The 66,897-nt window shown below is 39.3% G+C and overlaps 3 protein-coding genes across 3 annotated transcripts; 1 reads left to right on the top strand and 2 right to left on the bottom strand.

The window, feature by feature from the left end:
* Positions 1-6,354: 6,354 nt before the first annotated feature.
* Positions 6,355-15,330, bottom strand: hoga1 (4-hydroxy-2-oxoglutarate aldolase 1). The gene is made up of 8 exons (XM_082137640.1): positions 14,998-15,330; positions 14,518-14,738; positions 14,075-14,203; positions 11,718-11,845; positions 11,331-11,465; positions 9,487-9,583; positions 7,401-7,534; positions 6,355-7,090 (listed from the first exon to the last, which is right to left on the bottom strand). Exons 2-8 carry the CDS (start codon positions 14,717-14,719, stop codon positions 6,935-6,937), a joined length of 981 nt encoding a protein of 326 aa, XP_081993766.1. The 5' UTR covers positions 14,720-14,738; positions 14,998-15,330; the 3' UTR covers positions 6,355-6,934.
* Positions 15,331-16,429: 1,099 nt separating this feature from the next.
* atpv0e2 (ATPase H+ transporting V0 subunit e2) lies at positions 16,430-18,115 on the bottom strand. Its single transcript, XM_082138619.1, has 4 exons — positions 17,911-18,115; positions 17,720-17,767; positions 17,374-17,473; positions 16,430-17,274 (listed from the first exon to the last, which is right to left on the bottom strand). Exons 1-3 carry the CDS (start codon positions 18,012-18,014, stop codon positions 17,380-17,382), a joined length of 246 nt encoding a protein of 81 aa, XP_081994745.1. The 5' UTR covers positions 18,015-18,115; the 3' UTR covers positions 16,430-17,274; positions 17,374-17,379.
* Positions 18,116-31,069: 12,954 nt separating this feature from the next.
* Positions 31,070-40,641, top strand: LOC309475183 (tripartite motif-containing protein 16-like). Its single transcript, XM_082137866.1, has 6 exons — positions 31,070-31,711; positions 32,354-32,449; positions 32,551-32,784; positions 38,289-38,448; positions 39,710-39,757; positions 39,985-40,641. Exons 1-6 carry the CDS (start codon positions 31,139-31,141, stop codon positions 40,503-40,505), a joined length of 1,632 nt encoding a protein of 543 aa, XP_081993992.1. The 5' UTR covers positions 31,070-31,138; the 3' UTR covers positions 40,506-40,641.
* The last annotated feature ends 26,256 nt before the right edge of the window (positions 40,642-66,897 follow it).

Raw genomic sequence — 66,897 nt, 5'->3', positions numbered from 1 at the left:
TTTGATGAAAAGAAATAGGAAAAACACTCTTTTTTGGTTTTAGTTTAATTCTCAGCCTGGTCTTGTTGTTAAACGTAGGTATAAAGACGTAACATTTACAGGTACAAAATGTAAACTTTTGTACGTTTAGATAGATGCTTAAACGTACAATATGGATGAATTGACAACACTTAAATGTAAACATTATTACATATCTACAGCTAAAAGCGTTAAAAAAAATTATGAATCTTTTAAAGATATTTGTATAGTATCTAAGTATGTTTATATTGGTTGTTATGGTTACTCATTGGTTCATTGTCTTGTGTTGTTTGCATTGCCCTGCGTTTGCTCCTGCATGTTTTCTCATGTTTGGATTATCTTCTTTGCTGCATTTAGATCCTTCCTTCTCATATTTGCCTGACCCGCCATAACAACAGGTTGTTATGACTTACTGATCATATCAGGTTTTTTTTTTATCAGCTTATCCTTCCATTGCTTCACTTCTCTCTCATTCCTATCTAATGAGTATAAATAAATAGACTCGGTTTCACTTTATTTTGATGGTCCCTTTAACACATTCTGTTAACTATAAGTAACGTTCCACCTTCATGTCTACTAACTCTCATTAGAGTATTAATAGACTTGGTAGGGTTGGACATGTTGACTGATATGAAGCAAACAGTCTACTAAAACTCTAATGAGAGTTGACATGTAGTTGCAAAGTTACTTCAAAAGTTGAATTGAAACATTTTCAAAAGAGACCATCAAAATAAAGTGTTACCAATACATTTTATAATATGTCCACTATTTCCAGTATTCAATCCAAGAAAACTCATTGTGTTAGATAATGTCATCTAAACTGTGTCTTTTGTCACACATCTTTTTTTTTTTACCACATATCTACAGGGAAACATCATAATCATGACCCATCATCTCACTCAGCAGCATGATAACAAATAAATGCATCTTAAGTGAACTGACATAAAGACTTAATGTATTAGCCTACATTTGAACCCTTTCACAATTGAGTTTGCCGCCTTTTGGAGAACAACCCCTGAAAATAACATTCCTTGTTTTTTTTTCTTTAACTGCAGGCATTTTGTCGGCAATGCATAAATATTGTTATGCTATACATATTACAGATGCAGAAGGACAAAATGGTTTTGATCTTGTAAATATTGCAATTGAGTAGAAGCAAAAGGGCAGAAGAGCGTTTTTTCCTCATGAATTCCAAAGTTGTTAACTAGAATTTTTAGGAAAGAATAGAAACACAAGTACAAAAGTACATATATACACAGACCACTTAAAGAGCAGACTTTTGCAGAAAGGTTAGTTTGCAGACTAATTGCATTTATTTTTACTTATGTCCTTTTGATAATCTGTGTTTCTTTCATGCTTGTACTGTGATAATTTAAGCACTAAGACTCAAAGTCAGCCTTACTTATTTTCTGTGTCTGTTGAAGGAGGGCATTTTGTGCGAGGTGTGGAATCCGTGGACAGAAATACTGTGATAGATGCGGCACTTGAGTTCTCAGTAATGCACCATGGCAAGAATACATTATGCAAATTACTATTTGTTTTAATGTTTACTGCTTTTATTCCTACTGCTGCTTTCCTTGTCACTTTCAGTTATTTATATTGATTATTTAGATTCTTTTACTTTGTTTTCTGTTGTTGTCTGTGATGTTTTTACGAATTGTGTGTTACATTTAGAAGTCCGTCCACATCTAGGCAGTGAAAGATAAGTTCACTCTTCTTAACAGTGAGCGATGCATTGTGCTGTGCCATGAGAAAGCTCAAGTTTTGGGGTCTGTATTTGTTGAATATTACAGAACTGGTTCCATTTCAGTTCCTGATTATCATGTACAGTAAATAAGCATTTCTGTTTCAGATTGTGAGAAACTACCTCAGACATTTACTTTAGCAGATTTTCTTTTAATCGAAGGACATTGTGTGCGGGAAGGGCTTTCATGACTTACTACCTCAGAAATGTTACATTTGTAATTCAGAATCTTTTTTTTATTAACAAGCGCACAAGTAAGGATGTGTTTGTGAATGGCGTTCAAAATTTGGAGAATTTGTGGGTGTAAATGTCACGTCAGCCTCGTGATAGTAGCCAACCAGGTTGATATATCAGATCGGCATGCTGAGATCTTTTCTCAGATTGCAAAGGCAATGCATTTTGTGAACAGATTTGGAGACTAGAAGCGGACTCAGTACTGAACCCTGTGGGATTCCAGTGGTGAAAGTGTGGGTTAGCCATTAGAGATATAAGATGATTTAGGAAATAAGCCATCAAGAAACAATTATGCCAGTTTTGACAGAAATAAGCAGCTCTGGTGGTTTAACAGGTGGATATTAATGTTTACTCCAGTGTGTCCATGGGCCATTGAGTTTGATGAATGTGCGCGCTGTGGCCTAGTAGTAGTTAAATCTCTGGGTTGGTATCTGACAGGCTTGTAGGTTCAAACTCCTCAAGGATGATCCAGTAAGCATTGCACCATTGAGCAAGGCACTTAACCCCAGGTTGCTCCAGGGGGACTCTCTCTGTAGTAACTGTTTTGTTCAGTGTCACTATGGATAAAAGCATCCGCTAAATGCCTAATTAGGTAAATCATTTGTTAATGAATTAGTGTCCAGTGCAAGACGCTTTGGCTGACGAAGGTATTTCAAGTCACAGCAAGCAGAATAGTTTTTTGTTTTTTGTATTTGTTGTTAACTAAAGCTTAGTGACCATATTAGACAGTGTTATATAAAAACCATATCCTAATATACTACTGTTTAAAAGTTCTTAAGATAATTACAAGCGAACATTTTTAATAAGAAAAGAAAGAAAACAAAAGGAAAACTTCTATATACTAATATATAAAATCCTTCATATACAAAATAAAGTTTCCCAAAAACTTTTGGAAAACTAATATACACAAACCTTCTGATTAGACAACTTCAGAGCAGATAGTGATATTTTGATTTCCAAAAGTTTTTGGGAAACTTTATTTTGTATATGAAGGATGACTGATTTTAAGCCTTTAAGACCTTTGTAAAGTAAAATGATAGATTAAGACATAAGCAAATACAATATAGAAAGTACATTGCCAGTAATGATATTGAAAGTTTGTTTTGCTTCATAATTGTATGGATAATTATACGTCTGCAAGTGCGCACATAACTCGAGTGAAATTTCACTTGATGTCCACATGCCTTCCTAAGGCCAGTGGCCCATTTACATCTTCCTATCATCACAAAACTTGCTTCAGGTCGTGTTTAAAATGGACTTTAACCTCACCAACTGCTCTGTTGACATGGGGACATTGTAGTCACCTTAATTTGCATCACCTTGCAATGCTGCAGTGTGTGAAGTGCTGCAACAATTTAGCCTGTTCCAAGCGTAGGGCCTGTTGCCATGGCAAAATATTGAAATATTCAGAACTGTTCAGGCTTTACCTGGCATTCAAAATGTGTTCTGAAATATATCCTTTGTTCAGGGACTGAACATATATATTGCCAATTCTATACCCAATATGTATTTGAAATACAAATGCATTTACATATTTATGTACTTAATAAAAAAAATACCCAATTGTACTTTTGGTTTTCTAAATTGATAAACTTGAAGTCTGCTAAATTGGAACAACTACTGTTATACTTAATGCACTTTATTTGTTTCATTAGTGCTGAGGTCCAACTACAGATATTTAGTTTGTCTTTAAAGATATTTAAAGATAAGTATATTTGATTGTGCTAAAATGGAACTATTGTAATACTTACTTTAAATAACTTGCATTTAAAGACTGATATTATACAATGATCATCATGCTATCCTTACTAATAGTGATATTAAAACACATTTTAGGCTTAATATAAAGAAATGTGCAATAAAGAAGTACTCCAAATAAAGTTGAATTATAATATCTTTACCAGTTAGTCTCAAGAGACATGCCAGTAAATATGATAATGGATTAGTACTATACTTAAATGTATTTTAAATGTTATAGTTTTTTTATTTTTTTATTAGGAGTTTAGAGTTCTTTTTATTTTTTTATTTTTGATGGATCGAAACCAAGATGTGTTTTATTTGACACATTTTGCACATTATATTTCCCCTCTGTGTTCAGTTAAATCTTTGGGAGCTTTACATTTCTGACCAAAGTATACGAGTATGAAAGCGGAGTTGCATGACTTTCCCTGGAAGCATTAGTCCAAAAGAAAGGTGGAGCTCTTTTCCCACAATATTATTTGAAAGACATCGATCAGAAATACTAAATGTGTACTGAAATGAATGACAGGTGTGTGTGCAAGTGTAGGAACGGCCAAGGATTTGCTCTGGAATTGATGAGAAAAACAAGACAAAAAGTTATTTTTACATTTTGAAATAATTTCTTCAAGAAGCAGTATGACACTATAGTTTCAAATGCGTAGTCTAGTCAACATTTTAGACAATTATATCATCATAATACATCACTATCTCAACTCTACATTAAATATGGCTGATGTGCTCGTGGGGAGTTGGTGTTGTGTCTGTCTAACTGTCTAACCCTAACCCTAACAGTAACCCATTAACCCTAACCATAGCAGTAACCCTAACCCTAAGCCTAACCCTAGCAGTAACCCTAACCCTAACCCTAGCAGTAACCCTAACCCTAGCAAGTAACCTAAGGGGAAACCTAAAGACTGACTTTATCTCTCAGAATTTGTTTATATCACGCAATTCTGAAAAAATAAAAAAATAATAATACAAAAAAAATCACAATTATCTTTTTTATTTTTTATTCAGTGGCGGAAACAAGTTTCCATAGAAAGCTGCTTGGTTTGAAATTCGATTATATTTAGCTAATGTGAGCACACCTTATGGCTAGCACTTTTCACCAATAAATTTGTGGGTTTCAGGATTTTTTTAAACCAAAATTTGCATAAAAATGATTCTCAAGTATGTTATGAAAGATATAACGGAATGAATTGATGCACCATTTTTTCTTTATGCAATACGTGAGTAAAATGTCCATAAATGAATATTCCCATTCAATGCAATGTATCTATACACTGTATCTAATTTGTATATTAATGTGTTCTTGGGGCAACATGCAATGAAAGAAGTTTAATAAAGCGAGTAATAATTGGCAACATTTTAATAATATCGTTAATATTTCATAGGAATATTGATGTATCATTTCTTTCCCTATTCACTTGTTGTGTCTCCCAAAATGCCTGATAAATATGATTGTGTGTGATTGATACGGTGAAATCAATGCCCTGTTTTGTAACAGAAAGTCATATTTTGATTTGAAACCCCATTACGTTTTCCTTTAGATGTTGGTTTATGAAATACAAATTGAAAAGTAGTCCGATTTAAATTATAATTACAATATACAATACAATATAACTCGGGTTCGGACCAGGCAATCGAACCAAGTGTGAATTGTGAAAAGTCACACTTCTGGTCATGTGCCTGAAGGTGCTCTTTAAATAAATGTTTTACTCCCAAAACTTAGAATGTAAATATACAACATATTTGCAAACTTGGTTTCAAGTTTAATTAACGCTCTAAATGTTAGAGATTGTCAGAAGAAACGAGGCTTTGCCTGAGGAACTAGTTCATCATGTGCAACTCCGCTCAGTAGAGGAGCGCAAAGGGTTCGGGCTGAAAGCACAGCAGACACATACGGGTCAGGAGGATGAAGAATGATATGAATACCTTTAAAACATCTTTCTTCATTACCGCTGCATTAATGACTGAGAGGGTAACGTGGTGGTGTGGTCTCGAGGTCGACGCATCGCCTTGGGTGAGGACCCGTGCTGTAGAAGTGGTTGTGGAGATGTGAGAAGAAAAGAATAGTTCACACAAGGTTTGGCAACAAGGACAGTTAGACAAGAAATTTACAGAGGAAAAAAAATCTGAAATGTCAGAGCAACAGCTCTCTAAATAGACTGAGAATGAGGTGAAGAGAGAGGATAATGACTGCTCTCTGTCTAGAGTTTCTTGTCATTTTGCTCCCAGCAAGAGTCAGAAGCTCTCTCTCTCTCTCATTTTCTCTCATCCTCCAACAATCTACCATTTAGAGATGCATGACTTGTATACCAATGCTTTTTATCCTTTATATCTTAAAAAAAAAGACAGGTTTGCACCTCATCAGACAATTGAAACGCCCGCTTGGTGGTGTAGAGCGCCCACTTGTGGTCACACATGAAACTGAACCCTCTGGTTCCTCATTAAATCACAAATGCATAAAAAACTCCTTTCAAAATACCGTTTCGTTTCACAGATATTGTTCCGAAAGTATTGAAAATATTGTTTTAATTAAACAAATGATATACTAATATTGTCTCGTGATCCTACAGAGAATAGGTTTGGAAGAATAGGTGGATGAATACAAATACTGTACTTTCAAATTATGCAAAGCATTTTTACTTCAAAACAACATAATATTGTCCAGTCAAAATCATAAAAATGTTGTTTCGCTTCTAAAACAAGAATGTAACAAATATTGTTTCCTAAGGATTTCATACTGTATTTTTCAAAATATACAAAGTGTTGTTCTGCTTTATTTACAACTGTATAAGCTGTACATACAGTCGCATGTTACATTTTGAAGTCGATCCACCGATGGCAATGAAAGAGAAGTTCACTCTTCTTGAATGCAGTAAATATATACGTAATATCACATCGGGAATGGCTTTTAAAGATGTGTTGCATTATGCATAAAGAAACAATACTGTGATGCCGGAAAATAATAATTAAAACACTGAAACTATGCAAAAACTGAATGAACAGTTTTGTTTATAATAAGCACGCAACATAAAACATCCAGAATGGAAGAGAAAAAAATAAAATCAATGGAAATATTTTAGGTTTCTTGAAAGGGCAAATCTCATGAGAACATTAGTTTAAATTAATGATATCACCAACAGAATAATTAAACATTGGGTTTACTGTAACACTTTGATTCTGTTGCCCTCTCTACTTCTCCAGCCATCCGTTGGAGGAGAAACTCAGTTGAAGCCGAGCTAAATCTGCCTTTGATAGCGGCTGTAAAGGGGACCGGCACGCGCCACCATGATATCCAAACCACTCCATTGCTTGTTTCAAAGCTGGAACGCCATACTGTCGAGTTACCTAGAAAAACCAGAGGGAGACATTGTGCTTTAATGAATACAGTCAAAATCAATCATAGGTTCTCTTTCTAACAAGGTCAAAGACATCATTCAGAGTCTGTTCATTCTGATCAAACCTTACGGACCCAGCCAATTATGTTCTTTTTTAAAAAGCGCATTTGCACCATAGTGCAACTCTTTCTCTTGGCCTTTGAAGCAAAGCTCAACAGCTCTTGGGGGAAGGGTTGCGTCTAATGTTTATCATGCCTATATGGCAGTAAATGCATCTGTGGTATAAATGTGCGGCGTTGCCATGGCGATGTGATGCTCACTGCTGTGTTGGGTTCGATGAGGCGATACTGGAGCTCTCTGGCCTCGTCCCAGCGTCCTGAAACACACAGCTGTGCTAGATCACACACCTGTTGACCCAGGACATTCGCCAGGGCGCACACGCCTCCCACGGCCCCTGCAACAAACAAGAGAGAAATCGGCCTTTAAAGGAGACCTATTATGCCTCTTTTTACAAGAGACTTCTCGGGTGTCTGTGAAGTTTCAGCTCAAAATACCAAACAGATCATGATTACACTTTATTTTAAGGTGTCATTGTTACGGTGTAATTATATATTTAAGGACTGAGTAATATTAAGCAACTACATGTACTTACTATAGGTTTAGGGTAGGATTAGGGTTTGGTCGAGGGTTAGTTGCATTAGTATGCATAATTTACTGTTTTTACTACACTGTTACCCAGATCATTTATTATAACGTGCTGCAAATGGAAATTTTTGAGTTAAAGCAAAAACATGCTGTTTTCGTGCATGTATCTTTAAATGCAAATGAGCTGCTGCTCCCCGCCCACTTTCCGGAAGAGGGCGGAGCCTGTGCCTCAGATACTCTGCCAAAAACTAAAACATCTGTTTGGTTTTGATTATCATCTCTATCGCGGTCACTCTCACGTGACATTGCAGTTCTTCATCATCACAAAAGTTTATTATCTGTATGTATTTTAAAGCCATATCAATCTAAACTTCTGATGTATGGTTTTCTGAGCGCACACATCAGACAGCGCGTCCCGTATTACTAAGTTCTCTTTCACGTCTTTTTGCGCTTAAATTGTCATAAACACAGTCGGTTATGTCTGTGAACGTAAACAGCAGGGAAAGAAATCGCATGTGTATATTAGATCTGTGTATTAAAGTTAAAGCAGCGTAATATACAGTATTTAATGCTATATATGCTGTTAATATGAATCAAACAACAAAAGAAAAAGAGAAAATCCCTCACTGCTCTTGACTGAATAACATTAGTAGCTTTAATCAGAATACATTTCTTGCTTGAATGCCTCTGTTAATGCTCTGGCGAGGAGATAAACATGGCGGACTGTGTTCAGATCACTGAGGGGAGGAGCTAAGATAATAGGGCGGAGCCTGTCAGCAGTCGTGGGCGGGGCCTGTGCAATGTGACATCGCATAGAAACTGCAAACGGCTTGTTCTGAGACAATGATTATGATTTAAGGGATTAAAAAAAAGAGGAGTGGGTGGATTTTTACCATTATAGGGTGGTTGTGTACACACACTGCCGACTGAATTTTGCATAATTGGTCCCTTTTAACCACTAGTACCATGCATTCAACAAATACAGGCCGAAAATGTCCAAGTGAAAATTTTCGCAATTCAATACCCCCCACTTTCCCTCTACAATCTGATTGACACCGTATAAAGCACTCCAACATAAACAACAGCTTGATTGACGGGCCGACACCACCCATGCACATTATAATAGCCCAGACCTCGCCAGGCTTTCTGACAGACATTAAAGCCACTTTGATTGTGTTGATTAATTGACAGACTCCAGACGCTCTCCCACAAGCTGACATGTGATTAACCATAGTTTAGTCTCCGTGGAAGTTATCAAACCTTGCCATTATGAGAAAAATGCAGTGGATATTGTATCATGACTGATATGTTTCTATTAAGGACCCTATTTGTACTGTTACTCCATTGTCATGTTCTGTGAATGTACATGAATCAATTGCCCTTCAAGGTGGATGGTGACCGAATTTGCATAATTCGTTTTTTTTATTACGGTAGCACGACATGTTCAACACGTACTACCTGTACATTATGATGAATTTTCACCAATTTGTGTAGACAAACAGTACATATTAATCAGTGGTGCAATGTGCAATCTCAAAAACATAACATTAATAATAATAATACAAATAATTCCATTGTGACTAAACAGATCTACACAAAATTGTGTGCAATTAATTTATTCTGAATTTCTGATTATCAATTTTTTTTTAAACATACATACATTTATACATACATATTTTATGACAGGGTGCATCCACGTTTATTGTTTCTAAGAGTATTAATACTCTGACTGTGTAAAGATGATAAGGAAGTCATTCTCACCTACAGCGTATGCCGCCATGAGGAAACCCGCTGATCCTGCAAGCACCTGGAAACCCTGAGATCTGGTCTTCTGCACGATCAGAGCTATTCTGGTGATCTACCAATTATCAGAGATGAATGTGTTTTTAAGGTGATAGAAGACTGTAAAATAAGGGAGATCGTGAACAGAACTGCTACACAGTATTTAGACTAGAGTGGTTAGAGGCGAGGGCAATTAAGAATGGCACAACACATTTAACTTTGAATACAGTGATTACTCTGTCAACTCAAGTCAAAAAACAACACTGGAGCATCTGTGAGAAATTAACACTCTCACAGTGACGAAGAGAGAGAGTCCATTTTCTTTCCATGTAATTTTGTTTCCTGTCACTTATGTCCGAGACAGTGCTGGGTCGATTACGTAGTCGTTTACTGATTCCACATTACATCAAAAAAATTGCAGTTAGTAACGTAATCCTTTATATTAAACATTTAAGGTATTATAATCGGACTACTTTTGGATTACTTTTAGATTACTTTTTAACTGATTTGTTTATCACATTGATTTGATTATAAACTTGTACTTCATAAAATACAAAGAGAAAGAAAATATATTGCATTCTTTGTAGGGCCGTGAAAAGATTAATCGTGATTAAATCGCATCCAAAATAAACGTTTGTGTTTACATAATATGTGTGTGTGTACTGTGTATAATTATTTTGTATATATAAATACACACACACATGCATGTATATATTTATATATCATTTATATTACATACAAATATTTACTTAAATATATACATGCATGTGTGTGTATTTATATATACAAAATTAATTATACACAGTACACACACATCAGGGTTACTATTATTATTACAGACTGGGGTTTGTGGTGGAACTGCAGAGGGTTTGTGAGTTTAATGAAAAGCTATTAAGTAATGAAATCATAATTTTTTAAAAATTAAAATAAATAATTTTAAAATAAAAACAATCAAAATGAATTGTATTTGTTTACCTGCGTGTCATACGTCCATTAACCGAAATCAGAGAACCGTGAACTTAATTTTATTCATTTATTTATTTATTTATTATTATTGACTTAATTTTTTTATTGGCCCAATTTATTCTCTTAAAATCTATATAAGTAAATATATTAGGTCAAAGAGATTCAGCTGACAAAAAAAGTTGGGGAATCCCTGCATTGCATGTAAATATGAAATTATGTGAATCTGAAGATTTTAATGTGTTTGAAAGACAAAATCCTTCCGAACACATGCAATACATGGTTAAATTACTCACTGTGTGATAATTAAAATTATAATGAATGTGTTCGTCAGGAGCTGATTAGATATGCACTGTTGCAATGTTGAGAAAACACTTGTTTTCTGTGATCAAATGCTGTGGGTCTCAGTTTTCAGTGATAGTCACATGACCAGTGTCTGATGGTGTGTGTGTGTGTGTGTGTGTGTGTGTGTGGGATTCCACAAACCTGGAAAACATTCCCAATGGATATAAGCAGTGGACGTTTTAGAAAGGAACATTTAAAAGATAAAAAAGGAAGTAGTTGGAAGAATAAATGAATTATAAATAATTTAATAATCAATAAAAAAATTAACTGTAGTCTGATAACGAGTATTTTAAAATGTAATGTAATCTTATTACAAGTACTTATTTTTTGGAATCTGATTATGTAATTCAGATTACATGTAATCAGTTACAACCCAGCACTGGTCTGAGTGTATAATATATAGATATAGATAGATAGATAGCTCTCAAATGAAATGTTAATTATACATTATTATTATTATTGGTATGGAATTTATATATATTACTATACTAAATCTGTCTAATGGTAGCTCTTACATCACCACCACTATCCTTGAGGCCGACAATATTGGGGTGCTGTGAGAGTTGTATGACTGCGTCCACTGGAAGGTCCAGACCAGTGTTTGCTGGAACACTGTACAACACAACCGGCACTGAACTGGAATCTGCCACCTCGGGAAAGAGAGAAGCAACAATGCATTTTAATAAGACGGAGTGTGAAGCTCAGCCACAACTGAACTAAGTAAAATGCAAATGAGCGCAAAAAAAAGATATGCATAATGTCCACGGTTTCATTTGATCACGACGGAGAGAACAGTCCTTGATTAAATGGATAATTATTCATGAAAATATTCTCTCCAGTTTATACAGTCCATATTATCAACTGAATGGAATGAACATGAAAAACAATAACTCAAGACTTACCTTGGTGTAGTGGTTTATAAGAGCTCGGCTGTCCATCCGACCTCGGTAAAAACAAGGTGTTACCACTAACAAACAATCGGCCCCGGCCTCAGCCATTCTCTGGCTCATGAGGATCGTGCCTCTGGTGGCTACAACAACACACAAAGAAGGGCAAAACTACTGGCATCTGGTGTGGAAATCTTATGTATTATATTCAGAGCATGTGCTACAAAAAAACTGGTCTGTGCGATGAATAAATTTACCACAGTAGCTCGCGTGCGATTCAGTTTTGCATGTATGTGAGGCAGGGCAGAGTGTGTGAAGTGAGAGTTTGTTGTCTGATTAAACTGAAATTGAGCCAAATGTGGCTCGACGTGATTATGAAACCGCAACATTTTAAAGTTCGATTCATGTTAAAGCGCAGAGCGGATCGATCGGTTCGCAGTAAATGCTCCATCTCTGAAAGCACTGCGAGTTTGAGAAAGCAACATCTCTCCAAACTTGTAACGAGAAGCGTTTACAATCCTGCTGTGCAACACAAAAGAACATTTAAACATTCCAGACTCACTTCATAACGTCAGTCGAGTGTTTGTAATAACTGTCTTTAGTGAGCGGATGCGGCTTCTTATCATAGATTATATTATCTTATTCTATACAGTGATAAAGGCTGTCGATTAGCATTGCATTATACATATACTTTGCTCTTATGAACATACCCGAGATGTCTAGAAAAACACGGCTATCATATTGTCGCAATTTGTTTATTGTCTTCATACTTCATCAGTCAATACGTCTCTCTCTATGTTTTATTCTCGATGTTTATATATATATATATAGAGTTATTATATCTGGATGTCTTTATCCATATAAAGGACTTCCTGGAACATCATAAGTTTTATGACTTCTATGAGTGTCACTTGTGGACTTTCTGCACGAGGGCGCCCCCTGGCGTGGAGGATGAATGAAACAGACATTACATAACATGTGTGACTACAATAATGCTCACAACACCCTATTTTGGGGAAAAATAGGGAAAAGTAAACATGTAAATCCACACGTTTACAGGTTTGTTTTCCTCTCAGTGGATATATAAGATTTACAAAAATTATGAAATTGTCGTCACAGATTTTTATCATAACAATTTAATATTTTATAGTAAAATTGTACACCTTTCTTATGATTTGTAGGAAAACGAAGTGGTATTGTCAAGTGCTCAACCAAAACGGACGGCTGTTGCTTGGATCGTGATTAGTGATGTTGGCCTATGTAAACAGAATTGACTTAATGTTAAGCAAGAGCTGTTGCCTTCCTGCAATCTGCCATTTAAGGGCAAAAAAAGCAAATGTTTGTCTGAAAAAAATTGTTGTTAATGTTTGTATTTTGTGTGCCTTGTAAGGAACATTAATGTCTGTTTTATCTTTGTGCTACAAAACTTTCAACCTCCAGTTGAAAATAGCCAGTGCTATGTGCAAAAAAGCCCTGTGAACATACAGCCCTGATTTATATATATATATATACACACACTACTGGTAAAAAGTTTTAGATCGGTAAGATTTTTTATGTTTTTAAAAGAAGTCTCTTCTGCTCAACAAAAAAACAGTAATATTGTGAAATATTATGACAATTTAAAATTACTGTTTTCTATTTTAATATATTTTAAAATATAATTTATTCCTGTGATCAAAGCTGTATTTTCAGCATCATTATTCCAGTCTTCCGTGTCACATGATCCTTCAGAAATCATTCTAATATGATGATTTTATGCTAAAAAAAACATTCATTATTATTTTCAATGTTGAAAACAGTTGTACAATTTTTTTTTCAAAATTCTTTGATGAATAGAAAGTTCAAAAGAACAGCATTTATTTAAAATATAATATTTTCTAACATTATAAATTTCTTTACTGTAACTTTTGATCAGTTTAACTCATCCTTGATGAAGAAAAGTATTGATTTATTTTATTTCTTTCCCCCAAAAATAAAATTAAAATTCTTACTGACCCCAAACATCATGAAATAAAAATGTAAAAAACTATTTTCAACATTGATAATAATCAGAAATGTTTCTTGAGCATCAAATCATCATATTAGAGTGATTTCTGAAGGATCATGTGACACTGAAGACTGGAGTAATGATGCTGAAAATTCAGCTTTGATCACAGGAATAAATTACACTTTACTGTATATTCACATAGAAAACAGCTGTTTTAAATTGGAATAATATTTCACAATATTACTGTTTTTGTTTGTATTTTTAATCAAATAAATGCAGCCTTGGTGAGCAGAAGATACTTCTTTTAAAAACATTCAAAATCTTACCGATCTAACACTTTTGACTGGTAGTGTATATATATAACACAGGCAGAAGAGAGACTTACATTCACAGCCAGATCCAGCCATGACCAGCTTGTGTTCTGGCAGGGCCTGTTTGACCCTCTTCACCACCTCCACCCTCTCCTCCGCGGTCAGGTACGGATATTCCCCATTAGAGCCCTGCACTACAAGACCTGCCAGTGGAAGAGTTGTCAAATAAACACATTTCAACGGACTTTTAGGATGAGGAAAAATATTGACATGTAATTTTCAAAAAGTCCACTAGGTCGAGCACTGTAAAAGGTCTGAAGGTGGACTTTAACCTGCAACGGTTCACTAACATCTGTTTACTATTGCCTGCATACACATGAGTCACACAACATCTACATTATTACTGTATATGACACATATTCTGTGTTGTAGGTTTTAAATTCATATAACATTTAATGAAATGATGTATTGTAGTTGTGCACGTGTCAAACAATGAGTGCAAACCTCTTTAACTCGCCTCTGAAAGGTAAGTTGCTGTACTTCTTGAGATTGTCTTCAAGTCTCTGATAGTCCACATCTTCACTCTGGGTAAATGGAGTGGCGATGGGAGGATAAATCCCACTTATATCCAGCCTTTTCCCAGCACTCTGACTTGTATTTCTCCATGTTGACACTGTTGATCTTCTGCACAGAAGATTGAAACTGCGAATTGCAAACATGACACTGGTTGGGATCCGACTGTAGAAAATGGGGGAAAAATAGATGGTTAAAGGAAAAGCTGAACTCTTTACCAAGCAGTTAATAATCAACACACTTATCAACTCAACATGCTGACAATGTAGAAAAACATATTTAGGAAAACTAAAGTCACTAGTAAACACTTAATGTTTTGTTTAAACCTCGCAATGTATTCAGACAGTCTTAAAATATAGGCAACATATTGCATAAATAAATCAATATAGCTAAAGCATTTAAAATGCTGCTGAGTTTTGCATACCTGGTTGCTGCAGATGTCCAGACAAACTTTGTCAAACAGTGTCACAATGTGTCTCGTTATTATTAATGTGTATTATTATTGTATCTGATGGAGAGAAACAGGGATATGCTCCTGGAGCGTGTTCTGCTCACTTTCTCCTGCATAAGCAGAAATGGGTCTTCACGTGACGTCGTTGAATGAAAAGAGTCCGTATGCAAAAACTCCCCAGTCGCGCAGGTTTAGCTTTTGAATATACATGAGGAGGTTGTCCTGGAGTTGCATGGAAACCTTCTTAAAACGTTCTGTCGCTTATTGTAAATAATAATAATTTGGTAGTTTCACCACAGCGTTTGCCTTTCAGCGCAGTCAGACTCCGGAAGTATAAATCCCTCTCATTTTTTCCACAGGGGACTTAACTTTGAACGACAACTTATAAAGTCTGTAAAGACAGACATGTCCCATGAGCTCCGAGATTGTTTATTAATTATATGTAGGCCTACTTCAGTTTAAGCAGTCAGTTCACGTTATTTCATTTTTTAAAACCATGTTTACCATTAGTTAAAAACTACACTACCCATGAGCCTGCAGAGAAATATAGACCAATCACAGAATCGGAGCTCTGCGGTGACCACGCCCACTCTCTGGAATACCTCCGAATGTCGCTAATGTCATAAAAACGAGTTACAAATAAACTCTACACGTATAAACTACATTTATATATATACTTATATATATATATATATACGAATCTGGTTATTTTGCTAAATAAATAAACAAATCATATATATATAATAAAAAAAAAACTAAAATATATTATAAACAACTAAAATAGTTTCATGTTTTTCTGCCGCTTAAAACACATTTTTATTACGTTGTCCACAATGCTTAATGGGATTGTAGTTAATTAATTAATTTATTTATTTATTAAAGATTTTAAGCACATAGTCTAAGTCGGATTTTCAGATGCTTTTTTTTTTTTTTTTGCTTCATATGAAAGTTTGTGATATTCTGATTTACCTCAGAGGTTGGTCAACTCTTTAATGAACACTTAAAAAAAAAAAAAAAAAAAAAAAACGCCAAAAATATTTAACGAAAGGCTGAAAAACTGTTCTTAAGCATTAATAATCATGCATCAGGATTTTAGCATATAGATGAAGATCAACATAAACATTTTTTTGTTTGTTTTTCCTTTATGAAAGCCATAAGTCATGAATATTTATAATTATATATATAATTATATAATATAAAAATAATTCTGGCTAAAAAAAAAAAGAATAAAAAAAAAAGAACAGATCACTAAAAACTTTCTGATTCATTCATTCTGAATCAATGTTAACAAATATTAATTTACTGTCAAAGTTTGTAGTTATTATTATGGTATGAATACACAGAATATATTTAAAATGCTTTTCAATTCTTCCAAACAGGTCACAATTAATCAACCTTAGACAAAAAACACAGATGAATCACATGTTATCAAGGTCGTTTTGCTTGTTTTCTTGCTTGTATTAACAAGTTGAGTATTAACATCAGATCCTTTCAATATGAGTCATAATAGTTTTTAATCAATTCATATTGTTGTTCACTGTCCTTGAATTGCAAAAACATTTGTACACTTCTTCTTCCCTAACCAAAACATGACTGATATAAACCTGTGGCCCGACACGCATTCATAAATCAAACATTCTCCAATTCTGCAAACTTCATATCCAGCAGGTCACGCCATCATAACAACATCACAGAACTCCAGTCGCTTCACTTCAATACTCCCGCTTTATTTACTTAAGAGTTTCCTGGTTTTTCATTAACACGTTTGACACAGCTTCAAAATCTACATCTGATGACACAAAACATCAATAGGACGACATTCACGTACAAATAAAAAAATAAAAACGATAAATGAAAATAATTTTAACAAGCAAGTAAAAGTGGATACAGTGTCACATGCAAGTGAGGACAACATAATAAACATAAGTTAAAGTCACACACTCATACAGTACAGTCATATTACTCTCAGACAAATAGACTTCTTCAGAATTCTTCACATATCACAATAATATCACTATTTGTACATCATTTTGTACATAATTAGAATGCTCTCAGTAGTATTTTCCAAATATTTTATTCATTATGTTGCATTATGTTAAGTAACACATTGTAACGGTTGTTTAATGTTTAAGACTTGTTTCATAACACAAGGATTGTTCCCTTGAAGTTGATCCTTCACTGTTTTGTGGGTTTATTGATTGTAATAGTTAAGCCAGTTGAGATAAATATTCTGCATCTTCCAAACGACACCTGCAAGACATAAGAATAAGAATGAATCAAATCTCAATTATTATGGTATCCTCATAAATCCAGTTTTCAACAACGACTCTGACATGAGTGCAGGTTTACCTCCATCTACTCCCAGAAGTACCGCAGATACCATATGGTCTCATTTTTAAGCTGAGGTCCGAATAGAGGATTTGTTTGGGCCAGTATTGCGATTAACCAGCTGAAATGGGTGCATATGATATTAAACATTCAGAATAATCTGTATATTACTTAATACATTTTAGTTACAATATCACCAATAACAGCAACAAATGCACTGCAAACAGTGAATTTGTAACTACATTATCATGCATGCATAAAGGGTTAATATTTTAATCCAATTACCAAATATTAATAAACGTCTATTTTACCATGTAAGGATATATTTGACAGTACTTCCAATTTTTTTTTTTTACATTATACTCACAATAGATAGCAGCAAACGGCGGTCAGTACCAAACTGGTTATGATGACACTGCAAATATAAAACACAATCAATGTAATAATGCAATAAGGAATAGCACTGCAATAATATTTGAATGAAGCGAATGGATGCGTTTAAAGATGGATGGATGAATCTCTGTTCGGCCTGTTCCAGCATCATTCCTCATTCCTCACCCTCTGTTCGGTCCTTTCGGGACAAAAAACGGGGCGACAATCCCGACCAGACCCCACAACGTGGTGAAGCAGATCACGGGTAAAGCCAGCGAGTGCGAAACCATTGCGACACTACTGCGTTATTCTGGAGATATTATATAAATATAACAGTAACCAGTTCAACAACACAGCTTGATTCCGCTCTAATCCTCTGGTCACGCCCACCTGTTCCTGATTGGGCCGAGGGGATTCTGAGTCTGTACGCTATTGGTAGAAAGCAGTTGTCACTCAAACCGAATCCTTGCTCACTACCACTACACTGACGTAATAGTAAAAAAATAAAAAACATAAACATATATATAGCATTTTAAATGACGTTAAATACGTCATTTAAAATGCTATATATATGTTTATGTTTTTTATTTTTTTATTGAACAACATCAAACTAAATAGAGAACAATAATATGCATATGAAATATACACACATATCTCCAGTCGTAGCTTATATATATAATTTTGTGTGTATAGGCGGCCTAGAAAATGAAGAAAATAGGCAAACGTACCTAAAATGAAGAAAATTCAGTTTAAAGTCATTAATAATGTTTATCCTGCTGCTGAAATTTTACGGAAAACCAGGCCTAATAGGCATTTAAACAGAATTTTCTTCATTTTAGGTACATTTGCCTATTTAATATAATTAAAGCATTTGTTTCTAAATGTTTTATTATCAAAAAATCCGTCATTATCGTAAAATAATGTACCTTTTGTCCCCAATGTAGGCTATTCTTTTCCAAACTTCAACTCAGGCAACTCAACAAATACATTTCAAAATGTTAAGTGTGTTTTGTATTAGTTGTTCTAATGAAAGAGGGATTTCTCTACACAAACTATTAGATTCTCTCAAGGAACATTTTATCACAAACTTCTCCATGAATGAATTATATTGAATAAATCTTCATCTATCAAATTAACAACATATACAACTTTTTTTCTCATACCACTCTTGTTTGAATAATGTCTTCCTATTTATTGTAATGGTTCTATTATTCCACAAGGTGGCGCCATGCGGTGTGAAGTTTATAGGTATTAGGTGAATATAATTTTCCAGTAAATCGAAATATCTGCTTGTGGGAAAACGAAAACTTAATAGGCTATTTAGAAATGTCAAAATCACATTTCAGCAAAAAATGATAATCCGAAGACTCTCTTGAAAACACACTTTGGTATATGAAAACATATTGGATTATGCTGTGTTAAATACTATTTAATCCAATTCAGTGTGAGTAGTCCAATCATTGATTCAAATTCAGTGGCTTTCAGACCTCCATTTTTATAATTTATATAATTTTATAATAATTAAAGATCTGCAATTTGATTTTATATTATGAGTTTTATTTAATGTTTTGTTTTGTCTCCTCAATGAGAGTCATCACAAGTCATAACTGAACTTCCAACTATTAAGAGAGATCAGAGGCCTGTTGCATGAAGCTAGTTGAACAAACTCTGAGTTTCAGAGTAGGTTTTAAGTTGACAAATCCATATAAATCCAATCTGGTATAGATCAGTGTCAGCGGTCTCACAACGCTATAAAGTTCTCGCGAGAGAACCGGTACAATTCATTACTCTTTTGAAGATTATGAAAAAAATGCATGAAATTACACGCATTTACAAGGCAGGAGTAAACACTGCAGCTGCCGCGAAAGTTTGAGAAGGCAGCTGAAAGAAAATAAAGCTTGCATTTATATTTATGTTCATTTAAAAGTAAAGTTTACTATTAATTGTAAATTAATATAATAGTTATATGAATTATACATAGTTACAATTCATTTAATATAAATATAATAAATAAATAACAAAACTAACAAAAGATGGGAACATTTGTCTTTCACTCTAAAAAACTGCTTTAATTTGGAGCGTGAAATAAAGTATTTGGAAACATTTAGGTTTCAAAAGCATATAAATGTTATTCCTGCAAGGAAATGAAATGTTAGTTATTAGAATTATGATTAGTTTAAAATACAGTTTACTATTAAAAATCCATCACAAAATGGAAGCTTGTTTCCGACACAGAATAAAACAAAACAAAAAAGGTCATTTATTCACAGCCATCTTCTAACCGTATACATACAATATTCTCAGAAGGAGAAGCACTGCTACTTGGGCGGAGTGATTTGCTCGCAGCGCCTGAGAAGCCCCGTGGTGAGGAGCAGAGAGTTCGCTCAGAGTTGGAGTAAATCACTCCGCCCAAGTAGCAGTGCTTCGCCTTCTGAGAATATAGATCCCAGTATGAATACGGTTAGAAGATGGCTGTGTCTCATGTGACCTTGTTATTTGTACACGCTGTGACTATACAAATCACAACATGTAAATAGGAAAATGTTGGCGTTATTTTGTCACTTATTGGGAGCAGTATGCTAGCTGGAGCCGTTTACCTCCAGTCTTTGTGCTAAGCTAGGCTAGCGGTGGGTGCGTCAGACAGAGTTACGGCACGCACGGAGATGAGAAGGGTATGTATGGACTTATCTAACTCTGGGGGATACGGTGAATAAGCTAAAGTCCCAAAAATTCGGCGTGTTCCTTTAAGTATTCAAACAGAGTGATCCTCAGATAGATTCTGGAACACTATGCTCAACCTGATAAGTATTGACCAGGCTCTGGGCTAGAATCAGGGAGGCTCCATGGGGCCTGCAACGTGATACTTAATGCCTTTTGCAATGCTAAGCATCCAACTCGTTGGGGAGCCGCCTTCAAAGAGTCCTGTTAAGGCCTAACTTGATAGCGAGACAGTTAGCAAAACTAGCCTCATAAGCCACATGCTCTCACAGACATTACTGTGGGCCTGCCTGGTTATAGGGCGGAGGCCTGATCTTACTTTCTAGAGAGAAAGGCCTGACAATGCCCATGAGATATCTGCATTGGAGGCTTTTTGAAGATAGCCTGCTACCTATGCTGCTATCTACCCTGTTACACCACTAGCATTTTTACACCTAATGCAAAAGGTGGGCCTTGGCTAGACGACTCTTGTAGTAAGAGGAGGCCAGTACTAGGAAAAACAAGATTTACAGTAATAAAATCTCCTGATGGGCTCTAGATCTACACTCACATACTGAGAGGCTCGAGGCGAGAATGCTTAGCAGACCGCCACCAAATTCCTAGTACTAAAGCCTAAGCCAGATATTGAGGCGAGGGCATACACACATATATTATATGTCTGAAGTTTAGAGCTATAATCTGAAAACGACTCTCTAAAGTGAGAGGAGAACTGCTGCTCTACTATAAGGTAGCTATCAAGGTGGCCCGACGAGGGCTAAACGCTTGACGTTGTAGTACTGGAGCTTGACAGAGCAGTGGCCTCCGTGGAATAACTCCCGATAGGGAGGAAGACATCTCACGCTTAAACAGAAATGTCTGTTTGATGCTCGGATGAACGATGACCTCACTAGAGAATTTTCCATATAATAAAGCCAACCTGTTCACTACCACAGATTGGCACTACCCACTACATAAGCCTGCCGACTCTAACATAAGAGGAGGACTATGGGAAGGGTATGCATAGCCTACCTATATATGGGAACTTCAGGGCACTATTTTTACCATCCTATAAAAACCCTACCTGACACACCCCTTAATACTTTCTAACAGGGAACCGAGGTCTACTGTTCAACCTTACTAAAACTCTTGTGAAGGGAGGAGACCTACAGAGCTCAACCTGCTGCCCGTAGAGCGATGGCCTAAACGACATTTACAAAAATGTAGACCTATTCCTCTTAAGAGCTCATGTTGCAGACCTACAGACCTCATCATAGGTCCTGCCTCTGGGCTGATGCAAGAAGCGCTTGGGGTGAGAAAGTGGGGGAGAGGAGAGGAGAGAAGAGAGGAGAGAAGAGAGGAGAGAGGAGAGAAGAGAGGAGAGAGTGGCTGTTTTTCACCCTCAAAGGAAGGCGATCCTTCACTGATGCTAAGAACGTTTGTGCTGGACCACCTCTCTCAAATCCTTCTTCTTCCTAGAGTCGTGCCTTCTCTGCGACCTGCTCCAAGGAGGAGGAGGGGCACGAGAAGTGGCGCTGACTCTGTCTCGGATCCTCGAACCGGGATGGGCCAGGACACCCTGGCTGTCTGGGGGTGCATCGAGAAGAAAAGGCTTTTTCTGTCTCCCCGATGTCAGCCAAGTTCAACCACAGATGCCTCTCCCTGGCCACCATCGCCGCCATCGAGCTCATCCGATTGCGGCGGCTGTTTGTTTGATGACCCGGAGAGCTAAATCTGTGGAGCGTTCCATAACACTCAACAACTCAACATGTGCAGGGAAGGGTGGCTGTGAGGGTTCAGGTTGTACCTCTTCTTCACTCTCATTAGCCATCTTCTTCTCTCTTGGGCTGCCAGCAGAGCATTCGTTGCTGGATCAGAGGATGTCAGTGACAACACATCCTCATCCGGCAGCTCAATCTCGCGAGGGGGCTTAACACATGTCTCAAACTCCTCAGCGAGCTCCCTCTGAGAACCCCATGATTCTACCCTGGTAAAAAAAAAAAAAAAAAAGGCTAAGTAAACTTGCAGCCAGACTAATTTAGTATACTTCAAGTGTGTAAATTATTAGTTAACTTGAAGTGTGCTATTTTGAAACAACTAATTTTGTACAGTGCTATTTTGAAACAACTAATTTTGTACAAAGTATATTTTAGTTGTAATTAAATTGTAGTAAAGCATAACTTTAAGTGTATTTAGTGTAGTTTTGTGTACTAAATTGGAACAACTTCAAGTTACATGCTTGATTAGTGATATTAAAGTGTACTTTATTTGTGTTACAAATAAATTGTAAAGTGTCTTCGAAACATTCAAGCAATATACCATAAGTTTATTTTTAAAAGATGTATTTTTGTCGTTTATTAGGATAGGCCAGTTGCTAGACAGAAAGTGGGAGAGAGAAAGGGGAATGGGATCGAGAAAGGTCCACGGGCCGGGACTTGAACTCAGGTCTCCCGAAGCACAACGGCGCTACATGTTGGCGCACTTTGCCCACGAGGCTATCGGCATCGACCATAAGTTTATACTACAAATTGCACACTTTGTCTGGTAACACTTTACTTGAAGGGGTGTGCATAAGACTGACATGACAGCTTCATAATCATGACATGACACATGTCATTAATATGAAGGTTTTATGCATGTTAATGACAACTGTCATTAAGTGTCATTCGCTCAATTATGTCATTTTTATTACAAAGATGACATTTTGAGATGTCTTTGTTATGACAACTTGACATAAACCAATACATCATAAACTGTCATAAATGTGTCATAAACATGACATAGCAGATTAATCATCAAACTTAAGAAACTACTTAGCTTTATGGGTTAACATTACTTTAATCTGTCATGTGGTTGGTTTTGACATTGGCTGTCATGAGGCCATTATAACTGTGTCATGAATATATTTCTGACCACTTTTTTTCCCCCAGTATTCCAGTATTAGTTATAAAATAATTTGACAGTATTAACACTTAATGACATTTTGATGACAAATTAAATTTGTATCACTGTAGTTGAGGTCAAGAAAAATATTCATGACACTGTTATAAAATAATTTGACAGAGTATTAACACTTATATGACATTTTAATGACAAATTCAATTTGTACCACTGGAAAAAAAAAGTGGTCAGAAATATAATGTAATGTTAACTCATAAAGGTAAGTTGTTTCTTAAGTTTGATGATTAATCTGCTATGTCATGTTTATGACATATTTATGACTGTTTATGTTGTCTTGGTAATGTCAGGTTGTCATGACAAAGACACTGACAGGTTATGATGTGTTGGTTTGTCAAGTTGTCACAACAAAGACATCTCAAAAGTTGTCATTAACATGCATAAAACCTCCTTCATATTCATTACATGTGTCATGTCATGATTATGAAGCTGTCATGCCAGTCTTATGCACACCCCTTCAAGTAAAGTGTTACCAAACATCTAGCATTAATTCGATCTCAAATTCATTAAAACAAGTTATTACTCCACCATCTGCGGGACATCATCAACCAACGTGGTTGAATGACCAATTTGCGAAAATACGGTTTCAGGAAACAGTCGTGACTAGCTAGTTGATTTCTTCAACGACGCATTGTACTATGGTATGTCGTTGTACTGGAAACGCTATAGAAACACTACTGGAAACACCCCAGAGCGGAATGCAAACCTTCTTTGTGTGAGCTTGCATTTCCGATCTCCAAAATTTGCATGCATTTGAAAATGTGGTGTGACCGCCCCTTTTGAGAAATAAACATTTAATGCCTTTTATGACAAATACTCTTACCAAATTCCTCCAAGCTCATGAGTTGGCCAGTCCGAGTGGGCAAAACGGTCTGGGCAGGAAGGCCTCTTTGGTGTAGGAAGGTCATGGAGTGAATTTGCACCCTCAATAAGAGTGATGTTGTGAGTTCATAACCTTTAACACATAATCTCCACCCTCACTGGGGGCCACGTACAAGTTCTGATCATCATAACTGGGCAACGGTCGAATGATGGACACGGTCAACCCATAGAGACGTTTGATAATCTCTGTAACCTGGGAATGGCTGAGATTTGGCTTTGATTCTTTTGTTGACATGGCTGAGGATTGAAAAAGAAAACTGGTTATTGGTGATCAATTGGAGCAATACATTTATCAGAACTCACTATAAGCTGCAAGGTTTTTCCTATAAGGGTTAAATTTAGGTCCGAACTACATAAAGATTTTTCAAAAATTCTTTGTTTCATGCAATAATAAAAAAATAAAAAAGTAACAACATGTAAGTAAATAGACATAATTGTTCTACTTAATTGTTCTTTAAATGTTCATTACCAGCCCTTGTAAAACGCGTGTAACCTACAATATATATATTTTTTAATTGTGCAAGCAACATATAAATCACAAATAGGCCTAGTATAGTAAATGTTTTAAGATTTTCTGATTGTTCGGAGGGCTCTTAACCACGTGAAATGAAGCAAGAGCAGAATGAGGGGTGGCAATAGGCTTCCCATGGTATATGTACAATTAAATATATATACAGTATATATAAAAAACTAGTTATACCTGTTATGGGGGGACATATGCTTATTTTCATGAATTGATGATGCTCAGAGAGGGCAAACAGTAAATTCTGAACTATCAGCCATTTTAACTGAAAGATGAAGGCTGTAATACTAACGCTGGATAAGAAATCTTTTAAGTATAATCATTTTCTATCTGTTTCCAGCATTGTGTGTGTGTGTGAGAGAGTATGTAGTGAGTGCGTGTGTGTGTACTTGTACAACTATCTTTGTGAGGACCAGTTTGAGTTTTAGTCCATTGGAGTGAGGACAAAGTGAGTAAAGTGAGGACATTTTGGCCTGTCCTCACTTTTTGAGACCCCTTTAACGAACGGCCAAAGCGGGCAAATTTTTTTTTTTGCGTTTTTAGTTGAAAACGGTGTCGTGTAAACAGCCCCTATATCTGGAAATAAAGCAAAATAACTGAGAAAAATTAGAAATAGTCCTCAGATGCCATGTCCGTAATTTATAGCAAAACATCTAGCATTAATTCGATCTCAAATTCATTAAAAGAAGTTATTACTCCACCATCTGCGGGACATCATCAACCAACGTGGTTGAATGACCAATTTGCGAAAATACAGATACAAGAAACAGTCGTGACTAGCTAGTTGATTTCTTCAACGATGCATTGTACTATGGTATGTCGTTGTACTGGAAACACTATTGAAACACTACTGGAAACACCCCAGAGCGGAATGCAAACCTTCTTTGTGTGAGCTTGCATTTCCGGTCTCCAAAATTTGCATGCATTTGAAAAATGTGGTGTGACATAAACATTTGATGCCTTTTATGACAAATACTCTTACCAAATTCCTCCAAGCTCATGAGTTGGCCAGTCCAAGTGGGCAAAAAGTCCTGGCAGAAAGCGATGCATCATATATAATGCATTATATTTCTCCACATGCAATTTTTTTGTCGTCACGTTTTGTCTCCTGAAATCACTACAATTTGAATGAAAATGTATTCAATACCATTACACCTATCAGAATGTTCGATTCACATGAAAAGTTTGCTTTCGTGTGTGTGGAGATTCTCACAACTATAGGCTACTCGTCTCTGGACAAGACAAGAGCATTCTTTGAATTAAAAATACCAATTTGAACTCAAATGAGTTAAATAATTTTAGACCTATTTCAAAATTGTCATTTCTCTCAAAGATACTAGAGAAAGCAGTTCTCATTCAGCTGGAGTCTTTTTTAAATGAAAATGTGATCTTTGAAGAATTTCAGTCTGGTTTTAGGAAACATCACAGTACAGAATCTGCACTCTTAAAAGTTCTTAATGATGTTTTATTGACTGTAGATTCTGGAAACGCAGCAGTTTTGGTGTTACTCGATTTGAGCGCGGCATTTGATACCATAGACCACGAAATTCTTATCGCACGGCTGGAGAGGTTAGTAGGGATGCGAGGCGTTGTTTTAAATTTGTTTAAGTCTTATTTAACAAACAGAAGTTTTTCAGTTACCATGGGGGAATTTACATCTTCGTCTGCCCCTCTTAAATGTGGGATACCTCAAGGGTCCATCTTGGGACCCATTTTGTTTTCATTATACATGCTTCCTATTGGTGCTATCTTTCAAAAACACAGAGTATCATTTCACTGCTATGCAGATGATACACAGATATACATGCCTGTAAAAAAGGAAGACAATCATTCATTAGGGGCCCTTTTAGCATGTCTGAATGATTTGAAAACTTGGCTGGCTGCAAATTTTCTGCATCTAAATGAATGTAAAACTGAGATTATTGTGTTTGCACCTTCTAATGTATCTGAGTCACCCTGGGTTGATGTAGGTTCTTTATCTATTTATTGTAAATCCATGGTGAAAAACTTGGGGGTAATTTTTGATAACTCCCTAAAATTTGACAAACAAGTAAACGCTGTTGTGCGATCAGGCTTCTTTCAACTAAGAACCTTGACAAAAGTCAAGTCATTTTTGTCATTTGAGGATTTAGAGAGAGTAATGCACGCTTTTGTGACCTCACGTTTAGATTACTGTAATGCCTTGTATGCAGGAATTAATCAGTCGACTTTGAGGCGTTTGCAAATTGTTCAAAATGCCGCAGCTAGATTGCTGACAGGATCTCGGAAGCGGAGCCATATCACTCCGATTTTGTTTTCTTTACATTGGTTGCCTATCCGTTATAGGATTGATTTTAAGATTTTGTTGTTTGTTTTTAAATCTCTAAATGGTCTGGCACCACCTTACCTCTCAGATCTATTGCAGATATATTCTCCTTCAAGATCACTTAGGTCTTCTGACCAGAAAATGCTAATTGTCCCAAGGTCTAGACGCAAACTTTGGGGTGATCGTTCCTTTTCAGTGTTGGCTCCGAAACTCTGGAATAGGCTGCCTTTGCATATTAGAACTGCCTCCACAGTGGTATCTTTTAAATCTTTTTTAAAAACTCATCTTTTTTCTCTGGCTTTCCTGTCTAAACCAAATAGCTGAGTTAGTTGATTGATTGTTCTATGAGAGTAGTTAGATACTTGCATAATATTGTATAAATGTTTTGTACATTTGCTTTTTGCATGTTTTTACAAATTGTACAGCACATTGGTCAACTACCCGTTGTTTTTAATTGTGCTTTATAAATAAATTACCTTACCTTACCTTACCTTCTTTATCCTTAAAATAAGGCCACAGAATTGAATACACCTAGTGTAAAACCTGTCAGTAGTTTATATTGTTTTTGCATTTGAAGAATAATGTTCATGATGAGTCTTACTTTCTCTAATGAGTACTTTAATGATTATATATATATGTGTGTGTGTGTGTGTGTGTGTGTGTGTGTGTAAAACGTTCAGAAATATAAATGACAAAGAAGTTGAGGTGACAAGCAATCCAAGTCTTTACTGGACAAAATAAAGGAAAACAGAAAATAAGCTTTGCAGGGCACACTGCCTCATATAACAAAACAACAGTTCCGAATTGTAGCACATAAGTCTCTCTCTAGAATTAGAGACAGGTGTTAGTCATCATTCACTTGAACTCCTTTTCACCGCTCGTCTGTCGGCTACAGCCTGTGAACCACTTTGAACTTAAAAGACTGTAAAGCTAAATACCAACGGGTGATTCACGCGTTGGTATCCTTCATGTGGTGGAGTCACTGGAGGGGCGCGTGGTCCAATCAATAGATTGAATTCACATCCTAGGAGGTAATAATGGAGGGTGAGGACGGTCCAACGAATGGCCAAACATTATTTTTCAATGCTGCTGTATCTAGTCTCTCTGTTTGAGACCTTTTGACTTAGATAATGTACCCACCACTCTTCTTCTCCGACCACCTGGGACAGGACTGCACCCAGCCTCCTGTCCGATGCGTCTGTCTGCAACAAAAAAGGGTGATCAAAGTTAGAGTGTAAGAGCGGCTCGCCGCACAGGGCAACCTTCACTTTGGTTAGGGCCTGTGGGCACAGCTCCGTCCACTCCGTCTGGTGCTTCATTTTTAGTGAGATCAGTCAGCGGGCTGGTGAGCTCCCAATAATTAAGAATAAACCTCCCATAATATCCCGCTAGGCCCTGGAACTGTCTCACCTCCTTTTTGGTCTTGGGACTTGGGCAGGCTACAATCGCAGCAGTCTTGTCAATTTGATGATGCACCTGTCCATGTCCAAAGTGGAAGCCCAGATACCTTACCTCCAAAAGCCCAATTGCACACTTCCGCGGGTTCGCCGTGAGTCCGCGATCTCAGGACATTACATGTGTGTTCCAGGTGCTGTAGATAATGATATCGTCGATGTAGGCAGCGGCGTATGTGGAATGGGGCTGGAGGATTTTGTCCATGAGACGCTGAAAGGTTGCGGAAGCCCTGAACAGCCCAAACGGAAGAGTAATAAATTGGTGTAATCCAAATGGCATAGTGAAGGCTGTTTTCTCTTTAGATAATGGCTACAAGGGGATCTGCCTATATCCTTTTGTTAAATCTTTTTATAAAAATGTTGATTAAAAGCAAGCCAAACCCAACCGATCAAGCATCTCAGCAACTCTGCCCAACTCTAGCATAGCCTTTAATTCATCCTGTACCACTTTTTTACTTGTGTTCAGGTAAACCATAGGGGCGGCTGCACACCTCTTCCCAGAGATCCTTTCGATATAGTGCTGTATGAGGTCTGTGCGACTGGGCAGTGGTAAAAACACATCTGCAAAATCTGCTTGCAACTTGGCTAAATCGGTGAGCTGCAGAGGTTTGGTGATCTCACCCCGAGACCAGAGCGAGCAGATTGGGTTTGACAGCTGCTTCTGGCCCGAGATCTTCCTCTGCATGAAACGGCCGCGGCTAACTCAACCGACATCACCACATTCCAGTGTGATTGAGATAATAATTTGACATGAATCACCCCTGTCCATTCGTCTTACCTCATAATCCAGATCCCCAACTCGCTGTGTGAGCACAAATGGTCCTTGCCACTCCGCGAGTAACATGGAAAAATATGTTGGAAGTAATAAAATCACTTTATCTCCCGGTGCAAATTGACACTCTCGCATACCCCTGTTGTACAGCTGACTTTGTCTGTCCTGTGCCTTGAGCAAATTCTCCATAGAGAGAATTTGAGAGAGAGGTCCATGACATACTGAATTTCACTACGCAGTTTGAAGGCCCCTCCTCCAAAGCCCCTCTAATGCCGTCAAGCACCCCTCGGGGCTGACGACCATAGAGAAGTTTGAATGGGGAAAACCCAGAGGAGGCTTGTGGAACCTCCCGCACGCTTGAGAGGGGGCTTGAGCCATTTACCCCAATTTTTGTCATCTTTTTTTAAGAATTTGTGAACCATGGATTTCAAAGTGTGATTAAATCGTTCCACCAAGCCTTCTGTTTTTGGGTGATAGACACTGGTGTGAATCGATTTAATGGCCAAAAGTTTGTATAATTCGCTTAATGTACGTGACATAAACACCGTGCCCTGATCAGTGAGAATCTCTTTGGGGATTCCCACTTGGGAGATAATGCTAAATAGTGCGTCCGCCACACTTTTTGCAGAAATTGTGCGTAACGGCAGTGCTTCCAGATATCGTGCTGCATGACCCACTAGAACTAATGCAAAGCGATGTCTGCGTGCTGAATGTTCTAATGGCCTGATTAGGTCCATACCAATTTTCTTGAAGGGCACAATGGTTCTCTTGAAATGTCAGGAGGATTAACCAGTTGAAATTTACAACACGGCGCACACCACCGACGGACGTTTTAATGAATACCCCGCCAAAAAAAAAAACGGGCTATGAGATGTTCGCATATCTTTCCTTCCCCCAAGTGGCCTGCCATGGGACTACAATGAGCTGCCTGGAAAAGCATTTCTCGACGGCTTTTTACACTAATAACTGGTTTGTATCTTCCATTGTCTGGGTGTCTTGGGCCACCCGATACAATCTATCTTTTATAACAGAAAAAATATGGATAGGAAAGTGGTTGATCAGGCTAAAGTAGCGGTCCATCAATAGTGCGGACCCGGTCATAGGCTATGTGTTTTAGAGCATTTTATCATGAGACTGCTGGAGAGAAAATGTATCTAACTCAGGTGGCATTAGCTCCAACCTTGTTCTCATTTCCTCTGAGTCAGTCTGTGATGGTCCCCCAACAGATTCCCCAGCCTGAGTCACGGCTTCTCCCGTCCCTAGTCCTGTCCCCCAAGAGGCACCCGCACACACAAAATCCCCAATATTTGTGTAAATGCTGGGCAATCTGTACCCAAAATCAGCAGACCCCCGATGGTGATTAATCACCACCTTAACTCTATGCTTTTCTCCCCTAAATTGAATATTGATAGGTACTAAAGGATAATCCACCACAGCCCTGTGTACACCTCACATTAACCTTGCGGCTTATATCCAATGCCCTCTGTGGCATCAGGCTTTGATGAATGGAGGTTTGATTACAGCCTGAATCCACCAACGCCTGATATGTACCAACCAGTAGCAGAAGAATGGCCAAGAGACTGGCGGGGCTTGTCGACCTCTGGGCATGCCACCAGATGGTTTTATATATATAAATATATAAAAGTGTACTTTAATGCAGCCTAGGAAATTGAATCTCTTTGACCAGGAATGAGGAAGCTGCTTTAAGACACACCTGTTTTACACACGTCACTCAAACACAAAAGCATGAAACTACTTCAAATCCTCAGTTTGGGGAAACGTTCAGCTGTTGTGTGTTTGTGTCTCTCTGTATTCATGCAGGTAAAATGGCAGAGGCCATATTTTCTCAGGATATGTTCATGTGTCCAGTGTGTCTGGATCTCCTGAAGGATCCAGTGACCATACACTGTGGACACAGTTACTGTAAGATCTGTATTACAGGCCACTGGGATCAGGAGGATGAGAAGAGAGTCTACAGCTGCCCTCAGTGCAGACAGACCTTCAGTCCAAGACTTACTTTGGGCAAAAACACCATTCTGGCTGAACTGGTGGAGAAACTGAAGAAGACTAAACGTCCTGCTGACTGTTACGCTGAAGCCGGAGATGTGGAGTGTGACATCTGTACTGGAAGAAAATACAAAGCCGTCAAGTCCTGTCTGGTGTGTCAGGAATCTTACTGTCAAACTCATTTTGACCCTCATGAGGAATATCACTCATGTAAGCCACACAAAGTGATTGATGCCACTGGACGACTGCAGGACATGATCTGCTGTAAACATGATAAAGTGCTAGAAATGTACTGTATTACTGATCAACAGTGCATTTGTATGCTATGTAAGGAATATGAACATAAAAAACACAAAACTGTATCAGCTGCAGCACAGAGGACTGAGAAACAGGTATGAATTTAAAGAGATTGTTCTGGCAAAATTCTGTCTTCATTTACTCACTGCCAAGCCATTCTAAACCAGTTTGACATACTTCTGTGGAATGTAAAATATGACATCAGAACGTCTCATCTATTCTTAGTCTAAACGTTGATAGTGAATGGGGTACAAGCATTTCAAGGTCCAAAAAGGAGACAAAGGAAGTGTAAAAATAATCTAAACTTCAGTGATTAAAAAAATTAATAAGTGTGCTTAATTGTATTGAATGTGTACTTCAGCTCTTAAAAGTATAATTTTACTTTTTTACTTACAGAGAGGTCACTTTCATGATTGTTTCTTAGAATTAAGTACACTTGTGTTCACCAATAGACAGAAAGTCACACAGGTTTAGAACAAAATTAGGTTAAATGATGACAGAATTACAGTTTGGGTGACATTTACCTATAAAACTAATGAAATAATGCTGACAGTTTGGTTTTATATTAATTCATAATCTTTTAAGGAAACTATAAATCTATGGTTTAAAGCTACAGTATAAACTTACCATGCCAGATCTTTATCCACTTCACCAATTCTGTATTAATGTAACTTTTAAATTATGGTTTTGTGATAGAAGTTTTATGTGACATTTCCTGTTATTGGTTTGTCCTCTAGACTCAGCTGAAGGAGACTCAGATAAAGCTCTGTCAGAGAATCCAGCAGAGAGAGAAAGATCTTCAGCAGATGAGAGAGGCTGTGGCGTCTCATAGGGTGAGTCTGGAGAAGAAGAGTAGTTTGTGAAGCCTCAGTTAGGACTCTCCTCCTACAGTCCCACTGAACTCACTGTGTGATTGTGATGTGTGTTCGAACAGCGCTCTGCACAGACAGCAGTGGAGGACAGTGAGAGGATCTTTACTGAGCTCATCCGCTCCATTGAGAGAAGCCGCTCTGAGGCAACACAGCGGATCAGAGATCAGGAAAAGGATGCAGTGAGTCGAGCTGAAGGACGACTGGAGCGACTGGAGCAGGAGATCAATGATCTGAGGAAGAGAGACGCTGAGCTGGAGCAGCTTTCACACACACAGGATGACATTCATTTCCTGCAGGTAACAGAGATCTAGAAGAACAGGATCATAGAATTTAACCCTCTGAGGTCTGAGGGGTTTTTGGGGTCCTTGAGATGTTCTGACATGCCCTGACATTTGTGCTTTTTTCAGTTGCTTATAAACATATTAATGGCAAAGGTATAATTACACTCTATTTAGCACAAACAGGGCTACCATAATATGTGAGCAACATGCATGTACATGTTTGTATTTTTGAGGGAATAATGTTTATGCATGGTTATTGAAAAAACTAAAAACTAAAGTTTCTGAAATAAGGCCACAAAACACATACTAAATACGTGTCAATAAGACTTTTGACTAATTGATGTCTTTGCCTAGAATTTTTTCTTCAAAATGATGTGAAAATCATCCTGCCCTTATCATTCACATAACACAATACATTGATTTAAATCTTGTAAAACACTTTTTGTTTGTAAAGGCAATATGCGCAAGGGGCGTCAACCATTCAACAGCATCATGCATATGTAGTGGTTCACACCTCAGGAGACAATGGGGCCCGCATACCTAATGAGCCATTCATTCAGGTGTGTCACCTATAGCCACAAGAAAGAATGCAAGAGCAATATATATACAGTATATATATATATATATATATATATATATATATATATATATATATATATTCTACCAAATTGGTTCACAGTTGGAAGCATGTCAATTTTTTTTTTTTTTTCACAAATTTTGCTTGCAAATTGTATAATATCCAAGGAAAACATGTCTATTAATTGTGCAGTTAATTCTCATACTGTATTTTCAGTTTTGGAATATGTATCCTCTCCCCAAATTTGTCAATAATAAAACACAATAAAAATTATTTAAAGAAAATGCTTATATTTACCTTTTAAAATTTGTTTACATCTACCTTGTAAATATATATATTTTTTTTATTAAAAAGGTTACAATTACAACAACAATTGAAGTGTAATCTTTCTTTGTAAAAACTAAAGTATACATTTTATCATACATATTTCAAACTTCGAATATAGCCTACATTGACAAAACATACTATATTTAACATATTAGCAAAAATTGGCAAACAAAAGCTTATTTGAGGTGGCAGATATTTTACAGTAAAAATGTGTAATCTATCCAAAACTAATCAACGAAATGTTGTCTTTCATATGTCTGTAACATAGGTCTTTCGTTTTTATTATAAGGAATATAAATGTTAATTTGCAGTTTAATAAGTTGCTTATACAAATACATTTTATTTCAACATATTTCAATCGATTTTACTCAGTATAGCTAAATAGTTTGCTAAAAGCAGTTCATTTATTCACACACAGAAACGCAATTCAAATTTAAACCGTCTTTTTGCGAGTTGTGGTAAACAGCGCATCTCTTTCGTTCATTCATTCACACAGAAACGCGATTTACTTGAGAATGAAAAAAAAAAACTTACTACATTATTCCATCCGTTGCTCCTCGAAATACCAGCACTTCTGAGGTAAGTTTTCCATTATTATTATTCCTCACAGCGCTGCGAGACAGTGTAGACAACTACACTTATCTGAATAAACTTGATGTGTTTTCTCGAGCTGATATGGGGGCGTTCACAGTTTGTATGGGATCGTCTCAGTCATTTGCGTTTGAATAGCGCGCGCTCTCCGTGGGCGGGGCCGATTATAACGTAATGAGATGAGATGAGCTCGACTGGAATCGCTCTCTTTTAATACAGATTTCACAAGATTAGAATATTTGTTTTTTATATAAATTACTTCATTTAAAAGAAGAAAATTCAAGCTTCATGCCTGTGTGTCTGTATGCCTGTTTGACTGAGTATTCGCTCAGTTATTGTTCATTTTCGGACGCGTTTCAGAATGGACTTCACTGGCAGAGAGAAGGCAGAACTCGCTTCGTGTTTATTTTTCTTTATTTGGCAAAAAGCACAACACTTTGTTTTTATTGTGAGTATACACAAAAATAATACACATTTAACAGAATCGATTGATGTATGAAACTCCTTTGGAAAATCAAAGTCAACAGAGTATTTATGAGTTTCTTTTACATTGACAAAAAAAAAGCGAGCTGGTATCGCCGGCGATACCGTAGACCTCAGGGGGTTAAAGATGTAATTAAATCCTACTTAAGTGGCTGAAAAACACTGTAAAGTTCAGCTACTTACATTTAATGTAAATTGAAACTGTAATACATTCAGGTAATTGCAAATTACATTCAATTAAGTGTCCGAAAACGTCTTGGGTTACGACTGTAACCCTCGTTCCCTGAGAAGCGTGATAACGTCTGAAGTATGTATGGAACTAGTCCAATCTTGATTGGTGTTGCGTCATGACGTTACACATGTGACGGCATAGCGGAAGCTATAAAGGGACACCGGCTCATAACAGCGTCAGCTTCTGATAGGTCGAAGCAAGAGACGTTCCCTTTTGAGGGAACTCGTGCTGCTTCCAAAGAGGACACTTTGGGGAACGAAATACCCACTGCACCACACTGACTAGCACCTGTCCTGGTGTGAAGCAAGTTTGGCACAGCTCAAGACGTGAGAACCTGAGAACCCGGTGTGCAGGACAGATCCAGGCTGTAAATAAACGTGTGTTGGGAGACCCAGCCAGCAGCATTGCACACCTCTTGAAGGGAGACCCCTGATAGCAGGGCTTTAGAGGATGACACCCATCTAGTTGAATGGGCTCTAATCAGAAGAAGCTGAAGAAATAGCCTCCACAATCCCCCTGCCAATGGTCTGTTTAGAGGCAGAGGAACCCTTCTTTGGTGAACCAAAACACACAAGCAGCTGGTAAATGTAAATGTAAATGTAATGATCTTGATCAGCAGACACATGTGGTGGAGGATGAAAAGCCGCAGGATCACAGACCGTGCCACACTCAATGGCACCTTGGGCAAATGGCCAGGCCTAGGGTGGAGAATGGCTTTCAGTCTGCCAGGAGCAAACTCGAGGCAAGAGGGAGCAACAGACAGCACCTGCAGGTCCCCAACTCTTTTGAGGGACGTAATGGATAGTAGGAAAGCTACCTTTAAAGACAGACATTTCTCTGACACCTCGTTGATGGCTTCAAAGGGTGTCAGGGATAACCCTTCGAGAACCACTGCCAGGTCCCAAAGAGGAACCCTGGCTTGGATGACAGGCCTCATCCTCTGAGCACCACAAAGGAAACAAACGATTAGTTGGTGCCTCCCCATGGGGCCCTCACTTAACAGCAGGTGGAAGGCAGCTATGGCTGTGAATGAACCTTCGGTAGAAATTGGCGAAGACAAGGAAACGCTGGAGCTCTTTGATGGTGGATGGTGTGGGCCAGTTCTTGATGGTTTCCTCCTTCCCCTCGTCCATCTGGATACCCGTGTCACTGATGTGGTAACCAAGGAACTGCACTGAGGGTTGGTGGAAGGAGCATTTCTCAGTCTTGAGAAACAGGTGGAATTCCCTCAGGCATTTCAGGACCTCCGCAACGTGGTGGCGATGGTCGGCCATGCTCCGGGAGTAGATGAGAATGTCATCTATGTATACAAGAACAAAGCGATGGAGATACTCCCGGAGCACATCATGCATGAAATCCTGGAATACAGACCATTACCAGACCATACGGCATGACGAGGTACTCATAGTGTCCAGTAGGGGTCACAAAGGCGGTCTTCCACTCGTCCCCCTCACGTATCTGGATGAGGTTATACGCGCTGCGGAGTTCCAACTTGGTGAACACCTTGGCTCCATGGAGGTGTTCTAGTGCAGCTGGGACGAGGGGAAGAGGATTGAGGATTTTGCTGGTGATCTTGTTCAGGGAGCGGTAATCAATACCAGGCCGCAAGCCTCCGTCCTTTTTTGCCATGAAGAAGAAACTCAAAGCATCAGGGGACGTAGAAGGCCGGATGTGGCTTTGTTGGAGGGCCTCTTCTACATACTCCTCCTTGGCCTTCTGTTCGGGGAGTGATAAAAGATAATTGTTCCCGTGGGGCACTGGCTCACCTGGCATCAGATCGATGGCGCAATCAATCTGGCCGATGTGGAGGCAGCAGAGAGGCTCTTTAAGGGCAGAGGACGTCACTGAAGGGGGCGTAGCAGGTTGGGATGTCGACCGACTGCTTATCGACGGGACTCTCAATGGAGGTGGAGTTCACGGGTAGCACCTCGGCCGGAGCTGGAGCAGGACGAGGGATCAGAGGGAAGCAGTTGGGAAAGCATTTCCTGCCCCACTTAAGAACTTCGCCGGTTCTCCAGGAGATGATGGGATCATGCTGCACTAGCCAAGGACGCTCTAGGATCAGCTCAGTGGTGGAGCTCTCCAGAACCAGGAGATGGATGGTTTCTACGTGGAGTTGACCGACTTACAAATGAGAACAATAGAAGCAGTTAAACTAACAATAGGACAACAATATGCAAGTGCTATGACCCTTCCCAGTTTAATCTAACGCAGTACATGTACTTTTTTTAAAATCGATACAGAATAGAAAGTGTTAGTATTAATGGATCAAGTGTTGCAGAAAAAGATGCGTCTTCAGCCGTTTCTTGAAAAGAAACTAAATGGCTAAAGACTCAGCAGCTCGAGTTGAGTTTGGCAGGTCATTCCATCAGCAGGAAAATGTCAAGGTAAAGGTCAAAGAAAGAGATTTTGTGCCTCTTTGAGATGGCACCACAAGACGGCGTTCAATTGCAGAGCGCAAGTTTCTGGACTGCACGTAAGTCTGAAGTAATGAGTTTAGGTAAAAGGGAGCAGAGCCAGTGGCTGTTCTGTAGGCAAACGTCAGTGACTTGAATTTGATGCGAGCGGTAACTGGCAACAAGTGCAATTTTGTGAGGAGAGGAGGCCTGATCCTCCTGATGTTATATAGGGCAAATCTGCAGGACCGTGCAATTCTAGCAATGTGGTCTGTGAAGTTCAATTGATCATTAATCACAACTCCAAGTTTCCTGGCTGACTTTGATGGAGTTATGGATGACGAACCGAGCTGAATGGAGAAGTTGTGGTGTAGTGTTATGTTGGCCGGAACCACAGGCAGCTCTGTCTTCGCAAGGTTTAGTTGAAGGTAGTGGTCCTTTATCCAGCCAGAAATGTCTATCAGACAGGCTGAGACCACCAACGTATTGTCTGTTCATACTAGAACATGATGGCCTCTGAGGTCCGGAAGGAAATGTCTCAGAGCTAGAAACACTGCCAACATCTCCGGGCAATTGATGTGCCACGAGAGATAATGGTCCTTTCATAGACCTCTGGTGTAGCGGCCCAAAGGGAACATTACATTCAATCTGCACTTAAGTATAACTTTAAGTATATTATTTCCATAATAAGAATATTTTAAAAGTGTGCCAAAGTGTACTGGAAACACTAGAATTTGTATCATTAATGCCACATAATGAATATTATAAGAAAGTCTCTGATTGTGTGAAAGTGCTGGATTGAGCTGAATTACTGAAGATAAATCAAGTCAACAAGAGCTCCACAGATCTTATAGTAGTGCAGATTATTGAGTGAAGTGTGGAGCTGATGAGTTTTGATTTCTGTTTTCTGTAGAGTTTCCAGTCTCTCTCAGCACCTCCTGAATCTACAGATGCAAATGACGTTCCCTTCAGTTCTCTCTCTTCTTTTGAAGGTGTGAGAGAATCTGTCCATCAGCTGAAAGTCAAACTGGAGGATTTATGCAAAGAGGAGCTCAAGAAGATCTCTGACAGAGGTAAAGTCCTGGGCCTCGATTATAAACACGTGCGTAGAATGATCACCTAAAATGCAAATGGATGTGAACAAGCGTTCATTTTCACCTACAGAACGGTCACAAAAATCCTTTGATGGTTCAGAGGTTTGGCACTCATCATCATGGACAAGCATATGTATACACTATATTGCCAAAAGTATTGGGACACCCCTCCAAATCATTGAATTCAGGTGTTGCAATCTCTTCCATGGCCACAATTGTATAAAAGCAAGCACTAGGCATGCAGACTGCTTCTACAAACATTTGTGAAAGAATGGGTCGCTCTAAGAAGCTCCGTGAATTCAAGCGTGGTACCATGATTGGCTGCCACCTGTGCAATAAAGCCATTTGTGAAATTTCCTCCTGTTCTCTGGAGTGATGAATCACTCTTCTCTGTCTGGCAATCCGATGGACCAGTCTGGGTTTGGCGGTTGCCAGGAGAACGGGACTTGCCTGATTGCATTGTGCCAAGTGTAAAATTTGGTGGAGGGGGGATTATGGTGTGGGGTTGTTTTTCAGGGGTTGGGCATGGACCCTTAGTTCCAGTGAATGGAACTCTTAATGCTTCAGCATACCAAGACATTTTGGACAATTTCATGCTCCCAACTTTGTGGGAACAGTTTGGGGATGTTCCCTTCCTGCTACAACATAACTGCACCAGTGCACAAAGCAAGGTCCATAAAGACATGGATGAGCGAGTTTGGTGTGTAGGAACTTAACTGGCCTGCAAAGACTCCTGACCTCAACCTGATAGAACACCTTTGGGATGAATTAGAGCGGAGACTGTGATCCAGGACTTCTCGTCCAACATCAGTGCCTGACCTCTCAAATGCGCTTCTAGAAGAATGGTCCAAATTTCCTATAAACACACTCCTAAACCTTGTGGAAAACCTTCCCAGAAGAGTTGAAGCTGTTATAGCTGCAAAGAGTGGGCCAACTCTATATGAAACCCTATGGATTAAGAATGGGATGTCATTAAAGTTCATGCGCATGTAAAGGCAGGCGTCCCAAAACTTTTGGCAATATAGTGTATTTATTGATGTAGGATGAAATCCATGGAATTTGGGATCAAATCCAATATATGTGTTTTATAAATGAGGCCCTTGGAGATTCATTTGCTCTCAGAAATGAGTCCAACATCATCTAATATCATGAAGAACATCACATTGGAAATGTCTTAGAAATTGATTAACTTTATCTTCACATTTTTCTTCACACTGTTCATGTCTGTTTATTTCCACAGTCACATTCACCAACATGAATCCCAGAACCAGGAACGACTTCCTACAATGTAAGTGACTAAGAAAACTAGCAGAAAAATTCACTGAGTGTGTTCATGTTCTTCCTGTAGAAGCTGAAAGAAATCATGATTTATGAGTTTAATAATTGATCATGATGCACACAGGATATCTGGTCAGTTGTACTGAGACACTGCTTCAGCTACATTAAAAGTTCAGCTACATTAAAAGATCAGACAGATTCATAATTCCTGATTCTGATGTGTTTTCTCTCCATCAGATTCCCATCAGGTCACTCTGGATCTGAACACAGTGAATAAACGCCTCAGTCTGTCTGAGAGGAACAGAGTGATTACTAACACTGACACAGTCCAGCCGTATCCTGATCATCCCGACAGATTTGATGGATATCTGCAGGTGTTGTGTAGAGAGAGTGTGAGTGGACGCTGTTACTGGGAGATTGAGTGGACTGGAAATAATGGTGTGTATATATCGGTGTCATATAAGAGCATCAGCAGGAAGGGAAAGGGTATTGAGTGTGTGTTTGGAGGGAATGATCAGTCCTGGAGTTTGTACTGCACTCCCTCCAGTTACTCAATCAGACACAATAAGAAAGCGACTGATCTTCCTGCAGTGTCGCACAGTCGCACAATAGGAGTGTATGTGGATCACAGTGCAGGAACTCTGTCCTTCTACAGCGTCTCTGACACAATGAGCCTCATCCACACAGTCCAGACCACATTCACTCAGCCACTCTATCCTGGGTTTTATGTTTATAAATCATCAGTGAAACTGTGTTGATACATCAGAATAGACCGTAGAGAGGATTTTGCCCGTAATACTTTGAGCTGCTTGATAAATATTGCATAATTATTACAGCTGAATTTCTGTCACTTAAATAATGTCAGAATAAATCCTCATATAGACAGTAAGATCAGTTTGTGTGTCTGTGTGTGTATGATTGTCCATTTCAGGTTTCACATCAGCTGTATATTTATAGGCGTTTTTAACAGTGTACAGAGTAATTGCTATATATAAAATTAAACAAAACAATCCGCTGATTCAGATTATTCCAGTTATGCCATTTAATATTCATTCACCTGATCAAATAAGAGAAATGTTGAGAACATTTTTCTACCTCAAAATAATTTTTTTGTCCAGAGACTTTCATTGTGTACTGTCACCTTACAGATGTACATGAGGATGAGAAAAGAACAATAAAAGTGCAATAATGCTTTCAAATTACAAACTACAAACCCAGACTGACAACATTCCAGAACTGAATTTCACGAGTTCACACTTACATACAATTTGAGGGGGTAAATGTGTATTTGGCATGCTGTCCGGAGGGAGGGCTCCGAACCCAGAGTACTCCCCCGTATGTACGTGTTTAGGACTAGAAGTGTGGAGAAGGGGTGGTGGGGGGATGCTGCAAAACTGTCAATGGATTGAGGTGAGACTACTGAGTGTATATATACCTCTTACCATTGATTGCTGAGTGCTCTCCACTTGTGTTAGTTATCTGAACGTGCTCCTCCCGAACTTTGTTAATAAAACCTCATTTAAAACCATTTGTGGTGTCCTGTTATTCAGTGCAATACTTACTGAAACCACTAGGAATTAGGTATTAAGAGGGGAATATGAATAGGAGAGTAGAAAAGAAGAATTATGAGCACGAGTTGCATGTATGTTAAGTTAGTAATAAAGTAAATATGTACTTAACATTGTCTGTTATAATTGTTTATAATTAACAATAAAAAAATTAACATCGTCATTTTGGTGACGAGGTGACCCACGATTGCATAAGTTAACATTAGCTGATGCTGTTACAGTTTCACAACAAGTTGAATCTGCTGGAGAGCATGCTAAAGCAATAACGAGTACACATAACTTTCCCATACATACTGTGAGTGTGCAAAGAAACGCAAAAGTATATGAATGCGGTGCTGGGGGATCTAAAAATAGAACGGCTGGCACACACTCGACTGCTCCATTCACATCACCTCGGATGGTGACTTCAGCTATACGTACCTGCTTTCGCTGCGGATAAGATAAACATCTTGCAAATGCAGTAGAATGTCCAGCAGTCAAGGTAACCTGTGAAAATTGCAAGAAAAAAGGACATTTTGCACGTGTCTGTAGAACGACGCAAACTCACACAGTACATGAAGTAGTAATGCCTACGTACACACTACTGTTGTGTTACTACAAGATAAGAATGTAAGCGATAAACGGCACTGTACTGTTCAAATCAAAGCTGGTGCGATTCAGAGGCCTGTTATACTGACTGTTGATACTGGTACTTCTGTCTCAGTTCTGCCTAAGAGCATGTTTGATGATTACTTTGGGGAAGTACCTCTAAAGCCACCTGCAGCGTGCTTATTCACTGACTCGCGAACTCTAATTAATGTGATTGGCTGCTTGCATGCAACAGTAATAAAAAACTGCCACAAATGCTCTGTGAAATGAAGCTCTAGCATAAGTTCTGCCAGGAAGACTCAATTGTTACCAGGGCCGGCCCTGACCAATTTGCTGCCCTAGGCAAGATTTTACCTGGCGCCCCATGCATCACAGCCCATTTCACCCCGTCATTGTGTTCATGATTTAGCATATATATATATATATATATATATATATATAGGCCTATATACACACACACACACATTACAGCCTAAACACAAATACCAAGAGCATTACATAGCATTCAAGTCAAGTCCCCATTATCTTTTATAGCACGATTTACAATAAAGATTTAATGTGAACTTTGCTATTTTGAATAAACATGTAAATAAATATCATTACTATGCCATAAAATGTACAGGCCAAAAGTTTGGACACATTACTATTTTTAATGTTTTTGAAAGAAATTTCTTCTGCTCATCAAGCCTGCATTTATTTGATCAAAAATACAGAAAAAATTTTTATATTGTGATATATTATTACAATTTAAAATAATTGGTTTTCAATTTATTTTACTTTAAATTATCATTTATTTCTGTGATGCAAAGCTGAATTTTCAGCATCATTACTCCAGTCTTCAGTGTCACATGTGACATCCGGTCTATCACATGATCCTTTAGAAATCATTCTAATATGATGATTCATTATCAAAGTTGGAAACAGTTCTGCTGCTTAATATTTTTTCATAACCTGTGATACTTTTTTAGGATACTTTGATAAATAAATAGTAAAAAAAAAATTTTTTTAAATGTTTTAAAAATAGAAATCTTTTGTAACAACAATATACACTACTGGTCAGTAATTTGGGGTCAGTTGGTTTTTTTTTGGTTGAAATAAATCAATACTTTTATTCAGCAAGGATGTGTTAAATTGATAAAAAGTGATCGTAAAGATGATTTATATAATTAGAAAATATTTTATTTTATTTTAAATAAATGCAGTTCTTTTTAACATTTTATTCATCAAATATATTAGGCAGCAGAACTGTTTCCAACACTCATAATAAATCAGAATATTAAAATGATTTCTAAAGGATCATGTGATAAACTGGATGTCACATGTGACACTGAAGACTGGAGTAATGATGCTGAAAATTCAGCTTTGCATCACAGAAATAAATGATAATTTAAAGTATAATAAATTGAAAACCAATTATTTTAAATTGTAATAATATATCACAATATTTATTATTTTTTCTGTATTTTTGATCAAATAAATGCAGGCTTGATGAGCAGAAGAAACTTTTTTCAAAAACATTAAAAATAGTAATGTTTCCAAACTTTTGGCCTGCACTGTATCCCCACAACTGCACAACTGTAGAGTAAAACATTAATAAAAAAGTGATAATAAAAAATGCGTCTTAAAACTGACATGATTGTTACAAAACCACACAGTCTGGGGACTCTGGAGAACTCAGAACAACTGCTAACATTAAGTTTAAGGTAAACATAACTGCCATGAAATTATAGTATCTTACTCCTATGCCATAAATTGTTCATTCACTACATCACTTTACCTCTGTCTTTATCCCCTTTTATCCTCTTCTCTTCTTTTTGGCACTGTATCTATCGCAGACTATGCTCATTTATAATGTGTCATGTAAATTCGGCCTTCCGTCACAATCAGGAAACTTTCACCGCGTCTAGAACTGGCGCGAGCTGCCAGGCCCGTTTCTACGAGCTGTGTGTTAACAAAAGCAGTGCTGTCTGTCTACATTGGATGCGGAGTCGCGCACGCTACACAACAAATTACCAACAACTGATCGCGCGCGCGCTCTGTTTCTGACGCACTTCAAGCACTCGATGGGCGGGGGACGATTGGTGAGCTGGACTTTTTTTTTTTTTTTTTTTTTTTTTAGTATTTCGAATTAATGGTTTTAAAATAGTATTATATATATAAAAAAAAAAAATGTACAAAAAAAAAAAAAAATTCACTCGTTCACTCATTCTGGCGCCCCTATGGATGAGTGGCGCCCCTAGCATTTGCCTATACCGCCTATGCCGCGGGCCGGCCCTGATTGTTACGTCACTTATTACCTTCTCATCTATCCAATCATATTCCTATACTTGTGGTATAAAAGATTGGTACTTACACACATCTGAGTTTGCAGATGCTGACGCTTCCATTCACCTCCATCCTCCCCACCACCTCCAAGACGGGTCTTTCCCTCCATCCTCCCCAACACCACCAGGATGGTCTCTTCCCTCCATCCACCCCACCACCACCAGGATGGTCCCTTCCCATACCTCGCAGGGGGTCGGCTGCGCCCCTGCCTTCGTCTTCAGGCAGGATTTGCAGAGTCCGGACCCTCAGATTGCAAGCTACGAATGGGGCCTATGCCAAAGAATTTGATTGCTTGCTGGACTGTTAATAAATGTTTAATTGTCACAGTATTTATTCTCCCGAGTCTTTCTGGTAGAACTTCTATGTAATGGACAAAGGAACTGCATTAATGGGCATGGATCTCATAACAGCTCTGAAGCTGTGCATTAAAGGAGATACAATCCTGCCAGAGCTTGCTGCAACCTCCGCACCTTGCTCTTCAGAACCAGTGTTACATCTTTCTGCTCAGGTGGACTCATCCTCAGTAGGCTGTTTTGCAGGGTTTATGCATAAAGTCAAAGTGTCAGATTCAGATTCATGACATATGGGCACCCAAACTAGCACCGGTTCTCATACAACAAATGTAGGCCTGGCACAAAATGCTCCACCACGTCCAGCTGCCGAGGGTGATGAAGAAACTCACAAGGTTTGCCCATCAGGGAACTCTACTGGAGCAATATAAGCGTATGTATTGGCACAGCAAGCTGACACTAAGCAGGGGGCTCTTGGCGTTTCTACCCGTTTGAGGTGAGAACACAGGAACATACTGGCTCTACAAGAAGGCTATAGAATCTAGTGGACATGTTAGGTGTCGTCCAGCCTGCAGCTCAACAGATATTTGTCAGTAAGGCACCGCGTGTCAGCGCCCAGGAGGATGCAACACTTCTAGTAGAGTGAGCTCTCAACCCGAGCGGGCAGGGCACGCCTGGGGCTTGATAGGCCAAGGCGATGGCATCCACTATCCAGTGGGCCATCCTCTGCTTGGAGACAGCCTTTTCCTTCTGCTGGCCTCCGTGATAGACAAAGAGTTGGTCTGAGGTCCTAAAGCTCTGCGTTCGATCCACGTACAGGCGCAAAGCGCGGACAGGACAAAGCAAAGCTAGGGCTGGTTTTGCCTCCTCCAGGGGCAGCAATTGCAGGTTCACCACCTGGTCCCTGAAGGGAGTGGTGGGAACCTTCTCAGGATCACGTGAGAGTCAGCCGGCACGAATTCCAGGCACGAATCGTCAACTGAAAATGTTTAAAGGTCCCCTACCCTCTTAATGGAGGCCAATGCAACCAGGAGAAATGTCTTCATCGACAGACTTTCAACTCAGCTGACTGCAAAGGCTCAAATGGGGCGTTCTGGAGTGCTCTAAGCACCAGAGACAAATCCCAAGAGGATATGGAGTGAGGGCGAGGAGGATTTAACCTTCTCGCCCCGCCGAGGAACCTGATTACCAGGTCATGCTTCCTCACCTATTTACCTCCTATGGGGTCAAAATCAATCAAAAGTGCCCCTCTCAAACAAATATCAATGAAAATATTGTGGTCAATAAAACAAAATGCATTAGATTATAATTAACATGGCAATGTGTACAAAACTAAAGTAGCCTAAATTCACGTTTATTTTTACGTATCTGTCAGTCTGAGGTGTCGTTGCCGACGCGTTGCTATGGGTTTGCGTCACTTGTGTGTGTCGGACTTGACTGACTGAAGGGGTCAGTCTACATTTTCGAGGGTCTAAAACTCCGGAGTAGTGTGTGGACGGCAGGCGTAACCGTAGCAAAAGTTATGCGTTTTAAAACGAAAATGCACTAGTGTAAACATAGGTATTTCACAGTCTGCTCAGGAACCGATGCTCTTGAGCCAAATATAGTTCTTTCAGTGAGTGCGGTAGGTAGTGTGTCGATTCAATTAAAAATCCACAACATATTACATATTTTTAAATATTACATAATTCATTGATGCCTGTTTGTCATAATACACCGAGCAATCATCATCTGGCACAACATGTTCAAATTTCATTGAACAATGTGAAGTTGAGCGGTAATTTTCCATAAATCGTTTGAAAATGACATGGACAGATGAATTTACATTTATAAAGTGATCTGAATCAGTGTTGTTGAAACAATGGATGTTATTTGACTACAAAGCAGTTCACAAAAGCCCCAAAAGTCACATTAATGTTAAGTAGGCAAGTCAAGTCAAGGCAAGGCAAGGCAAGGCAAGGCAAGGCAAGGCAAGTTTATTTATATAGCACATTTCATACACAATGGCAATTCAAAGTGCTTTACATAGAAGAAATTAAAATAATAGAAAGAATTAAGAATAATTAAAACAGTAAAAAAAAAAAAAAAAAATACCGTACTTATAAAAAAAAAGAATATTATTATAGATCTTTCCTTCAAAAGGATTCCCTTAAGACTTAAATCTTTCAACCTTCTTATGACTTCCATCTATCAACTTTCCTTTAACTTTCTTTTCTCCCTCATTTACTCGCACGTTCTTTTCACTTTCTTTAGCACTGCGTTCACATTCTCTCTCAGTCGAAAACTTTAATATCGTCATTTAAATACTTTCAAACCCACATTAATACACGTCACTTTCCAGAGATGGGGGACTCGAGTCACATGACTTGACTCGAGTCAGACTCGAGTCGCAAATTTAAGGACTTGAGACTTGCTTGACAAAATTAAGAAAATGACTCGACTTGACTTTGACTTGAGATCCAATGACTCGAGACTTGACTTGAACTGTATGACTCGAGAATGACTTGATATACATTTTTATATAAATCATCGCAACATCAATTGATGAACAAAATGAAAGCAACGGAACCATTGACGTCATCAGATTCTGCGCGATTGCGTGACGCTGCACAAGCCCAGAAAAAACATACATCACGGTGAGCGCGGCAGCGCGCTAAATACTAAAACATCTCCCAGCATCGTTTCTCTTTGGATATAAACACTAGAAATTGACCATATTCATACAAGAAGATTTGCTGTACGCATAGACGACCATCACAACCTCGAACAGTCGAACTTCATTCACCACGTCTAAAAGTAAGCTATGGCTTGTTTAACCTGTTTGTTATAGTTAATTTGACTATCTTTACCGTAAATCTAGAGAGAATATTGGTCAAAACAGCATGCCTCTTTATACACAATTATGTTTTCAAATGTAGCTTAATGTTGTCAATATTCAAATGATAATTAATGATGGCATGTTTTGTATAACATTTGCCACATTTCTTTCAAATCATGCTTTAAAGCCAAATATGTTGTTCTTTCCAATGACAAAAAACAACATAGAAAACTGTTAATGTTTTGTCGTGTTTTATGTTTCTCTTAAAGCAGGGTTAGATGTTATCAGGGGGTTGGGGGCAAAATGCCAGCAGAATTAATATGCACCCAAAATTCTAAATGTGGTGGAAAAATTGCCCTAGTATGAGTTATTTTTATAATTATAACTTAAGATATTAAAACATATGCAAATGTGATAATGATTTTATAAAACAGTTAAGTAAACAAAGAGTGAATATTGTGATGTGACATTTTAGACATAATATTCCCAATATTCTCTGTTTTTGCTCTATTTCTCCAATGACAATAGTTCCAAACAAGCCACAGAAAGAGTTATGCGTATTTGTGATTCAGTGACCTATAGTTGCTTAGTTCCAGAACGAATCTGCCGTTTTGAACGAATCAGTTGAATGAATGCTTCTATGACTCGTACATTAAGACGGTGATTTGGCGCCACCTATTGGCGGTTTTAACTTCATAATTAAAAATATATAACTTGTATAAAGGGGATGCCAGTTTGAAGAATGCCATTTGGTGGCATAGGAACCATTATACTTGAATTGTGAATTGTTTAATACCTTTTAATGGTCTTCTGCAATGTTTGAGGCATATTTATTTTTTCATGCTTTAATGTTGGCCTAATTTCAGTTACATTTACATTTTAGGCTATGTAGTTTGAAATTTTATTTATTTTTTAGATTTTTATTGTAGTAACCACTCAGCTGGTTGTGGAAATGCATATTTAAAAAAAAAAAAAAAATGCAAATAAAACCATAGTCCACAACTTCTGTAGTTTTAACTTATTTTAATATATAAATTCAGTGAAATCATCAAACGTTTGTATGACTTGCCAGTGACTTGTGACCCAAGCTACGACTTGACTTGACTTGCTTGACATAAAGCAGTGACTTGACTTGACTTGACTTGCTTTTCACAAAATTGACTTGGACTTGCTTGAGACTTGAAGGTTAAGACTTGAGACTTGCTTGTGACTTGCACATGTGTGACTTACTCCCACCTCTGTCACTTTCACATTATCACTTTCTTTTACACCTTCTGAGTGGGCATTTACAGTTTCGGGCTAAATGCCCTGCTTTTGAAAGCAAAACAAACAGTCGGACGAACAGCGGCACAGTGCTCATTCAGTAAATGCACAGCTAAACAGAAGTGTTTTGAGTCTGGATTTGAATGTGACCACTGTAGGAGCACATCTGATCTCTTCTGGAAGCTGGTTCCAGCTGCGGCTGGCATAATAGCTAAAAGCGGACTCGCCATGCTTAGAGTGAACCCTTGGTATTTCTAGCTGATATGATCCTAATGATCTGAGTGATCTGTTGGGTTTATATTCAGTGAGCATATCTGCAATGTATTGAGGTCCTAGGCCATTGAATGATTTATATACCAGTAATAATACCTTAAAATCAATCCTAAATCTAACTGGGAGCCAGTGTAAAGACCTGAGGACTGGTGTGATATGTTCATATTTCCTGGTTCTGCTCAGAATCCTAGCGGCAGCGTTCTGTATGAGCTGCAACTGTCTTATGGTCTTTTTGGGAAGGCCAGTGAGGAGTCCATTACAATAATCCACCCTGCTGGTGATGAAAGCATGCACGAGTTTCTCTAAGTCTTGTCTGGAAACAAAGCATCTAATTCTTGCAATATTTTTTAGATGATAGTATGCTGATTTAGTTATTGCTTTGACATGACTACTGAAACTAAGGTCTGACTCTAGTGTCACACCAAGTGTAACGGTCACCAGCTGGAGTGCCCTTGAGAGCCACCAGAGGGCACTCCACATCAGACACTCACGTTCACTCTCAGACTACATTTCCCATACTCACTGCCCGGACTCATCATCTCTGATCACTCATCACAGTCACCTGTACCTCATTATCACTGATTGCATTCACCTGTGTCCCATCACCCTGTTAGTCTCAGTCTATTTATACCATGTTCATTCATTCACTCACCGTGAAGTCTTGTTTTAGTGTTACACTGCATTTTTGAGCATTCTCTTGGTTTTTGGATATCCTGCCCTGTTCCCTGGATTACTCTCTTGCCTCTGGTCTCTGCCTGTTTTGTTTGTTTGTTTGTTTGTTTGTTTGTTTGTTTGTTTGTTTGTTTGTTTGGACTGCCTATCTGTGTATGACCCTTGCCTGTACATTGGATTATGCCTAGTGATGGCAAAATGAGGCTTCCTGAACCACTGATACCTCGCAGCCCATTGCTTCAGCCAAAGGTTCATTACTCGAAGCTTCATTCAGCATTGCTCACTAGTGACACCTAGCTACTGTGCAAAGAAATAGCAGACAAATTCATTCATTCTGAACCAGTGTCATATCAAGGAACCAGCCTCGAATCGCGGCTTCATCTGGCACGCCCATTTTTTCTCGACACAAGCCCGCCCCCCAATTTTATAAAAAATATTTTTTTTTATATAAAGTATATTTTAGAAAAATATTTGTATAAATAAAAATATTGATTTATTTATTTTGTACTCACTGTTGATGTCTGTAACCTTTCATTTGCAATAATAAAAAGACATGAGCAGACATTTGTCCATTACTGTGTATAATATAAAATATGTATCTTTCTCTGTCTGAATTTACTTGTGCAGAGTCACACACACAGTTAATTAATTATTCATTAATTGTTTGGATAGTGACAGTATGAACAACAACAGTGACACTGTGTTGAGTGCAGTGCTTATGTTGGAGGGAGTGTAATAAAGTAAACTGCAACAGAATAGTCTGGAAGGAAGGATTACAATAGATTTTTATTGAGAAACAGAATTATTTCAAGTGTGTTGGGGTAACACACTTATTAAAAAAATGCCATTGCCAGCTGGTATAAAGGAGGATACTGATGCTTCTGTTGAGCCCAGCCCCAGACAGGGGAGGATTCCCTCTTTCTTGCTGGCTCCATTACCAGGAAAAAGGAAGAGTAACAAAAAGCAAACAAATCCAAAAGGGCAATCCAAATCAAAAAGCAGTCCAATCCAGATCCAAAAATCCAGAGCAATCCAAATAATCTTATCTAATTAATATAACAAGACTATAATATAGCTAGGCCTACTATAATTAATAATAACAATATACTATAACTATTCTAACCTGATAATGTAATAATATACAGCCCTAACACATATATGACACAATAACGACAATGACAATGATAGTTATACTCTCTGACTCTGACACTACTACAACTGCTTCTACTACTGCTGACAACACCCACAAGGTGGCGCAAGTTTCGAACCGCCTTTTATCCGGAAGCGACACTCAGACCGAACCGATGACGTATCCACACAAACCGAGGCCTCGTTTGTCATCAGTCACGTGATTTTCACGTTAACAACACAAGCCTCGAATCGCGGCTTCATTTGGCACGCCCATTTTTTCTCGACACAAGCTCCGACGCCTCGGTTCAAATGTCACATCACTAATTATGCCTCTGGATTGCTCTCAAATAAAGCTGCATTTGGATCTAAACCTTTGTGTCTCTGAGCAGTTCGTAACACCAAGATTCCTGACTTGATTTTTAGTTGTTTGACCCATAGAGTGAAGGTATGCGTTCACCTTGAGAACTTCATCTTTGTTTCCAAACGTAATGACTTCAGTTTTGTCTTTGTTTTACTGAAGAAAGCTTTGGCACATCCAACTGTTGACTTCATCAATGCATCGGCACAGAGAGTCAATGGGGCTGTTATCGTTAGGCGTTAGACTTGGAGTAGTATCCAAGTCACTTGTATTTAGTCTGTGTATAGATACACCATTTACCATTTGATCAAACTATCATACTGTAGTTGGTTAAATGAAGCCCAGGCACCACCTACAGGTCTATTATGTGAAGTGTAGGCTGACAACAACACGCAAAATGGTGACATGAAAGGACTTTATTATTCTAACATTTTTGATAATTATTCAACAATAGTATATATATTAGTATGTACAGTATCGGTCAACAAATTTGGACATTAGTATTTTTTATGTTTTTTAAATAAGTATTTAAGATTTATGTCCAGAGGTCTTCTTCATTGCGGAAGTCAGACCAGTTGCTAGAGTGCTTCCGGTCGCCCAAGAAGGGGCTTCCCGCAACCAAACAGACCATCAGTAACTGGGTCGTTCAGGCTATCTCTATGGCCTATCAGGTGCGCAGCTTGCCTTCACTTTTGGCCATGAGGGCTCATTTAACCAGAGGCATGGCGTCCTCTAGAGCCCTCCTTTCAGGGGCCCCAAACCCATAAGTGTGCGATGCAGCTGGATGGGCCACCCCTCATATTTTCATCAGATTCTATAGCCTGGACATTCCTTCTACGCCAGGCACTCTAGTGCTCTCATCCTAAGTGTGCCTGTGCGCATAGTGGGTACTCGTTCCCCAAAGTGTTGTAGTCGACGCAGTTCGAATTCCCTCGAAAGGGAACGTCTCGGGTTACGACTGTAACCTCTGTTCCCTTAGAAGGGAACGAGACACTACGTCCCTCTACCACACCTTCCCCTGCCTGGGAGTGACTTGCTTCATCGCAGAAGCTAACTCTGTTGTGTGCCGGCGTCCCTTTGTAGCTTCTGTGTATGCCGTCACATGTTACATCATGACGCAGCATTGGATTGGATTAGTTTCATTCATACTTCAGATGCATTTTCCCCAAAGTGTCATAGTCGACACAGTGCCTCGTTCCCTTCTCAGGGAACAAGGGTTACAGTCGTAACCCGAGATGTTTTATTTATAAATCAATATTTTCAAACAATGTACATTTATAAGACAGTATGTAAAACTATGTGAAAAAAAGTATTCAATTTAAAGTATTTAATGAGGCTGCTCAATCAAAAGATTAAACACAACTACAAGCCAAGTTTACTTAGAGTAAATCTCGATCAAGAGATTGAGAACAACTATAGGCCAAATAGCCTTAGACTTTTCTGTAACTATAAGTCAAATATACTTAAGTGCAATTTTAAGTATATTCCCAAGAATTACATATAAAGTAGACTGAAAGTATACTTTCTTATTTTTAGTTTAAAAGAAGTATACTAATAGCACAATTGAATAAACGTATTTTTCGTAAGGGACAGCAGTACATCCATATTCTGAACTCAAGTTTGAGCTGAAGATGTTAAGTAATGTCACTGAGGATAATACATCAATCCTTCAATAGAGCAGTTCATATGGAATGGCAAGTCTCCCCATATAAAGTATCCAGCACTGCAGCATTGCAAGGATGCTGGTTGACTTGCACTACCGGACTTTAGGCTTTATCATTGGGCTTTTACATTATGACCTCTTACAGTATGGTTGAGTCCTGGCCTCTGTTGTATCTTGCCAAACGATTGAATTTAATCTGGCTTTACCTTATAGACTCCAGGATTTGATTTATTGCAACACTCATTTTCTCACTCAGCTGCTCCCGATGAGCTGGATGGCGCCTTGCATGGCCGTCAGTGTATGAATGAGTGAGTGAATGGGTGAATGTGAGGCAATATGTAAAGCGCTTTGGTGGCCATAGGTCTGTGAAAGCGCTATATAAATGCAGTCCATTTACCATTTACCATTCATTTGAAGAGTGCAAAACAGCGTTTTGGCCCAATAATGCCGGCCGGTGGGCGGCTTCAAAACTTGGCAGGCGGCTTCAAAAGTTTTATTTATGACCATAAATGGCATTCTCATTCTCCATTATTTCATAATCATAGTCTTCTTTCGGATAATAAACCTTTTATTTTTCTCAGACTGGAGTGATAGAGGGATTATTGTGTCACAGGCCGGGGGGCGCTAGCGAGCCTCCACCCCTAGCGTGCGTACCACACTGAGGAGCGAACCAAAGAACACTAAGCCTGGACAAGGGATAGCGTCAAAATGTTACTCTTTATTAAATTATTTTAAAAGAGTATTTTAAAAGTTAGTGCAGCAACTTCTTGTTCTCTCCAGTGGAGGCTCAGGCAGTAGGAGGCTAGCGTCAGCCCGGCGGCTTCTCGTTCTCTCCAGCAGAGACTCAGACAGTAAGAAGGTCATGACAGCGCAGCAATTTCACGTTCTCTCCAGCAGGGGAGCAGTCAATAGGAGGCTGGCGTCAGCGGAGCAGTTGCACGTTCTCTCCAGCAGAGGTTCAGACAGTAAGAAGGTTGCGGTAGCGCAGCAGTTTCACGTTCTCTCCAGCAGAGGCTCAGACAGTAGGAAGGTGGCGGCAGCGCAGCAGTTGCACGTTCTCTCCAGCAGAGGCTCAGGCAGTAGAAAGGTTGCGGCAGCGCAGCAGTTTCACGTTCTCTCCAGCAGAGGCTCAGACAGTAGGATGATGGCGGCAGCGCAGCAGTTGCACGTTCTCTCCAGCAGAGGTTCAGACAGTGAGAAGGTTGCGGCAGCGCAGCAGTTTCACGTTCTCTCCAGCAGAGGCTCAGACAGTAGAAAGGTTGCGGCAGCGCAGCAGTTTCACGTTCTCTCCAGCAAAGGCTCAGACAGTAGGATGATGGCGGCAGCGCAGCAGTTGCATGTTCTCTCCAGCAGAGGTTCAGACAGTGAGAAGGTTGTGGCAGCACAGCAGTTTCACATTCTCTCCAGCAGAGGTGCAGTCAGTAGGAGGCTGGCGTCAGGGCAGCAGTTTCACGTTCTCTCCAGCAGAGGCTCAGACAGTAGGATGATGGCGGCAGCGCAGCAGTTGCACGTTCTCTCTCCAGCAGAGGTTCAGACAGTGAGAAGGTTGCGGCAGCACAGCAGTTTCACATTCTCTCCAGCAGAGGCGCAGTCAGTAGGATGGTGGCGGCAGCGCAGCAGTTGCACGTTCTCTCCAGCAGAGTCTCAGGCAGTAGAAAGGTTGCGGCAGCGCAGCAGTTTCACGTTCTCTCCAGCAGAGGCGCAGTCAGTAGGAGGCTGGCGTCGGCACAGCAGTTTCACGTTCTCTCCAGCAGAGGCTCAGACAGTAGGATGATGGCGGCAGCGCAGCAGTTGCAAGTTCTCTCCAGCAGAGGTTCAGACAGTGAGAAGGTTGCGGCAGCACAGCAGTTTCAAGTTCTCTCCAGCAGAGGCTCAGACAGTAGAATGGTTGCGGCAGCACAGCAGTTTCACGTTCTCTCCAGCAGAGGCTCAGGCAATAGGATGATGGCGGCAGCGAAGCAGTTGCACGTTCTCTCCAGCAGACGCTCAGATAGTAGGATGGTTGCGGCAGCGAAGCAGTTGCACATTCTCTCTAGCAGAGGCACAGTCAATAGGAGGCTGGATTCGGCGCAGCAGTTTCACGTTCTCTCCAGCAGAGGTTAAGACAGTAGGATAGTGGCGGCAGCGCAGATGTTGCACGTTCTCTCCAGCAGAGGTTCAGACAGTGAGAAGGTTGCGGCAGCACAGCAGTTCAAATTATCAACACAGCACACCCGGATCATAGGAGGCAGTTTAGCTGGAACTGTTGGTGCAGACCAACCGATATGAAACCATCAAAGCACTCGTGCACATACTTCAAGCAGTAAAAGAGTTCCCAATGTGAACACTTCAATAACAGTACACTTCAAATCAGGGGACTCACTGTGATTAAGGCGCATAAACAGTATCCAGGCATAACGTCCCCCAGAAGTTAGATGAGGCTGGTTGGCTGCTGTGTTGAGAGCAGAGAAGCAGTAAACAGTAGAGCGGAGAGCAGATAGATCAGTACAACAGGAGAGCAGTAGATCAAATAAGCAGTCGAGCCGTTAGAACACCGTAAGGAGCCTTTGTTTCAACCGGCAGAGGAAATATAAGCAGAGCTCACAATGACGCAGAGCTCAGGGGAGTCACCGACAATCACACATCCCATCCCATTGAACTATAACATGAGCATAAACGTCACTTAACTTGACAGCATCGGGGCCGCGTTTACACGGTGACGCCAGCTATAGGGATCGCGAACTTCAGTCTCGGCAGAACGTCGGTTTCACATCAGATCCTCGTCGGTTTCACGCAAACAGGTTCGGTCAAATCCCCGGCTTGATGCCTTCTCTGGATGTCGTCTTCTCCCCCGCCTCTGCCACACCTCTACTGTTGGCAACAATGAACATAGTACTCTCATCAGACATACGTGCCAATCGCCCCTAGGGCTGTCAAAATTGCTCAAAAATGACGTTCGAATATTCCCTCTAAAAAACACACGAATATTCGAACTATTCGAACATCTGGTTGCGCATTTTTTCAATGACGCGCATTACGTCAATAACAGGACAAATTAATACAAAGAGACATACATAACTTGTATAGGTAGTTAATTTAAGTTTAAACATATTTGACAATGTATTAACAACACAAAACCAAGTAAATAAACTAATGGCCAAGACCGCAGACCTCAGTCTCGCTCACTCGCAGGCACTCTCTCTCTCTCTCTCTCGCGCCCTCGCGCTCACGCTCTCTCTGCTCATAACGGTTTAAATGAACAACAATAAGCACATGTTGAGTGCTGATCAAGAGTTTTGTGCAAGCAATTTAAGGTCGCGACTCTTGCCCCAAATATAGCAGGCTTCATTCAGTGATTGAAACAAATGTATTAACATTAATTGAAGTTTTACAGTATAGAACCGACATTGAACGCTCCGAGCGAGCTGTGGTAAACATGGAACTTTTCTGTTTAACTTTAAATAAAATGAGGCACACAATTCCGAGAAATGTGGCAACAAAGAACTTTTACCCTGAGGTTCATAAAAAATAAAGTGCTATTAAAAAAGAAAAAGGCTACTTACATTATTGGTGCTTGTATTAAAAAAAGGAAAAACTTACTGCAATTTATTCCATTGTCTTTTAGTGCACTGTCAACTTTCAGCAGTGACGCTGTGCCAGACAGTGCGACTCGTGTGACCTGTCCCTCAAGTCTTGTTTATACTCGACGCGTCCGCACGAGCGCGAATCGCCCCCTATCGTTTCAAAGAATAGTACAACGGCGAGCGCGTCGAGTATAAACGCCTCGTCCGTTTGGGGGAGGTGCGCGCGCAGTCTGCGGAGACTCGCGCTGCGGAGACAGGCGAAAGTATAAACAAGGCTTCAGGCAGCGCGCGCGCCCACTCGCAAAGGAGACAGCCGCGCCTCTGCTTCCGTGGGCGTGTTTTTCCATATTCGAAATTCACATTCGAATATTAATTTTCACGTTCGAATTTCTGTTTTTTAAAACTATTCGAATATATATTCGAATTTAGAATATTCGTTGACAGCCCTAATCGCCCCCGCATAAATACCTGAAGCCGATTCATCTCATAATTCCCTGGATTACCGCTGTTTACATCCGGGCGTAGAAACAGACATTTCTCTAGGTGTCACGCCAAAAACACTCCCCAAGGGAAACAATTATCCGGCGCGAACGTTCCTCCCCCACTGCTTATAGTCACCCCGTGACATCCTCCCCCACTTTTGAGTTCTAGTCCCTAGAACCTAGATGAAGAGACCCAGTCACCATACCTTGCAGGAGGTTGACCCTGGGTGTCCCGTTGGGAGCGACTGGGTTGTGGTAAGGGGTATGCTCCGTCTACCACCATTCCAGGGCCTTCCGGCACCACTGCCCATCCCATCAGTGGTGGTCTGGGGGCCGTGGGGGTTACTTGAGTCTCTTCCCTTGATATGGGATTAGGGTTGGGTATTGGTTGGGTTTTATCCGATACCAGTACCTACTCGGTATTTTTCAAACGGTTCCGGTGCTTAAACGGTTCTTAAACCGGTACTTAAGAAAATGAAACCGCACACACTTTATCAAAAAAATAATACCTGTGTGTGTTTTCTGAAAAAGATTTTCTGATTTCTGATTAAATTAAAAATTGTGCCGTTTAAAAGGCTACTGATGTAGCCGAAAACACTTAAGTTAAGATAAACATTTTGTCTTCTCATATTATTTATATATATATATATATATATATATATATATATTATATTACGTATTATACATTATAGACTTTTACAAAACAGAGAAATATCTGACACTGAGCAGAAATATTTAACACACATAGTATAGCCTCATATAAATATACTTGATATACTTCATACTTGATATGCAAGATTTGCAGTTGGTATTAAAATACTTACCCGAAGAGGAACACTGCAGCTGAACTTGAACTTTAGTCAAGAGTGTCAGAGGTTTTGGGTTCTAATCCGCATTCGTAGTTTTTTGTTTGTTTGTTTGTTGTTGTTTTTTTAAACCGATTATGCTCATCAGTGGTTGTATATCAAGCAGGGACACTTTGTGTGCATTAGGCTATATTTTGTGATTTCACCAGAACGAATAAATATGAGGCGCCGTCTAGGGCTTAAATCGAACTTCATTCACGCACACATAAAACGCTTGCATACACATATACTAAGTAGTCACACATACATGTATACTGCTGAATGCTCCAACTATATGAAATGCACGTCACATCTAAAGTCGCTCACGCACACACACATAAACTCTACACACACGAGACGCACGGAACTCTCCGCGCACATACTCATCTGAGACGCGAGCACACACACACACACACACACACACACACACACACACACACACACACACACACACACACACACACACAAACTCGCGCACATACTCATCTGAGACACGAGCACACACACACAAACTCGCGCACATACTCATCTGAGACGCGAGCACACACACACACACAAACTCGCGCACATACTCATCTGAGACGCGAGCACACACACACACACACACACAAACTCGCGGACATACTCATCTGAGACGCGGGCACGCACACACAAACTCTCCGGACACATACTCATATAGACGACGCCTCATAAATAGATCGATCTCTGCAACGTATTGAAGCGCGCGTCCGAGTGAAGAAAGTGCGGTGTGCGCGAGCCACAAGAGAAAACGTGATCATTTAATGTTGTTTAGATGTTTTGTTGTTGGATCATTCGTGCCGCGAGATGTTTTATAGGGGGCGGTGAAAAAAGTCAGGCACCGAAATCAGGCACAGAAAGTTGCGTTCTTATTCGGTCTAGATACTACCGTTTACGTCGGAACCGGTTCCCTATTGGAACCGGGTTTCGGTACCCAACCCTATATGGGATAATTGGGGCATGAACATAGCAAATTGCGATGTAGGACTCGTTCAGGGCCCAGCCTCCCTTCGGGGCGGATGGTATAGATGGGCAAGTCGGGGCGATGTTGATGTCCCACCACATAGGACACGGCCTCCCACCGGTCACTAAGCTTGCCTTTCCCCTGCCGTCGGCTGTCTCGTACCAGGACCTGCTCTCCAGGCAGCAGGGGGGCCTCTCGGCCCGTTAGATCATACAGACGCTTGTTCTTGGCAGCAGCTGTACTTATTTGGTCAGTGACCCGTCTGTAGGCGAAATGAAGCTGCTGATGATGCCGGCTCACCCACTCTGTGGTACTTTGGACTCCCTCGGCTGACGCTGTCCCCAGGAGCAGATCACTGGGTAGACGCACATGCCTCCCAAACATCAAGAAAGACGGGGCATAACCTGTGGTGCTATGTACACTGTTATTATAAGCTTGAACTAAGGAGGGAAGATAGTCCACCCACTTGCTCCGCTGTTCTGCTGTTCACCCTCAGGCTCGATAGAATGAGTCGAAGCCAGACCACTCGCACCTGTCGCAGGGAGTCTGGAAAGCACGTCAGCATTAGTATGTTCTCTGCCTGGCCGATACTGTAGTTGGTAATCGTAATTAGCCAATTGTACCACCCACCGCTGTTCTACTGCCCCCAGCTTGGCCGTGTGCAAGTGGACCAGAGGATTGTTGTCATTCACCACAAGTATCTTAACTCCCCGCAAGTAGTCTTTAAACTTTTCACTCAAGGCCCACTTCATAGCTAGAAGAGGCTCCGACTGGCATATGCAATGACCCTCTCCACCCCCTGCTGCCGCTGAGCTAGCACCGCTCCCAACCCAGAGTTATTCGCGTCTGTGTAAAGAATAAAAGGTTGTGAAAAGTCAGCATACGCGAGAATAGGGGCCTGCAACAGCTCCTGCTTTAGACTTCGGAAAGCTGCATCACACTCAGGGTCCCAAGCCACAGAGGGAGACCCCCGGCTACGAGAGCGCCCCGGTGCCCACGAGGAGTTTGTTTAGGGGCCTAGCAATTTTCGAGAAGTCCTTAATAAGACTGCTTATAGTCACCCTGTGACAAATGTTTTAGCCGATGTTTTTGGTGACAAAGGTTTACGATTGTTTAATGATGTACATGCAGAATATAATTTACCCGACACTTAATTTTTTTTTTTTTTTATCTGCGCCTGAGATCTGCCATGTGTGCAAATGGGGTTCCTTGGGGCTCTTACTTTGCATAAGTTGCTTACTTCATATGGAAGTACAAGGGGTATGGTTTCTTCATTGTACATGTTATTTTAAAAAGTTACCAATTGTGGACATTTGGTACAGAGTTATTTATGGGACTGGCTCAGAAGACAGTATTGATGTATGTTGGGACTCAATATGGGCCAACCTCAAACATGTCTCTAAAAACCCTAATAATTTCAAGATGATTCATAGGATGGATCTCACTCCCAAGAAGTGTCATTTAAGGAAGCTTTTGCTCAATTGGGTGCATAGGCACATATATGCACATGTTTTGGGATTGCCTTGAAGTCAACGAGTTTTGAATACAAGTTTCCACAACGCTAAAGGACATTTTGGAATTTAAGGTATCATACTCTCTCTAACTCAGAAAAAGTTGTTTTTCTGTGGACTTACAGATGCCAAGAAAAAGTATGCCTTGCACTGGAAACCTAATCACTCTCTAGCGTGGACTCACTGGATGCATTCTTTCTTGGACATTGTGAACATGGAGCTCTCAGTGGCAAGGATATGATATGATCAAGGTTATATATATCTCAGCATGACTAGATGCAATTTCAAAAAATTGAGGAGCAGTTGTAAGATCTATGTCTCAAGTTCATGTTTTTTATTTATTTATTTATTAAAGGTATAGAGGAGGATCTTTCCAAATTTTAGATAAGACCCGCCCTCTCCACTTTTTGAAAAGTTTGATTGATTCACCAGAATGATTGACAATTTGGAGGACCAATAGTTTAGACTACCCACCAGGAAGTAAAACATCCTCCGCTATACCTTTAATACTTCTACATTTTGATTTGCACTTTTCTTAGACTATTAATGTATGTTCTGAATGTACTTTTGGGAGATGGGGTGGGGGGTATAGTCGCCTTGGGAATGTGGGAGGGTAATCTAGAAGAAAAGTGTTTGAGAGTGATGTTTATTTTTTACTTTCTATCTCTGTACATTAACATTCTTTAACGCAATACAAATTTGATCGCAAAAACATCCTTCAATAGAGCAGTGTCTGTATAATGGAGGGCTCAGAATCCAGAGTGAAACATCTCGTAAATGGAATTGAGATTTAGAAAAGATTGTGGTTAAAGTGGAACTACTTTTTGAGATGAAGGGTAGATATTGGCCTGTACTTTTTAAGTGGAGCCAAATCAAGATTTGGTTTCTTGAGAGATGGAACCACCAAAGCATGATCAGTGTTTATGTAGCGGGGCTACACGTAATTGAGATGTTGAATAAACTGTCTGGGGGGCGGGGTTGTACACATGTCTGTGTGTGTGTTTGAGATGTTCATCCACAGGTGCGGCTGATAATGGGGAATAATCAGCAGCCTTCGTGATTAGTGGCTGGAGAGGATAAAAGCTGATGGATTCTGGTAACCGGGAGATCGGTAGCCGGAGCCCGAACACGACTTCACGCACCGCAACCCACGAGAGCGGAGACATTGGTATTGCACCGCCTCCGATTCCCCGGGTAGCCGTGAGCCGGTTACTATCTATTTGGACGCAGTGAAGACGGCGAAAGAATTATTCCAACATTAAAGGTTGGAATAATGCTATTTAATGCTTAATTAAATGCTATTTAATGCTATTCCTCGCATTAAAGGGAAGTAGTTTTGCGACTGTCTTGCGAACGAGTGGGCTTTACCCCGCAATATTGTTGTGAAGAGTTGACTGATCCACTTTCCCCTCCTCGCAGTTCCGGGTGGAGTTTTCACGGTTATCATCCGTGGAGGAACGCTGTCGACGGGAGGTGCGAGAAAGCCTGCATCGTCACAAGGAACGAAGAGACAGAGACGGCGGCGACCCAACAAACACATTTACGTTGTGGCAAAGTCTGTGCCACGTTGCATTTCTGCAATGGCAACGTCGCTGTCTACGTGCTTGCAACATTGTAGCAACGTAGAATTGTAAGACGCGACAGGGCTGTAGCCACGTTGTTGCGCGACATTCAGCAACTGAGAGACGAGAGACGTTTTTTTATTTTTTTATGCAAGATAGGCCTATAGATATCTCCCATTTAGCATTTTATGTTTTGAGGTTAATTTTTAATTAGTCAAATGTTAGATAATTATATACTTTTTAAATATTGTTTATCCTTATTATTATTTAATGGGGCTATCAGTAAATTAGCCTAAGTATAATCAACACCTGCAAGTGTACACTTTGAAGAGTAAAAATGACAGAAGGTTACGTTAATTCAACTTTATTAAAACTGCATATGGTAATCAAATTCCACTTCCAAAAGTCATACATTTGTGAAAAACGAAAAAAAACGAAATAAACGAATATACACATTTTTTTTTTTTTGATTGAGACCATGCATTTTAATGAACTTAACATGGAGTACATGCATGTAAAAATGCCTGATTTTAGCCAAAGGCTAATTTCCATCCGTAGTCCCACGGGCTAGGATCACACAACTCACAAAAAACATTGCAAAATAAAATTTACATCTACAGTCAATTCATAAATTAGCTAAATCCTATATACAATATTCACACAAGACTACATTCAACTTCACAAACATTCATCCATATACACATTACAACGTAAAACTATTTAAAAAAGGATAAAACATACATTCTAATGTGTGCAGCTTTGATTTGCCCATAGCCATTTTTTCAGCTGGACTTTAAACAAGCTATATGTAGTACATTCTCTTAGTGTTAGAGGAAGACTATTCCACAGGTTCCCACCCCGGACAGACAGGACCGTCTGACCGAAGGTGGTACGCCTGTGAGGTATTATCAAGTCTCCTCCAATAGAGACTCGTGTGGACCTCAGAGAATTTTCTTTGGATTTAATAAAGTCCTTCAGAGGTGGCGGAGCGAGGGAGTGAAGGACCTTATATATCAGACAGGCCATTTTCAAATTAATCATATTTTGAAAATCAAATAATCTATGTTTTTTTAGCACTTGACAGTGGTGGTGGGATAGTGTTTTTTAATCTAATGTTTTTAATGCCTTTTTATATAGACTTTCTATGATTTTAAGTGTTGTGGGGCAAGCAAGAGACCAGGTAGTCAAACAGTAATCAAAATGAGAAATAATCATCGAATAAAAATATGTTTTGGCAGCAGCCATAGTTAAATTATTTCGAATGTGCCAAAAATTTTGAAGATTAAATTTGACAACCTTTTTTACATGACTTTTGAAGCAAGTGTTGAATCAAGGACTACCCCAAGGTATTTGAATTCTGAGACCAGGTGAAGTTCCTCTCCATTCAGGAAGACATTTGATCTGCTTACTTCGACGTGACGTTTTGAGAAGTACATGCACACAGTTTTTCTGGTGTTCAACATGAGGCATGAATTCTTGAGCCAGTCCTGCACATAAGATAGGGCAGCTGTGAGATCAGCAGCTGCTTGTTGGATGGTTTTTGCTTGAGTGTAAATTACTGCGTCATCCGCATACATCTGCGAGAAGACGTTTGGACATGAATTTGGTAGGTTATTGATAAAAAGAGAGAACAGAACTGGCCCAAGAACAGACCCCTGCGGGACACCAACTCCAGAATCTAAACGAGATTTGACCCCATCTACTACCACGTACTGTTTCCTGTGGGACAGGTAGGAGTCAACCTGGATATTAAAATCTGATGGTTAACAGAGTCAAAGGCTTTCTTCAAATCTAAGACTGTAAAGGATGTAGTGAAGGTTGGACATTTTCCAGATGAGCCGTCAACTGTCTGACTACCCACTTCTCTGCTATTTTTGATATAACGGGAAGTATGCTGATAGGTCTATAATTAGACATGTCTGTTCTAGCACCTGATTTAAGTATTGGTGTCACTGCAGTCACTTTCCAATCTGCAGGGACTATAGAATGGTTAAAAGACATAGGCCAAATGCATCAAGAGCTTTTGAATTTTTCATGCCAACAACAATTTTTGTTACTTCATAGTCTGAGATTTCAATGATTTTAAATACAGGCTGATGTGGATCAGAGACATTAGCCCCGTTTACATGCACACTTTTTTGCTATTCTGATTGAGATCGTTCTGATTGACGAATTCCGGTTGACTGTTTAAATTTTTTTAACCAGGAAGGTCCCATTGAGGTTAAAAACCTCTTTTTCAAGGGAGTCCTGGCCAAAAGGCAGCAAAAACACAGTCAATTACATTTATAAAAGTTATACAATACAAATAATTAAAAACATTTACAATTTAAACAGGTCATTTCAGGTTCTCTCAATCTGGACTTAAAAGCATTTAAGGAAATAAGTTCAGATAATTTCAAGTCTTTTTGCATAAAGTTCCATGCAGAAGGAGCGGAGTAGACAAAAGCCCTTTTTCCCAGTTCTGTACGGGCAAATGGAACAAAGAGCAGCAAGTTATCATTTGATCGCAATGAATAAGAACCAACACTTCTCCATGTGATTAAACTACAGATGTAGGATGGCAACAGACCAAGCATGGCCTTATAGATAAAAATATGCCAATGCCCTGATCTCCTGTTGGACAACGATGGCCATCCCACTCTGGAATATAATTCACAATGATGGGTCAAGTGTTTACAATTCGTAATAAATCTCAGAGACGCATGATAAACAGTGTCAATCTTATACAGACATTGTGCTGAAGCGGTCCTATACACCAGGTCTCCATAATCTAAGACAGATAAAAATGTTGCAGTGACTAGCTGCTTTTTAGCTTTAAAAGAAAAACAAAATTTATTTCGAAAGAAAAAAGACAGTTTAAGTTTGAGTTTCTTCACAAGGTTGTCTATATGAGGCTTAAAAGTGAGAGCATCATCAAGCCAGATACCAAGATACTTATAAGAATGAACCACCTCTATGACACTTCCAGTCAAAGTGAACACAGGAGGAGGAGCTTGAGAAACCTTCTTAGTATTACTAAACAGCATCAGTTTGGTCTTATCAGCATTGAGAACCAGTTTAAGCTGCATAAGCGTGCGTTGAACCACATTAAAAGCTTTCTGCAAAGACTCAACCGCTTTAGCTGGGGACGATCCAAAACAATAAATAATCGTGTCATCAGCATACAAATGCATATTAGCATCCGACACATTGTGGCCTAGTTCATTTATATACATAATAAACAAGAGAGGACCTAATATTGAGCCTTGTGGCACCCCCTTGTGGACCTTCACTAATGCAGAACATAGACCATCACATTTAATGCACTGAGTCCTGTCACTCAGATAATTCATGAACCAGGAAACTACACAATCAGACAATCCCAGACAAAGAAGCCTATGCTTTAGAACAGCATGGTCCACTGTGTCAAAAGCTTTCGACAGATCAAGAAAAAGTGATGCACAGAATTGCTTTCTATCAAGAGCGACAAGTATGTCATTAATTACTTTTGTAACAGCAGTGATGGTACTGTGCTTTTTCCTGAAGCCTGATTGCAGTTTGGAAAGGAGTTCATTTGAGTATAAAAACTCTTTTATTTGGTCTGAAACAAGGGATTCTAAAATTTTTGACAAAACACACAAATTCGATATAGGCCGATAGTTAGTTCAAACTGCTGGATCACCTCCTTTAAACAAGGGAATAACAAAAGCTGACTTTCTATTTCATTGTTTTGAATTGACAGATTAAAAAGAATTGTGAGGGGCTCTGCAACAAAATCAGCCGCCTTTTTCAAAAAGTAAGGCTCTATTAAATCTGGTCCAGGAGGTTTTCTGTGATCTAACGCTTTAAGAGCTCCATGCACCTGCTGCACAGTAAAAGAAACAAAATTTAAAGGCTCTCCAGAAAACACTGGAGAGTATGTGCATGGAGTGACAGCGACTACTCCTGTCGACTCGGACAGAGAACCAACTGATACAAAATGCCCATTAAAGCAATTTAAGACATCAACTCTGTCGTAGATTGGGAGAGAGTTTTTTAAGACAAATTTTGGGAGGGCTTCATTACTTTTATTCACAGAAAGAGACTTGATGACTTTCCAAAATTTCTGTGGATTATTGAGGTTTTCACTTGTGGCTGATAAATAATATTCTGATTTAGCCTTTTTGATAAGAGAGGTACATTTATTTCTTAGTTGTCTGAAAATGGACCAGTCAGTGGCAGAATCACCATTTCTAGCTTTAGCCCGTGCCACATTTCGCTGATGGATAATATCTGACAACTCTGGAGAAAACCAAGGGTTTTCCCGTCCCTTCACTCTATGCTTTGTCCAAGGAGCATGTTTATTTACAATTTTCTCAAAATTCTCCTTAAAAAGTGTCCAGGCAAGCTCAACGTCAGGCAACAGGCCTAGCTGTCCCCAGTTAATCAAAGATATATCATGATGATAGGCTTGTTCATTAAAGTTTTTCAAATTCCTCTTTCTAATAATTTGCGATTTACATTTGGGTATTTTACTGCCTCTCGAAGTAGCAATAACACAATGATCACTCAGATCATTACAAAAGACACCCATGGATAAAAATTTATGAGGGACATTTGTTAGAATCAAGTTGATTAAAGTAGATTTATCTGGATTTTTGAGATTAGGCCTTGTAGGTACATTTACCAACTGGCTAAGACTGATAGAATCACAAAAAGATTTAAATTCATCAGAAACAACATTTAGCCAGTCCCAATTCAAGTCCCCGGCCAGTAAAAGCTCCCTATAGTTTAATCTGGACAAAAGAAGCTTTAAAGATGATAAAGCCTCCCTGGAGGCCGATGGAGGTCTATAACACCCCACAACAGTTATTGAAAGGGACTTACATATTTCAACATTTAAGGCCAAAAACTCCATTTGCTTACAGAGAGACTCAGACAGAACAACTGATGCACCAAATCTTGATTTAACATAGATGGCTACACCACCACCTTTCTTCGGCCTGTCACTGCGAAGAACATTATACCCATGCACATTTATATCTTCATTAGTAATTGATTTCGTCAACCAAGTTTCCGAAATTATCGCTATGTCTGCATCTGTAGATTCAATCCAAATTTTAACCATGTCCATTTTGGGTAGTAAACTGTGAACATTAAGATGAACAAATTTAAGTCCAGGCATTGATTTAAATTCAGCAGGGGTCAAGACACATTGCAAACAGGGGCCAGGATTGGGCTGCACATTTCCAGATAGAAGTAGGAGTAGTGTAATAATCAATCTGCATTTCACAGTAT

Source organism: Leuciscus leuciscus (genome assembly GCF_965113295.1).
Source record: "Leuciscus leuciscus genome assembly, chromosome: 15".
Lineage (NCBI taxonomy): Eukaryota > Metazoa > Chordata > Actinopteri > Cypriniformes > Leuciscidae > Leuciscus > Leuciscus leuciscus.
The sequence above is the reverse complement of the archived record's forward strand: the minus strand, read 5'-3'. Positions and strand labels throughout refer to the sequence as shown.

What these genes read in the sequence shown, in the direction of transcription:
- hoga1 (XM_082137640.1), bottom strand. Translation starts at nt 14,719, where the DNA reads ATGTTTGCAATTCGCAGTTTCAATCTTCTGTGCAGAAGATCAACAGTG. An exon ending in GGCTGGATCTGGCTGTGAAT is followed by an intron (nt 11,846 to 14,074) that starts GTAAGTCTCTCT and finishes GTGTTGTTGTAG; the next exon opens with CCACCAGAGGCACGATCCTC. An exon ending in CATGGCGGCATACGCTGTAG is followed by an intron (nt 7,535 to 9,486) that starts GTGAGAATGACT and finishes TGTTTGTTGCAG; the next exon opens with GGGCCGTGGGAGGCGTGTGC.
- atpv0e2 (XM_082138619.1), bottom strand. Translation starts at nt 18,014, where the DNA reads ATGGTTTCGCACTCGCTGGCTTTACCCGTGATCTGCTTCACCACGTTG. An exon ending in CCGAAAGGACCGAACAGAGG is followed by an intron (nt 17,768 to 17,910) that starts GTGAGGAATGAG and finishes TTATATTTGCAG; the next exon opens with TGTCATCATAACCAGTTTGG. An exon ending in GCCGTTTGCTGCTATCTATT is followed by an intron (nt 17,474 to 17,719) that starts GTGAGTATAATG and finishes CACCCATTTCAG; the next exon opens with CTGGTTAATCGCAATACTGG.
- LOC309475183 (XM_082137866.1), top strand. Translation starts at nt 31,139, where the DNA reads ATGGCAGAGGCCATATTTTCTCAGGATATGTTCATGTGTCCAGTGTGT. An exon ending in CACAGAGGACTGAGAAACAG is followed by an intron (nt 31,712 to 32,353) that starts GTATGAATTTAA and finishes TTTGTCCTCTAG; the next exon opens with ACTCAGCTGAAGGAGACTCA. An exon ending in CAAGAAGATCTCTGACAGAG is followed by an intron (nt 38,449 to 39,709) that starts GTAAAGTCCTGG and finishes TTATTTCCACAG; the next exon opens with TCACATTCACCAACATGAAT.